General features: G+C 43.8%; 1 protein-coding gene across 3 annotated transcripts; it reads right to left on the reverse strand.

Annotated features, from left to right (window-relative positions):
* Nucleotides 1-19582: 19582 nt before the first annotated feature.
* LOC134356430 (tyrosine-protein phosphatase non-receptor type substrate 1-like) lies at nt 19583-26867 on the reverse strand. 3 transcript variants are annotated; one of them, XM_063067374.1, is made up of 7 exons: nt 26760-26867; nt 26184-26504; nt 25417-25725; nt 23781-23891; nt 21205-21245; nt 20623-20721; nt 19583-20429 (listed from the first exon to the last, which is right to left on the reverse strand). In XM_063067374.1, exons 1-7 carry the CDS (start codon nt 26812-26814, stop codon nt 20298-20300), a joined length of 1068 nt encoding a protein of 355 aa, XP_062923444.1. In that variant the 5' UTR covers nt 26815-26867; the 3' UTR covers nt 19583-20297. The 3 variants fall into 3 exon arrangements, with proteins under 3 accessions (XP_062923444.1, XP_062923445.1, XP_062923446.1); XM_063067375.1 differs by lacking the exon at nt 25417-25725; XM_063067376.1 differs by lacking the exons at nt 25417-25725; nt 26184-26504; nt 26760-26867 and adding an exon at nt 24655-25146.
* Between the last annotated feature and the right edge of the window lie 45222 nt (nt 26868-72089).

Consider the following 72089-nt stretch of genomic DNA (forward strand, 5'->3'; position numbering starts at 1 on the left):
TAGGCACCCCACAAATGTCGCCAGTCTTCCAGTGCCAATATGCATGTACACAACCTACTAACCCTAACCGTATCTCTTTGGGTTGTGGAAACCGAAGTACTCGGAGAAAACCAACTCGGTAACGGGGAGAATGTACAGACTTCTTAAAGTTAGCAGCGGATTTAAACCCTGCTGAAGGGTCTCGGCCCGAAACGACGACTATACTCTTTACCGGCTGAGTTCCTCCAGCATTTTCTGTGTGTTGCTTGGATTTCCAGTATCCACAGATTGTCTCTTGTTTGTGAACACTGCTTTCTACGGACATTAATTCAAGAGTGATAACGAACCAAGCCAGATTATGGCACTCATTAGCTATTTTTGCTTATTTATTGGAATGACGTTATTCACGTCAGGTTCATCACATTTTTCAGGAAAACCACATATTTATGCCGCTAAACATTATTCTTATTTATAGCAAATAAATTGCAAGAATGAACATTATTACTCATTAAACAAAGTATCTGAATGTTTTAACTTCATAAATAATCACAAGAGAATTAAAAGAGTGGAACCCCAATTGCTCCTACTTCCTGCTACAAGTAGCACAGAATCACGATTTTGCATGCGTCTCCTTTATCGACATCTCGGGTGTATTGCCTTATGGTTCTCTAGGACACTTTCAGGTCAATATCCTGAAAACAGAAAAGGAAATGTCATTATTCACACAAAAGAGTGATTGATTACCAAAGCTGACACTGGTACTGGGCTGAATGTAAAACTTCCACGTCATTCGGCATCGAATATAACATGAACAGAAACGCCAGCTTCTAGATTATTGAAACCTAACGGAAGAAACATTTCTTCAGATGATCTCAGATTTCTGCACCAGAACGTGAAGCCTGCTGTTTTTCTTTTTGAAGGCCTAAATCACAAACAATTTTGCAGACGATACAATCCTTGACCCTCGTGTTTCCTAAATTGGAGAGATCTGACTTACAAGAAGATAGGCATAGATAATATTGAGATCAGGGAGAGGTATGTTGGTATTCTACGTCATGTTGCTGTTACAAAGAAAGAGGTAGAAAAGTATTGAAGTCTTTATTGTAATACCCATGATATTGAGTGAGGCAAGGTAAAATATTGCTGGAGTCTTGATAGCAATGTTTATATAATCATTAGCTAAGGTAAGATTTCAGAATACTTGAGAAAACTAGTGATGTTTATCTGTTTAAGAAGGTCAACTGGGGTAATTCAGGAAATCATACGCAATGGGCCTTAGATCATTGGTATGGAGATGATTGGACAAGTTTGACGGGGACAAAAAAGACATTTTTTTTTCCAGATAGCATGGATTTCTGTGGGGATGCTCCTATTTTTGAAAAGTGAATAAGATGGTCAGTCAACTTCGGACAGTGAATATTATCTACATAAAATCAATATAACACTTGACAATATCCCTCACGGTAGCCAGGTATCAAATATTAAGTCACCAGGAATCTACCGTGAGTTGTTACGTTGAATAAAAAGTTGCCGAGGTCATAAACGACAGAAAGTTGGATACAGAAGTATTTTTTTTTACTGCAAGTCTGTGACCGGTGGAACTCCGCAAAGATATGTTTTTTGTAATACACCTATGTTATTTAGATGCAGGTGTGGATGGTCTGAGTAGTAAATATGAAGATGGCACAAAAATGGCGGAGAAATGGACATAGAAGAATGTTATCAAAGTACACTGCAAGAACTAGACCAAATGGAAATTTAGATGGAGAAGTGAAGATAGGATTTAATCCGGACAAGGGTGAGGTGCTGCCTATTGGGAGATCAAATGCACGAAGAATTGTCAAACAGTGGGTGTTGAAGGCGGACCCAAATGCAAGACACAAACACTGAGGTACTGGGAACTGGACTGGACTGGACACAGACTACGAGCTGGGACAGGAACACGGAATTGGGCGAGGACTTTGGCAGGGAAAGCGGGACCAGAACAAGGAACTGGGAACTAAGAGCGTGGGTTAGTTCCAGAGACTGGACAAGGACCCAGAACCTGGGTCTTGACTTGGGCTCGGACCCCGGATCTAGGCGAGGACATGACGTGGCTACAGGACTGGACATGGCTTGGGTTCGGATTCGGTTCTTCGAGGCTTGGCTACAGGACTAGACAAGGCTTGGGTTCTTCGAGGCTTGGCTACAGGTCTAGACGAGGCTTGGGTTCTTCGAGGTTTGGGTATGGACTCTTCCGAGCCAGAGACTGGGTAAGGACCCAGAACCTGGGTCTTGACTTGGGGTCGGACTCTGGAACTAAGAGAAGACATGACGTGGCTACAGGACTAGACGAGGCTTGGATTCTTCGATGCTTTCCTGGGCAGGCCGATGAACTACTGGGCAGGACGAAGAACTCCTGGGCAGGATGAGGAACTCCTGGGCAGGACGAGGAATTCCAGGGCAGGATGAGGTACTCCTGGGCAGGACGAGATACTCCTTCTTGGAACGCCAGGCCGGGATGCTTACTAGGATCAGGGACTGGGATGACTGCCAAGGTAACCGTTGAGAAAATTGTCAAGGATTCAGATGGAGAGGGGAAGGGAACAGACCAGCCTCGGGGTAACGGCAAAGACGGCCTGACTTACCCAACGGAGGCGAGGACGGGAAGGAACAGATCCAACCGCAGGGTAACGGCAAGGTCGGCCTGACAGTAATCCTAACAATTGGAGGAGATGGCAATTGAATGCATGGCTGAGAATTGGTGCAGGGAGCAGGGTTTTAGATTTTTGGATCATTGGGATCTCTTTTGGGGAAGGTGGGACCTGTACAGATTGGATGGGTTGCACCTGAACTCGAGGGAGAGCAATATCCTTGCGGGTAGGTTCGCTGGCATGGTTCGGGAGGGTTTAAAATAATTTGCAAGGGGGATGGGACCCAGAGCGATAGAGCAGTGAAAGAAGTGCATGGAGTAAAGCCAGATCTAACATACAGAGAGGCTTTGAGGAAAGAGAAGCAGAATAAACGGTGTACAGACAGTAACGTTGAAGGGCTGAAATGTGTGTACCTCAATGCAAGAAGCATCAGGAACAAAGGTGATGAACTCAGAGTTTGGATACACATGGAATTATGATGTATTGGCCATGACAGAGACTTGGCTGGCACCAGGGCAGGAACGGATTCTCAATATTCCTGGATTTCAGTGCTTTAAAAGGGATAGAGAGGGCGGAAAAGGGGAGGAGGGGTGGCATTACTGGTCAGGGATACTATTACAGCTACAGAAAGGGTAGGTAAATAGCAGGATCCTCTTTTGAGTCAGTATGGGTGGAAGTCAGGAATAGGAAGGGAGCGGTTACTCTATTGGGAGTATTCTATAGGCCCCCTGGTAGCAGCAGAGATACAGAGGAGCAGATTGGGAGGCAGATTTTGGAAAGGTGCAAAAATAACAGGGTTGTTATCATGGGTGACTTTAACTTCCCTAATATTGATTGGCACCTGATTAGTTCCAAGGGTTTAGAAGGGGCAGAGTTTGGTCAGTATGTCCAGGACAGATTCCTGTCATGGTATGTGGACAGGCCGACTAAGGGGAATGCCATACTAGATGTAGTACTAGGTAATGAACCGGGTCAGGTCACAGATCTCTCAGTGGGTGAGCATCTGGGGACAGTGATCTCCGCTCCCTAGCCTTCTGCATTATGGAAAAGGATAGAACCAGAGAGGACAGGAACATTTTTAATTGGGGAAGGGCAAATTATGAGGCTATAAGGCTAGAAGTTGCGAGTGTGAATTGGGATGATGTTTTTGCAGGGAAATGTACTATGGACATGTGGTCGATGTCTGCAAATCTCTTGCAGGATGTTAGGGATAAATTTGTCCCGGTGAGGAAGGTAAAGAATGGTAGGGTGAAGGAACCATGGATGCCAAATGAGGTGGAAAATCTAGTCAGGTGGTAGAAGGCAGCATACATGAGGTTTAGGAAGCAAGAATCAGATGGGTCTATTGAGGAATATAGGGAAGCAAGAAAGGAGCTTAAGAAGGGGCTGAGAAGAGCAAGAAGGGGGCAAGAGAAGGCCATGGCGAGTAGGGTAAAGGAAAACCCCAAGGCATTCTTCAATTATGTGAAGAAAAAAAGGATGACAGGACTGAAGGTAGGACCGATTGGAGATAAAGGTGGGAAGATGTGCCTGGAGGCTGTGGAAGTCAGCGAGGTCCTCAATGAATACTTCTCTTCGGTATTCACCAATGAGAGGGAACTTGATGATGGTGAGGACAATATGAGTGAGGTTGATGTTCTAGAGCACGTTGATATTAAGGAAGAGAAGATGTTGGAGTTGTTAAAATACATTAGGACGGATAAGTCCCCGGGGCCTGATGGAATATTCCCCAGGCTGCTCCACGAGGTGAGGGAAGAGATTGCTGAGCATCTGGCTAGGATCTCTACGTCCTCGTTGTCCACGGGAATGGTACCGGAGGATTGAAGGGAGGCGAATGTTGTCCTCTTGTTCAAAAAAGGTCGTAGGGATAGTCCGGGTAATTATTGACCAGTGAGCTTTACGTCTGTGGTGGGAGAGCTGTTGGAAAAGAGTCTCAGAGATAAGATCTCTGGGCATTTAGAGAAGTATGGTCTGATCAGGGACAGTCAGCATGGCTTTGTGAAGAGCAGATCATGTCTAACAAGCCTGACAGAGTTCTTTGAGGAGGTGACCAGGCATGTAGATGAGGGTAGTGCAGTGGATGTGATCTATATGGATTTTAGTAAGGCATTTGACAAGGTTCCACACGGTAGGCTTGTTCAGAAAGTCAGAAGGCATGGGCTCTAGGGAAGTTTGGCCAGGTGGATTCAGAATTGGCTTTCCTGCAGAAGGAAGAGGGTCGTGGTGGAAGGAGTACATTCAGGTTGGAGGATTGTGACTAGAGGTGTCCCACGAGGATCTGTTCCGGGACCTCTACTTTTCGTGATTTTGTATTAAGGACCTTGCTGTAGAGGTAGAAGGGTGGGTTCGCAAGTTTGCAGACGACACAAAGGTTGGTGGTGTTGTAGATAGTGTAAAAGATTGTCAACGACTGCAGAGAGACATTGATAGGATGCAGAAGTGGGCTGAGAAGTGGCAGATGGAGTTCAGCCCGGCGAAGTGTGAGGTGGTACTTTTTGGAAGGACAAGCTCCAAGGCAGAGTACAAAGTAAATGGCAGGATACTTGGTAGTGTGGAGGAGCAGAGAGATCTGGGAGTACATGTCCACAGATCCCTGAAAGTTGCCTCACAGGTGGATAGGGTAGTTAAGAAAGCTTATGGGGTGTTAGCTTTTATAAGTCGAGGGATAGAGTTTAAGAGTTGCGATGTAATGATGCAGCTCTATAAAACTCTGGTTAGACCACACTTGGATTACCGTGTCCAGTTCTGGTAGCCTCACTATAGGAAGGATGTTGAAGCATTGGAAAGGGGTCAGAGGAGATTTACCAGGATGCTACCAGGTTTAGAGTGTATGCATTATGATCAAAGATTAAGGGAGTTAGGGCTTTACTCTTTGGAGAGAAGGAGGATGAGAGGAGACATGATAGAGGTGTACAAGATAATAAGAGGAATAGATAGAGTGGATAGCCAGCGCCTCTTCCCCAGGGGACCACTGCTCAATACAAGAAGACATGGCTTTAAGGTAAGGGGTGGGAAGTTCAAGGGGATATTCGAGGAATATTTTTTACTCAGAGAGTGGTTGGTGCGTGGAATTCACTGCCTGAGTCAGTGGTGGAGCCAGATACACTAGTGAAGTTTAAGAGACTACTAGAAAGGTATATGGAGGAAATTAAGATGGGGGCTTATATGGGAGGCAGGGTTTGAGGGTCGGCACAACATTGTGGTAGACATAGGACCGATTGAAAATGATGCTGGAAAAATTATAATTTGGGCAACAAAGGGATGGCAGAGGAACTAAATGAGTGTTTTGCATCAGTCTTCACAGTGGAAGACATTAGCAACATACCTGATAGCCAGAGGTCTCAGGGAATAGAATTAGGTACAGTCAAGATTACTAGAGAGAAAGTGCTTGGGAAGCTAAATGGACTAAGAATAGGTAAGTCTCCCGGACCAGATGAGGTGCACCCACGGATTCTGAAGTAGGTGGCTTTGGAGATTGTGGACTCTGAATCTCAGGAATCAGTAGACTCTGGCATGTTCCGGAGGACTGGAAGGTCGCAAATGTAGTTCTGTTGTTTAATAAAGGAGGGGGGCAGCAAAAAGAAAATTACAGACCTATTAGTCTGACATCGGTGGTTGGAGTCAATCCTCAAGGACGAGGTTATGAAATACCTCGAGGTGCATGACAAGATAGGCCTAAGCCAGCGTGGTTCCATGAAGGGAAGATCCTGCCTCACCAACCTATTGGAAATTTTTGAGGTAATCTCAAATAAGATTGATAAGGGAGAGGCTGTTGATGTTGTGTGTTTGGATTTTCAAAAGGTCTTCGATAAGGTGCTGCATAAGAGGCTGCTTAATAAGATGAAATCCCATGGAGTTACAGGAAAGATATTGGAATGGGTGGAACATTGGCTGATAGGCAGAAAGCAAAGGGTGGGAATAAAAGGATTGGTTGCTGGTTACTAGTGCTGTTCCGCAGGGATCGGTCCGCAGAAGGCGCGATTGATAGGTTTGTGGCCTAAGGTAGAAGGGGATGAGTTATTAACTTCAAACTTTCTGCATTATCACTCAAAGAGTTGAACTGCACGTGCCTTTAACGAGAGTGTCTTAGACATTCAGGTGGTCCACAGCAAGGGTGATTGATAAGTTCGTGGCCTTATGCAGGCGGAGGAAGTTTGTAGGGAGACAGCAGATATTTATAGTAAGCACAGGGTTGTGATTGTGGAGGATTTTAATTTTCCACACATAGACTAGGATGCCCATTCTGTAAAAGGCATGGATCGTTTGGAGTTTCTCAAATGTGTGTAAGATAGTTTTTTGCAGCAATACATAGAGGTACCAACTAGAGAAGGGGCAGTGTTGGATCTCCTGTTAGGGAAGGAGACAGGGCAGGTGACGGAGGTAATTGTTGGGGAGCACTTTGGCTCCGGTGATCACAATATTATTAGTTCTAATATAATTATGGAGAAGGATAGGACCGGACCTAGGACTGAGATTTTTGATTGGAGAAAGGCTAACTTTAATGAGATGTGAAAGGATTTAGAAGGAGTGGATTGGGACAATTTGTTGCATGGAAAGGATGTAATAGAAAAATGGAGGTCATTTAAAGATGAAATTTTAAGGGTACAGGATCTTTATGTTCCTGTTAGATTGAAAGGAAAGGTTAAAAGTTTGAGAGAGCCATGGTTTTCAAGGGATATTGGAAAATTGGTTTGGAAAAAGAGAGGGATCTTCAATAAATATAGGCAGCTTGGAGTTAATGAGGTGCTCGAGGAATATAGAGAATGTAAAAAAAATCTTAAGAAAGAAATTAGAAAAGCTAAAAGAAGATATGAGGCTGCTTTGGCAAGTAAGATGAAAACAAATCTAAAGGGTTTCTACAGTTATGTTAATAGCAAAAGGATAGTGAGGGATAAAATTGGTCCCTTAGAGAATCAGAGTGGATGGCTATGTGTGGAACCAAAAGATATGGGGGAGATTTTGAACAATTTCTTTTCTTCGGTATTCACTAAGGAGAAGGATATTGAATTGTGTAAGGTAAAGGAAACAAGGAAGGTAGTTATGGAAAGTATGACAATTAAAGAAGAGGAAGTACTGGCGCTTTTAAGGAAAATAAAAGTGGATAAGTCTCCGGGTCCGGACAAGATATTCCCTAGGACCTTGAGGGAAGTTAGTGTGGAAATAGCACGGGCTCTGACAGAAATATTTTAAATGGCATTAGAAATGGGAATGGTGCCGGAGGACTGGCATATTGCTCATGTGGTTCCATTGTTTAAAAAGGGTTCTAAGAGTAAACCTTGCAATTATCAGCCTGTAAATTGATGGAAAGTATCCTTAGAGATGGTATATATAATTATCTGGATAGACAGGGTCTGATTAGGAACAGTCAACATGGATTTGTGAATGGAAGGTCATGTTTGACAAATCTTATTGAATTTTTTGATGAGGTTACTAAGAAAGTTGACGAGGGTAAAGCAGCGGATATTGTCTATATGGACTTCAGTAAGGCCTTTGACAAGGTTCCACACGGAAGGTTAGTTAGGAAGGTTCAATCGTTAGGCATTAATATCGAAGTAGTAAAATGGATTCAGCAGTGGCTAGATGGGAGACGCCAGAGAGTAGTGGTAGATAGCTGCATGTCAGATTGGAGGACGGTGTGTAGCGGTGTGCCTCAGGAATCTGTATTGGGTCCAATGCTGTTTGTCATATATATTAATGATCTGGATGATGGGGTGGTAAATTGGATTAGTAAGTATGCAGATGATACTAACATAGGTGGCATTGTGGATAATGAAGTAGGTTTTCAAAGCTTGTAGAGAGATTTAGGCCAGTTAGAAGAGTGTGCTGAAAGATGGCAGGTGGAGTTTAATGCTGAAAAATGTGAGGTGCTACATTTTAGTCGGACTAATCAAAATAGGACATGTATGGTAAATGGTACGGCATTGAAGAATGTTGTAGAACAGGGGGATCTAGGAATAATGGTGCATAGTTCCCTGAAGGTGGAATCTCATGTGGATAGCGTGGTGAAGAAAGTATGCTGGCCTTTATTAATCAGAGCATTGAGTATAGGAGTTGGGATGTAATGTTAAAATTTTATAATGCATTGGTAAGACCAAATTTGGAGTATTGTGTGCAGTTCTGGTCACCGAATTATAAGAAAGATGTCAATAAATTTGAAAGAGTACAGAGGAGGTTTACTAAAACGTTGCCTGGGTTTCATCTCCTAAGTTACAGAGAAAGGTTGAACAAGTTAGGTCTTTATTCATTGGAGCGTAGAAGGTTGAGGGGGGACTTGATAGAGGTGTTTAAAATTATGAGGGGGATTAATAGAGTTGACGTAGATAGGCTTTTTCCATTGAGAATGGGGGAGATTCAAACAAGAGAACATGAGTTGAGAGTTAAAGGGCAAAAGTTTAGGGTTAACATGAGGGAGAACTTCTTTACTCAGAGAGTGGTACCTGTGTGGAACGAGCTTCCAGCAGAAGTGGATGTGGCAGGTTCGATGTTGTTGTTTAAAGATAAATTGGATAGATATATGGACAGGAAAGGAATGGAGGGTTATGGGCTGAGTGCAGGTCGGTGGGACTAGGTGAAAGTAAGAGTTCGGCACGGACTAGAAGGGCCGAGATGGCCTGTTTCTGTGCTGTAATTGTTATATGGTTGTATGTAGAAGTAGATGAGTTATAAAGCTCTTGTTACATGCCCGTGCAGTTCAACTCTTTGAGTGAAAAAATAGAAAGTTTGAAGTTTCTCCTCATCTCCGTCTACTGCAGGCCACGAACTTATCAATCACCCCTGCTGTGGACCACTTTCTGGAGGTCCAAGACGCCGACTTCTACAAAGAAAGGATCCGTATGCTCCACGACCGCTGGACTAGGTGTGGAAATATAGGAAAAATAAATGTGCTCACACACTCACACATACAGTGGCATGAAAAAGTTTGGGCATCCCTGGTCAAAATTTCTCTTACTGTGAATAGCTAAGCGAGTAAAAGATGACCTGATTTCCAAAAGGCTTAAAGTTAAGTATGACACATTTCTTTAATAGCTTAAGAAAGGTTACATTTTTTTATTTCCATTTTTTACAGTTTCAAAATAACAAAAAAGGAAAAGGGCCCGAAGCAAAAGTTTGGGCACCCTGCATGGTCAGTACTTAGTAACACCCCCTTTGTCAAGTATCACAGCTTGTAAATGTATTCTGTAGCCAGCTGAGTCTTTTAATTCGTGTTTAGGGGATTCTAGTTCTGTGAAATTCTGGAAGCAAACGTCACACCGCCTGGCATGCACTGCTCTTTTGAGGTCTATCCACAGATTTTTGATGCTGATTCAGTCGGGAGACTGTGAGGGTCAGGGTAAAACCTTCAGTGTGCACCTCCTGAGGTAGTCCATTGTGGATTTTGAGGTCTGTTTAGGATCATTATCCTGTTGTAGAAACAATCCTCATTTCATTTTCAGCTTTTTTCCAGACGGTGTGGTGTTTGCTTCCAGAATTCTTCCATCTGCCAGTGAAATGTTCCCCGTGCCACTGCCTACAACACAAGCCCAAAGCATGATCGATCCACCCAGGTACTTAACAGTTGGAGAGGTGTTATTTTCATGAAATTCTGCACCCTTTTTTCTCCAAACATACCTTTGCTCATTACAATCAAAAAGTTCTAGTTTAACTTCATCAGTCCACAGGACTTTTTTCCTAAATGCATTAGGCTTGTTTACATGTTCCTTTGTAAACCTCTGACGCTGAATTTTGTGGTAAGAACGCAGCAAAGATTTTCTTCTGATGAATCTTCCATGAAGGTCATATTTGTGCAGGTGTTGCTGCACAGCAGAACCGTGCACCACCACTCCAGAGTCTGCTAAATCTTTCTGAAGGTCTTTTGCAATCAAACGGGGGTTTTGATTTACCTTTCTAGGAATCATACGAACAGTTCTCTCGGAAAGTTTTCTTGGTCTTCCAGACCTCAACTTGACCTACACCGTTCCTGTTAACTACCATTTCTTAATTACGTTACGAACTGAGGAAACGGCTACCTGAAAATGCTTTGCTATCTTCTCATAGCCTTCTCCTGTTTTGTCGGCATAAATTATTTTAAATTTCAGAGTGCTAGGCAGCTGCTTAGAGGAGCCCATGGCCACTGATTGTTCGGACAAGGTTTGAGGAGTCAGGGTATTTATAAAGCTTTGAAATTTGCATCACCTGGCCTTTCCTAACGATGACTGTGAACAAGCCATAGCCCTAACATGCTAATTAAGGTCTGAGACCTTGGTAAACGTTATCTGAGAGCTCAAATCTCTTGGAGTGCCCAAACTTTTCTTTTTTTCTTCTTTCCTTTTTCACTCTAAAATTGTACAAAACAAAAATAATACATTAATCTTGCTTAGAATGTTGAAAAGAATGTTTCATCTTTAAGTTTATGACTTTTGGAGATCAGTTCATCTTCTACTCGCTTAACTATTCACAGTAAAAGAAATTTTGACCAGGATGCCCAAACGTTTTCATGCCACTGTATATATAAACATAAATTTAAAGATTTTAAATCTTCAGGTCAAGGACCTGTCTCAGAGTTTTCAAAAGGGAGGCTACCACGTCAGATTACAAGGAGATGGAGAATTAAATAAATGGAATATTTTTAAAACAGTGATTCCAATGTCAGTTCGGGGATAAATCCGGTAAGATGGCGGCGCACGAGGATACAGACACGTCTATGGGTTCAACCAAAGGTGTTAGTGACTTTTTGAAACGTATTTTGTACGACCACAGACACAGATAGACATTAAGTGCTTAAGGTACTACATGTCTATCCCATTAGTGTGTTGCACATTCGGGGCGAAACTGAACTTAGTGCAGACTGTGTGCAGTTTAACAGCGGATGATTATCTTAACCTCCTTTCATGGAATCTCATGACCAATTCATTGTACGTTACCTCCAGTTGATTGTTTTATTGTCGAACAGTGTGGGCGGATTGCAAAGGAACTGAATGACTTTGGATGTAGCAAAGAGTAGGGCTCAAGCCGTGTTGTCGCGTATTTACAGCCACCCAGGGAAAGGCGTCGGAATCAGGCGTTCCACCGGGCTGCCAAGGGCAGTCTATCGTGGCGTCATTGCTGGAATCGGTTCTACTTCCTCCACCAGGGTTCGCTCGGCAGAAGTTAAGTTGTATCGTATTGGACTGCAGACTGCTGCAACATTCGTGGACAGAAGGACTTGGGCTATATATTGCTGTATGACTGTATTTTACTGCTACCAAATATATGCTTACTACCTTATATGTGCTTGATATCTTATATGTGCATATGTGCCTTGTGCTGTGTTTGAGTGTTGGTACTGTGTTTTGCATCTTAGTCCTGGAGTTTGGCTGTGTTCATGGGTATTCATGGAGGATTGAATGACAATTAAACATGAAGTGGAACTTGAAGTCACAGACGTCAATTGGTTGACGATTGCAGGCCGTTGAAGAAACAGGGAAAGTGAACAGAACTTAAAAACAAGGACAAATCGAACGTGATTAGTACAGGGAAAGAAATCAAATTTGCGAAATGCCCAGATGTTGGATTGTGATAATTGGCAAGATAAAGCTGGGCTAATGTCACAGGTGGGTTTGTTACAAAGGAATGCTCAGTTCTAATACAAATTCAGACTGCTCTGTTCTGCATAGTCTTTGCCTACAACATGGGAACATTGGGCTCCATATAGCAGAGATGTTCAATTTGCCCTGAGCAACCTCCCCCACCTTCCTTCCTCTGTAACATAAAATATAGTTCCAAGCTTTCCCAGTTCTAGCGAGTTATGTAACAGATCTTCAGTTACTCTCCGACAGCTTGAGTGTTTCCATCATGCTGTCACTTTGCTTCAAATTGCCAGCAGCTGCTTCATTATAATTATTCCATTTAATTAATTTCTTTGTTCCAGTGCAGCTGTACAGCAGCCGATGGCTTGTATTCAGTGACTCTAGTTCAGGTTGGTTTGTCAAACGTGCATTCACCTTTGCCTTTGAACAGCCAGTTTGAAGTATCTCACTAATTTTCCAGACAGAGAATTCATCCATAGTTTGAACAATGCCAAAGTTTCAAGGACGGAGGCAAAACAGGATTTCAAGTTTACGCTTTCAAGTTTAAAATTCCAAGTTTAATTATTATTCAGCTTGCATGAATAAAGCCAAACGAAACAGCATACCCCCGGGGATAAGGTGCAAAATATTACCAACAGCACACATTACACCGCACATAGCAATTTGCTCACAGCTCAAATAGCACATGCGGGTACGATTTCGGAAAATAAAAGTCAGTCACAAAGAGAGAAAATGTATATAGCTCGGTCCTCAGTTGTCCTGGTCCAGCTTGTTCTTCCACCTAGCCAACGCTAGACGGCAGCACCGAGCGAGCGCTAAAGGAAGCAGCAAACCCCCAACCAGGTATGAAATCCAGCGGTGCACGACCAGCTGCTACGACTCCTTCGCTGGCGACCGCAACAGGTGACTCGGAGGGACGAAGGCCTTCTCTGCGCAACAACTGAAGCAACACAGCTCCATTGCCCTGGGTCCCACTAATGATTCAGTGAATCGGACCTGCAATATTCTTTGTTACCGATGTCCACCAGTGTCATGCACTGACAATCAGATGTCGAAGACAATTACTCCCACCTTTGTTTGTACCGCACACCGTCTCAGCACAACGGTAAGCAGTAAATCCAGACAATAGCACGACGAGGTTATGCAATAACTCCAGCTACACTGCAGTCGCGCAAATCGCTGATGAGATAATTCTGCAGTACGTGACGCTCTTCGTATCCAGCAGAGACTTGCGATTGTAAAATATGAAGAAATACACCTTTGATTGATCCCAGAGTGGCTGCGCAGCCTGATTGTGTCGTCATGCTACCGAATGTATTCATAGCATTAGAATTAACTGTGTCTAAAATCCGATTGTTATTAGGCGGCACTCACGTCCCAGTTTTGTAAAGTCTGATAGGAATTTCTGCATTTTGATGTTGAAATCATAAATATTGACCTAAATATGTTCCCAGAACCAAAAGTGAAATTCCGGGTTGATGGGCTGTCCAGATAATTGGTGTACATGGGCATCATTGTGAACAGTGTAAACAGCCAGACTCGTCAATTATTTTCCTAAAATTTAGCAATAGCAGCGGTGCTCATTATTTGAAATTATCTCAACTCCATATCTCAACTTGTTTCTCTCTCCAGCCCATTAGCAGATATGTAGTTTGCATGATCACTGCGTCTGATCATCTCTGTCACCAAACATCAAACTGGCATTGGGCAAATGACACAAAACATAGAGGCGGAAAAGCTGGAATAAATTAGCGGAAGTAAATTTTCACAAAAATCGGAAGTAACACTTCATGTTTCCACTGTTTTTGTTTTATTGACCATCTCAAGCAATTTGCATTGACTAGTTGAGAGCCTCATGCTTTTTTTTCCCGAAATGAGAAATCTGCTCCAATACTGGATGCTATCGCTTAGATGATGGTGAAGTTTCACTCAATAAAATAATATAAAACACAGGGAGTGGGGTTGATTCAGTTAATAATTGAGTTACCAGATAGTTGGGAAAAAGGGAAATCCGATCATTACATAAAGAAAAGTTTGACGTGTGTAGACTAGTGAACATTCTGCAGAACCTATACACACACACACACACACACACACACACACACACACACACAGACACACACACACACATACGTGTATATCAAATGATCACCGTTCTTACACAACCTAATACGGGAAAGGGAAAGTATAGAAAGTATTCATCCTTTTTAAAGTATGATCATTCATAGAGCCGGAAACTGCAATGGAAAAAATACGGATTAGAATCTACCTTTCAGGCGATGGTTAGGTTTTGCTATGTAAGCTCGATGAACTTCTGCTTTGCATCGCACGACACATTTTTCTATTGGTTGACATTTCAGTTGTAGCCGACGAATATGTAAGCACTGAGCTTTCATATTTGAAAGGCATTTGATAAAGTACACCATGCAAGGCTTATTGAGAAACTAAGGAGGCATGGGATCCAAGGAGACATTGCTTTGTGAATCCAGAACTGGCTTGCCCACAGAAGGCAAAGAGTGGTTGTAGAAGGGTCATATTCTGCATGGAGGTCGGTGACCGGTGCTATGCCTCAGGGATCTGTTCTGGGACCCTTACTGTTCATGATTTTTATAAATGACCTGGATGATGAAGAGGAGGGATGGGTTAGTAAGTTTGCTGATGACACAAAGGTTGGAGGTGTTGTGGATAGTGTAGAGGGCTGTCAGAGGTTACACCGGGACATTGATAGGATGCAAAACTGTGCTGAGAAGTGGCAGATGGTGGTCAACCTAGATAAGTGTGAGATGGTTCATTTTGGTAGGTCAAATATGATGGCAGAATATAGTATTAATGGTAAGACTCTTGGCAGTGTGGAGGATTAGAGGGATCTTGGGGTCCGAGTCCATTGGACACTCAAAGATGCTACGCAGGTTGACTCTGTGGTTAAGAAGGCATACGCTGCATTGGCCTTCATCAGCCGTGGGATTGTGTTTAAGAGACGAGAGGTAATATTGCAGCTATATAGGACACTGGTCAGACCCCACTTGGAGTACTGTGATCAGTTCTGGTCGCCTCACTATAGGAAGGAAGTGGAAACCATAGAAAGAGTGCAGAGGAGATTTACAAGGATGTTGCCTGGACTGGGGAGCATGCCTTATGAGAATAGGGTGAGTGAACTTGGCCATTTCTCCTTGGAGCGACCGATGATGAGAGGTGACTTGATAGAGATGTACAAGATAATGAGAGGCAATGATCGTGTGGATGGTCAGAAGCTTTTCCCCAGGGCTAAAATGGCTAGCACTAGAGGGCATAGTTTTAAGATGCTTGGAAGTAGGTACAAAGGAAATGTCAGGGGTAACTTCTCTAACTTCTGCTAATGCCCCACCTCCCCCTCGTATCCCATCCGTCATTTATATACACACATTCTTTCTCTCACTCTCCTTTTTCTCCCTCTGTCCCTCTGACTATACCTCTTGCCCATCCTCTGGGGTTTTCCCCCCTTCCCCCTTTTCCTTCTCCCTGGGCCTCCTGTCCCATGATCTCCTCATATCCCTTTTGCCAATCACGTGTCCAGCTCTTGGCTCCATCCCTCCCCCTCCTGTCTTCTCCTATCATTTTGGATCTCCCCCTCCCCCTCCCACTTTTAAATCTCTTACTAGGTCTTTCTTCAGTTAGTCCTGACGAAGGGTCTCGGCCTGAAACGTCGACTGTACCTCTTCCTAGAGATGCGGCCTGGCCTGCTGCATTCACCAGCAACTTTGGTGTGTGTTACTGGACTTGGTGTTGGGTATTAAGCCTGGTCAGGCGACTAATATTTCAGTGGGTGAGCAGTTAGTGAATAGTGACACAACTCCTTAACTTTCAGGATAGCTGCAGATAAAGATAGATGTGGTTCTTGTGGAGATTCTTAAATTGGAGTAGGGCAAAATTGTGAGAGCATTAGGCAGGTACTAAGAAGAGTCAATTGGGAACACTTTTTTTCTAGTCTGCCCACATCAGACATGTGGAGGTGTTTAAAGATCAATTGCACAGAGTATCGAAAAGGTATGTTCGTGTTAGATGGAAAGATAAGAGAAACTTGGACGTCCGGAGAGATGATGAGTTTAGTCTGGAAGAGAAAGGAAAAGTATGTACAGCTTCGAAATTTAGGATCAACTGGAGCGATTTATTAGGAAAAAATGAGAAAGGAACTAAAGAAAGGAATTTGGAAAACAAGGCAGAGCCATGAAAAGTCCTTGGTAAGTAGGATTAAGGTTTATTCCAAGGCGTTCTATATATGCATCAGAAGCAAGATGATAACTAGGTACCGGGTAGGACAACTCAAGGATAAAGATGTAACATTTGCTTGGATGCGGAGAATGTGAGTGAAGTACTTAACGAGTGTCTTGCTTCAGTATTTATCAAGGACCAGGAAATCAGTGTTGGGTGTACAAATATGTTAGAACACTTAAAAGTCAAGGGTCTTTAAATGTTGGGTCTCCTAATGAGTATTAAGGTGGATAGGTCCCTAGGGCCTGATGGGATTTACCCCACGTTATTAAGGGAGGCAAAAGACGAAATTGCTGGGGCTTGAACAGTATCTTCGTATCCCCTCTAGGCACAAGCGAGGTTCCGAAAGATTGATGACTGGCCGGTGAGTCTCACGTCAATTATTGGGAAATTGCTGGAGAAAATTCTTTGGTTAGTATATACGACCCATGGCCTAATTAGGGAGAAGATTTATGTGGGGCAAGCCGAAGCTTACCAACTTGATTGCGTTTTTAGACAAGGTGACGTGAGAGACTGATGAAGATAAAACAGTGGCTGTTGTCTACATGGATTTTAGTAAAGGAATTTGACTAAATTCCTCATGGGTGTCATAGGGGGGTGGCTGGGAACAGACCCAAGTGCAAGACACAGAAACTGAAGTACTAGGGACAGGACTAGGATACAGGGCGATGGCAAGGACATGGACAGGAAAACCAGGAACCTGGAACAGGACTGGACAAGAGAGCTATGATCCCGGGCTTGGACTCCGAGCCAGAGACTGGACAAGGACCTGGGTCTTGCCTCTGGCTCGGACCCCAGAACTAGGGAAGGAGGAGGCTTAGCAGGCAGGCAGGACGAGGCTGCAATCTTCAGGCTTGAGGCTAGAGTCTAGAGACTTGGCTTGGCTTGGAAAGAGGCTTGAGGCTAGAGGCTAGAGATTTGGCTTGGCGAGAGGCTCGAGGCTCGAGGCTAGAGGCTGGAGTCTTCAGGCTTGAGGCTTGGCAGGAGGCTGGAGGCTTGAGACTTGAGGCGAGGCGAGGCTGGAGGATGGAGGCAGGAGACTTGAGGCGAGGCGAGGCTGGAGGATGGAGGCAGGAGACGAGGCGAGGCGATGCTGGAGGATGGAGGCAGGAGACTTGAGGCGAGTCGAGGCTGGAGGCAGGAGACTTGAGGCGAGGCGAGGCGAGGCTGGAGGCAGGAGACTTGAGGCGAGGCGAGGCGAGGCTGGAGGCAGGAGACTTGAGGCGAGGCGAGGCGAGGCTGGAGGCAGGAGACTTGAGGCGAGGCGAGGCTGGAGGCCGGAGGCAGGAGACTTGAGGCGAGGCTTGGCAGGCTCCTCCTGGGCAGAGCGCGGTTCACCTGGGCAGGGTGCGGATCACCTGGGCAGGGCGCGGATCACCACCCGACCTGGGACAGAACCAACCCCAGGTAACGGCAAGACGGCCTGGTTTACCTGGGCGGAGGCAAGGGACAGGAAGGGAGCTAGGTACAGGGTGGCTCCAGGACAAGACTGCAGGCGAGACGAGGCGAGAGTTACCGGCAAGACAAGGCAAGGCTTCTGGCAAAGCAAGGCGAGACGAGAACTTCAGACGAGGCGAGAGTTACCAGCAAGACAAGGCAGGGCTTCAGGCGAGGAAACAGAAGGCAGAGCAAGGGATACAAGGAGTAAGGACAAGAACAATCCAGCCGCTACACCCTGGTCTCCGAAGGTATTTATGCAGTTAGCCCCTACGAGCATCAGCTGTCTCAATTAGAGCTCAACAAGCCAGAAACAGGGTAGTCAGGAAAACCTGGAGCAAGGGTCGATGGACCGGACCGTGAACCGGAATACGAACTTCACGGACCGGACCATGACAATGGGACACTAATCCAGAAGATTAGAATGCATGATGTCTGCAGCATATTGGTTCGGTAGATTCAGAACTGGTTTGCCTTAGAAAGAAGTGGTCAAAGGGACTTATTCCAGTTGGAGACTTGTAATTAGCGGTGTTCCACAGGGATCTGTTCTGAAACTTTTGCCGTTTGTGATAACTGACCTGGATGAAAATGTGGGTAGTAACTTTTCGGATGATCTCAAGATTGGTGGAGTTGTGGATAATGTAGAATTCTGGCAAATACAGCTCGATATAGATTATTTGCAGATATAGGCAGAAAGATGGCAGATGGGGTTTAACCCAGATAAATGTGAGGTGTGGCACCTTGGTAGGGCAAATGTAAGGAGACAGAACGTTGTTAAGTACAAGGACCTTGCTGAGCAGTGACATCTTGGGGGTTCGAGTTCATAGCTCCATGAAAGAGGCTACACAGGTTGATAGGGTGGCTCCGTAGGCAATGGGATGCATGCCATATTTTGCTGAGGCAATGACTTAAATATCTCGAGGTTCTGTTGCAAATTTATAGAACTCTAGTTCGGCAACAACTGGAGTATTGCATACAGTTGTGGTCGACACACTGAAGGTAGGCTGTTGAAGTTTTGGAGAAGGTGCAGAAGAGATTTACAAGAATACTGCCCAAATTAAAGGGCGTATGTTATCATGAGAGATTGGACAAACGTGTTGTTCTCTTTGGAGTAGTGTAGTCTGAGGGGAGACCTGATAAAAGTTTGTAAGATTATGAGAGGCATAGATAGAGTAGAGAGGAAATATGTTTTTCCCCAGGAAACAATACCGGAGGGTATGTATTGAAGGTGAGAGGGGATATGTTCAAAGTATGGATGCCTGGAATGCGCTGCCTGGTATGGTGGCAAAGGCATTAGAGGTTTTAAAGAGTCGTTTAGTAGGCATATGAATATGAGGAAGATAGAAGGATATGGACATTGTGGTGGGGGGGGGGGATTAGATGTCGGGCTTTTTATATAGATTTTAGTTGGTTCGGTACAACATTGTGATCCGGAGGGCTTGTTCTTCTGTTGTACTGTTCTATGTTCTATGTCAGACAAACGAAGAACTGTTCCATGGAGTACGCTACGCTCCTGTTACCAATTATACATATTTTAATCCCGGAACTTTATGCTTCTGTTTCCATATCACTGTCCGACAACATAACCTACTAACCATAATGTTCTGGATGCAATGATGGTAGGTTATCCGCTCTTTTCTTTGGGCTTTATTATAAAATTCAAACCGCTTGCTCTAATCTCATCTGAAGAGCCCGTGCGAATTTTTACAGTATTTAGTTCATGATTCTGATACTGTCGGTTTATAGAAGTCTGTATTCATATCTTTACATAAATAAATTTACAGTACATGCAGTATCCCTGGATTCTGCTTTTCCCCCAGAATATTTTATCGAGCGTTTCGTACATTGATAATTCAAGAAGACAAAAATCGAGTCCGCGCACTTCGAAAGGATTGTCAATATACTATCCAAGAAGGAATAGCGAACCAGCCAATTTCGCGTGAAACGTGATCCCTGTACTGACTGACAACTCTAAGAGGATGAGCTACAATAGAAGAAAGGAAAATATGAAGGACAATATTGTTCTCATTTTCTTTTAAAAGACAAGGCGTGATTTTTATTCAATCAATGAAATCGGATTTGCAGCATTTAGCTTTAATTAGCGTGTCACTTCATAATCAATAACCCTAATTATTATGTTCTTCAGTTTTCAAATAACTGATTTTTCGTAAAATAGATTTTGTTGCGCTAATCTAATTTGCAGACAAATAACTGAATAATTAAAGATGAGTGTCGGTTTCGATATTTGGCTAGCACAAGCCAATGAAGCCTTAATGAAGCCTTCAACTGTTTGCGCAGAAAAGTACAACTGCGGGCATACGTCACTTTTCGAATCCGAAAAAAATAATTTTTCATTGGAATTTGTGCAGGATAAAAAAAAATTCAGGAAATTGAAATTATCGCCATCCAGTTACATGTTATTCTTATTCTTGCACGTACGTCTTCCTTTGGTCTTTTAAGGCTTTGCCCTTTGCAGCTCAGCATACTCCGTGTTCTTACTCTTTGTCTTGAGCTTTTCTGTTTTTCCTGATTCAGATAATTTTACAGTGGCATATGTCAGTCCTTCCTGCACAGCCTCGTGCTTTACCTGAAAAAAAATTGCGAACATTTTCACTTTTTAAATCACCTTGTGCCTTGCTGATCAGGGACGATGTCAAAGCACCCACGATCCCCTTTAGAACGCACCACTAGTGTCAATACCATAACAATTATTGTCATTTTGCTATAGATTTCATGAGTCACGTGTTACATATGACCTATTATGTACTGCAGAATCTCACTTGTGCGTACGATGACTCCTCTTCACCTTTCTGTCTCCGCTTCCGGCTGGAATTGCTCGTATCTACAGCAGCATAAGTCAGGATTTTATTCTCTTCAACCTGGGTCAGAAATAGAAGTATTTTATATGACTGTTAAATGCGGTAATGAATGGTCTGGTGATTAGTCAGTGAGGAGAATAGCCTAGATTTCATATGAACGTTGAAAGGGGAATTGATAAAAAAAAACAATGCTGGTCCAATTGCATAGGCTCTGACCAGTATATAAATATGACTTAATTATGTCGGTTTCAGTAATTCAGTCAACATCAATAAGAGTAATTACTGAATCTAAACATAAGGATTGCATTGGCACACATTAATTATCTAAGTCCGTTATGAATAAAGCTACCAATTTATTTTTCTCCTACATATCCACTTACAGCAATGTCAGAACTACGGTCAGGCAAATGTGCAAATATAATTTGAATGATCCGAGGTAGAGATTATTACTTTTGGAAATGTTCCGCCATATTATTCGCCCCATTCCTATATTTACTGAAACTTAAAACTCATTCGTGTATAAAAATGCACACAAACACGTACCAAATCTTCATGGTCGGCAGTATCAGTATCTCCGTGCTTACCTAGAAATGAATGACATTTACTTAAATATAATATTTCAGATTCTTATGGCTATCCACGACTGTCCGATTCAAGTGGAACAAGAGCTTAGATTTACATTAAGGAAAGTTATGGAACTGAACGCTGAAATACAGAGGGCTGTATTAACTTGACATGGCTGTGAGTAGAATGAACACCATAACGTTAAGATATATTAAGACTTTTACAGAGTGTTTGATAAAAACATCCATCTGCAGCATCGAGGAAAATCAGTGACTGAACATTATTGAACATTAGGTTCAATGAAGGTCAGACGAGAAAAGCGATAAAACTTGCAACACTGCAATACATGTTCCATTTATTCGATCCGTATGTGTTTTTAACGAAAATAACGATCAAATTTCTCACAAAGAGGAAAGGCAAGACTGCTTTCATAGTAGGAGCTGTAGAGAGCACCTCGGGCTTGTGCGGGGAGCTGGAGAGCTTTGATCTCCGAGAATCTTAGAGCACTATTTTTTTCTCGAACAGTCTCCTGGTAGTTTCTGTTTAAGTTTGGTAGGTTATTTTGTTAGTCTCTGGGATTCCATGTCATTCATATTATTTAAGTGGACGCCTGACTTGTACTTGTTGCGGAATGCTAGTTTTGAGAACGCTCTGTCTCGCAATGTTCCTCGACCGAACCACTGATATTCTGTTGAAATTCTTATGAATAGACTGTGGTTTCTGACTCTGTATCAGGGTCTGTCTTTCCTCCGCACTTGGACCCAGAACTGTGTGGACATCGCTCGGCTTGAGGTGAGAATGCTACCTGTTCTCATGTCCACAGTCGGAGCTTTTCTTGTCTATGTTCAAGGTCTTTCCGGTTCTCAAAGCTTTGTCATGGTCGAGGCATCCTCGGTTCTCAAGGTCGTCAGTATCTTCAACGTCTTTAAGGTTACTAGGGGCCCTCTAGTTTTCTCATGGCCCATTTAATGTTTCCTCGGTTTTTATCAATGTTGTCTCTGTCTCGAGATCCCGAGGTCCCACTCGAGTTTCGTAGGTGCCTGCCGAGTTCCGCAGATCTCACTGGGCTGTCAGATGCCAGCCATAGAAGCATAGAAAACCTACAGCATAATACAGGCCCATCGGCCCACAATGCTGTGTCGAACATGTACGTACTTCAGAAATTACCTAGGTTACCCATAGTCCTCTATTCCTCTAAGCTACTTAGGGAGACGGTACTGTAATGAGCACTGTAATGGGAGCACGGGAGCATCGGCTCCAAGATTTTCAGAGCACTTAATTTGATTAATAGTTGTTCATTGTTTGGACTTCTTTGTATTTTACCTCGTTCTTTGTAATGCAGTCTCCTGGTGCTTTCGGTTTAAACTTGTTAAATTCATTTTGATAAACTCGTGGGATTCTGTGCTACTTGTATTACTTAAGTGGCCGTCGGAATAGCGCTTATTGCAGGGTCTTAGTTTTGAGAATGTTACAGTCAGGATGAGTGCTAATGACTGAACCTAAGTGTGGAGGAAACACTAAAACCCCTGTAAAGATGGCAGGCAGGGCTTATTAATAGGGATTCCAGCAAAACAATGGTAATTCGGCCCAGTCACACTATGAAACATAACTTTCTTACAGCTAGGACTCCACGATAAGTGCAAATCGGGAGTGTGTTTAATCACAGAACGTACAATACCCATGTCAGTGAAAATAAACTTATCAAATTTGAAGAAAATCAAATTTGGGTGCTCTAGAAATCTCGCACCTAAGCGTCCTTCGGCTCCCTGTGCAGGTCCAAAGAGCTCATTACAACTACATCTCGGGTGTTAATCGGCTGAGCCATCGTTGTCCTGTTGGAATTCGTATAGATCCACTGTCTTGACTGGCATTATCATTGCGGTGTGGAGTTCCAAGGAAGTGGAATCTTAACTGTGAATATGGCGGCCTTGGGTCGCTGGAGGACTCTCACAGATACAGGCAAATGATAACTTTAAAAAACAGTGTGAAGAAACAATTCTTACAGAGAAATACATTTTAGGATGCAACAAATAAGAACAGTCGTCTGCATTTCCTAAGGAACAGGCTAGATAATGCATTGAGAAAAACCCTCTCTGTGGATTGAGGATCTTTAAATTTGTACAATTATTTTTCCTGAGACATTTCCACATGTATGAACACGGAAAGCGTCTTCTTTATGTTCATTACCTCTAGAATTGACATGGATATCACAGTACTCCGGCACGGATTTTATGAATCAGTTCATTAGGTTATATTGGGCTGAGCGCAGGTAGATGGGACTCGGTGAGAGTAAGCGTTCGGCACGGACTAGAAGGGCCGAGATGGCCTGTTTCCGTTTTGTAATTGTTATATGGTTAGATATCATTAATTACATATCGCATACTCGATCTTCCTCTTGTAAATGATCAGAACACGATTTCAATTATAAAAATGGAATTACTTTCGTTCTGGAATTATTCTGTTCGTGTGAAGTTTCCTCATGCACGAAAACGGAAGTAAAATGCATTATTTACTCACGGTGTTACCTGGAAACAGACAATAAGCCCAATACTTACTTTTATTCATGAAAATGCATTTCTTGCCAGCGATAATTAGAAGTATCAAAATTGCCATGCCACCAATTGCGCAGCCAAAAGCCCAGATGGTTGTAAATTTGCCATCGAGTTCTACAATATTAGAAAGGTAGATTGTGATTTCTGTTTAGTGGATATTATTTAAAGAATAGGTTTTGGAACTATTCGTTGATTCAACGGATTTTAAGTAATTTTTAAAAAGTGCAATATGTGGTCTGAATGATCGGAGTTCTGTGAAATAACTGCACTCTATCAGCTTCCAGTGTGTTGAATTGTGGTCAAAGCGAATGGGATTTCAGGTGAACAGATACTAGTGAAGGCAGTAACGTTTATGTTGTTTGACTGGTATTGATATTACAACAATATATGAGGCTTCATAGTCCCTATAGTCTCAGAAATATTCTTTTGTTGAAAGTTCTATAAGCTTGCAACATAACCTCTTGACTTTTGAATTCAACGCTCTGACTAATAAAAACGGGCCTTCTTAATAACCTTATCGACACTTTCTAGGAGCTATGGATTTAGAATCCAAGGTCTCTCCTCTAAGCAACACTGTTAAAAGTTTTGTGGCACTGTCTCCTTGCATTAGCCCTGCCAAAGTGCAACACCTTACATTTACGAGTTGCCTCACCATCTGACATTTTCTGCCCACATTTGCAACTGATCTATATCACGCTGTATTTTTGCAGTATTCTACACTATCTACAACTCCACCAAGATTGAATAGTTCACAATCTTACTAACCCACCCATCTGCATTTTCATCCAAGTCATTTCTATACATCACAAACAGCAGAGGTCCCAAACAACAGAAAATGTGCAGCACACATCGCTGTGGAGCACCATCCATTACAGACCTCCAGATCGAATAAGTTCCTTGAACCATTTCCCTCTGTCTTCCATGCGCAAGCCAGTTATGAATCCGAACAACTAATTTGCTGCAGACCCCAAACACCTTAATCATCTGGAGTGGCCACCCACGAGCGACTTTGTCAAACATATGACTAAATTCCACGTAGACAACTTCCACTGCCCAATCTTCACCAATCTCTCTCGTCTCGTTAAAAACGCAATCAAGTTAGTAAGTCACGAGCTGCCCCGCACAAAGCCATACTGGCTCTCTCTAATTCGGCCAAATACTCATATATCCAGTCCGTTAGAATTTTCTCCAGCCATTTCCCTACCACTGACGTGAGACTCACCAGTGTATAGTTCCCAGGATTTTCCTTGATCCTTTCTTACATAGAGATACAACATTAGCCACTCGCTGGTGCTCAGAGACCTGACCTACGCCTAGGCAGGACACGAAGATACCCGTCAAGACCCCAGCATTTTCGTCTCTTCCCTCCTTCAATAGATCGAGGTAAATTCATTTAGGCCCTGGGGACTCAAAGATCTTAATACTCACCAAGAGGCTCAAGCTGACTGCTTAGTAGAAACTCACCACTCCACCTTTTATACATACACTGAAAGCTGTCTGGACTAGCCGACTATTTCTAGAAAATTAGAACTAGGGGATATTGCAATGTATATTGACTTCATCACCTAATGTCATCAACACCAACAAAATTAGAATTCAACTGCAAGTCAGAAAATTTAATTGCGTGTTCACTTCATACCTCGGTAAGAACTGGGAACAGTGTGTATAGCAATGGCAGGAGTCCTTAGCGAGATATGTTGCACCAAACATATGTAAACAGTCTCGTTCACCTCTGATCGTTTTACTTGCAAGGAACTGGAAACTTTAAACAACCGTTCAGTATTTTCGTGTTTATAGGTACTTGTATCTGTTGTGGCCGTAGTACCGTTTTTATACCATGTAACAGTTAATTCTCCAGGGTAAAACTCAGCCGTTTCACAGACAAGTGCCACAGTCGCAGATGAGTCCTTGAGAACCCTGGATGAAAGGGTCAATGGAGTTGGAGCAGCTGTGGGGTATAAAATGTAAAACAAAACATTTTGAGGGGAGGAAATTAAACACAGAATGTGAGAGAATAAAGGCATCCTCTGTAAGGCCGTGTTTTTATCAGTAAATCTGCACCTATCAGCCTGTCTTTCAAGTGCCAAACAGATGAATTACTGATATTGGTTAGCTCACACAATGGGGCGCAAGAAGCCGAGATTGGTTCGGATTTATATTAGCTTGCTCTTCAGTTTGTAGTTTTGCTTGGTATGAAATATAGAATACCTGCTGTCATTCTAACCTTTCCATTTTTTTCTGTATAAAAAAAATGAATTGTAAAACGAGGCAGTAAACGAAGCTTTAGATAATGCATTTAGCAGAGTTAACAAATTTTGTTGGGTCCTTATATTTCCAGGAATCTCAAAGTGATATGGTAACGTTATATAATAATTTCAGATGTTCCCGCTCACTCATTCTACTCACCACACACTGTCAGGTTTGATTCTCCTCCTTCTCCTATGATTTTTCCGTCACGCATGACTACGCACTGATAGATTCCCGTATCCTGGGCAGTCGCGTTCAGCAGTTGAAAATAGCCCCCTCCTTTATTTTTGCTGCCTATTCTCTTCCTGCCAGTAAGTTCATTTTGTAGGTATTCATTCTCCCCCTGCTTCTGCCAGCGCACTTCAATTCCTGACTGGGCATACGTAAGAGGGATTATGCAATGGAAAGTAATGTTTCCTCCCATCCATATAATCTCTCGATCAGGAATCTGTGTCACGATAATCGAAGCTTCTTCAGCAACTATTAAAACGTGTTGAAATTGGTTAGTTGTATTCAACGTGGCATTAAACATTTCAGAACACATTTTGGCATGGAAGGTAGGAAGTATATCAGATCATAAGACCATAAGACATAGGAGCAGAAATAAGCCATTTGTCCCATTCGGTCTGCTCCGCCATTCAATCATATATTAAAGCAATAGATTCTACTAAATTGAGGTAATCATTCTTCTTCATATTCTAGTACTTAGAAAAGTTTGAAATAACGTACAAATACCTGAGCAAGTGATCCTCGAGAGAGACAGAAACAAGAACAGAAACATTGCAGTCATAACATTCTGAGCAAAGCAATCAACTTATGCTTCGCTTTCTTGATAAATGAAAGTAATGATTGCTCTGTTTTACATCGAAGGACTATGATATGACGTTTGGTTTTCTTAGGACGTGTGTAGGGCTACACTTCCTGTTCATTGGCGAAGCAACGGAAATCAAAGTACAACTAGTGCTGAACCGCGAGGATTTCACAGGGGAACAGTCAGATGAATAGAACAAAAAAGAAGCATCGGAGAGATTATTACATAAGGAACTGGGCTTAGAAGAGTTGGAGTTTTTAGAGCAAGGGAGAAATCGACACGATCAGAGTTATACTCGGGAAACCTCAAAACAATGAAACTGGGTTATTCTGAAATATCAATGCCAAGGAAGAGGTTACAGAAGAAGGAAAGCAAAGGCTGCGTGGAGAGATATAAAACGGCTTCAATTCAAATATGATTATGTACTTTTGCTGCATATCTCAGTAATTTAGTCGGCACCAAACCTATAGAATCAAAAGTCATTATAACTGTGTTTATCTAACACAGCAATGCAGAAACAGTTAATCTGAATAGTGGAACTTAGAGGTAACAGAAAATCACGGTGAGTGTTTCAGAACGATGGGATAAGTAAACGTGCAGGATTGGGATCAGAACTTGTGTGGTGTTCGTATTCGCACAGAGAATTGCGACCGCTGATGGCAAAGTTAATTTCAAGTCAACTACAGTTTCCTTCGGAAGAGCTTTGGAGTTTTAGTTACACAACAGTATGTTAGAGGGACGAAATATATTGCATTTCTGAGCTCCACTATACTTCGTCACTACGCGAGAATCCGAGTCACCGATGTTTAAGTTTAAGGTACTCAATGTAAGAGTGAAAATTTACGGCGAGGTTTAGACATACGTTACAGAGAAAACCAGAGTGTTTCTTAAGAAGAGAGATCTTGCAGGAATTTCATGGTGTTAAAATATTTCAATTTAATTGTTTTTCTCCCTCCGCGTTGTCTCTTCCTAAATATATTTCTTCTATGATCGTCATGCACGCACTGGTGTAAAACTATGTAAACCAGAGCAAGACATTAGACATGGCTAAAAAAAAAAACCCTATGAAAATAACCGAGGATAGAAAGGACAGAGGAAATTATATTGTTCTGAATGCTGTGCAGAAATAAACTGAAAGTAGTTGGTTAATCAAAATTGTGTTGTGTGAAGCATATGAGATTTTGGGCCCATGAATGGAAAGGTATTCTACAAAAGAAGTAGGTGATTCTTAAGTATTTGAAACATCGCTCTGGGGAAAAATTAATAATATCATCCAATCCTTTGTCGGCGTACTTGTAAAAACATGAAAGACTCGGAGGATATGGAGGTAAAATCCAAACATATTTCCAGCGTACTCTTCTGCAGTTCAACAACTTCTGTTTGAGGTTACATTCCAATTTGTGTTTTATAGAAGTTTTCTGAAGATCTCTGGACCACCACAATAGGAATTGATAGAAGGCTTGCATGGTCATGGAAAAAAGAACACTGTCGTTGTATGTGAGGTTATCCGACCAGTTACAGCTAACACACTCAGTACATTTCAAAACTAAAATCCGTACGTCGTTAACTAGGGCCGGAGGCTAAATATATACTGCATGCAATTTCAGTTCTCCGAATTAGACCGCAAGACCATAAGACATACGAGATTAATTATACCTTTCGGCTCATTGAGACACCTCGCAAATCCAACATGCTCTCAACCCTATTCTCCTGTCTTCGCTCCAAAACCTTTGATATCTTGACAAATCAAGAACATATCAACTTATGCTATAAATATACGCAATAACTTGGTAATGAGTTGCATAAATTCACTACGCTCTGGCTAAAGAGTTTCTTCCTTCAGCATCTGTGTTCTGAATAGACGCCCCTCTATTATGAGACTGCGCTCCCTTATCTTAGTCTCATCTGTAAGAAACATTGTAAGAAATATTCTTTCCACATCAACTTTATCCAGGCCATTTGATGTTCGATAGACTACAATGAGGTGCCTCCTTCTTCTCCTAAACTACAGCGAATACATACTCAAAGGCATCAAACGCTCCTCATATGTTGACATTTTCACATGGAAGCATTCCCTAAGTCTTCCTCTGGACCCTCTTCAATGTCAGCCCATCGTTTCTTAGACGCGATGCCCACAACTGCTCATACTACTCCGTGCGGTCTGACTAATGTCTAATAAAGCCTCAGTATTACATACCTGTATTTCAGTGCTTTAGTATTTTAGTACTCTGGAAATGAATGCTAATATTGCATTTGCCATCCTTACCATCGATTCAACCTGCAAGTTAATCTCCCGGTTAAAAATACTCAATGTCTTTATTCAGTCTTCCAAAGTGCATGAGCATCCACTTCCCTACAGTTTATTCAATCTGCCAATTTGTCCATTCTCCCGTACTCTCTAAGTTTGTCTGCAGACTCCCTGGTTCTCAATAGTGCTAGCACCTCCACCTGTCTTGGTATCGCCCGTTAGCTGGATCACAAAGCTATCAATTCTCTCATCCAAATCATTGAGTTGAAAAGGGATAAATATTTAATGAATATACTGCGGTGGCTGTTAAAAATATCCTTACCATGAAATGGTTATCACAGGAGGGCCCTACTTTAAATGTATGGATGGAAATTACAATGGACATTTACAAAATGGAGAAGATAACTGCATCTGCTAATCATAAGTTGGAACAATTTAATTCATACTGGGAAAAATGGTTTAACTGCATAACACCTCAGAGGCCTGATTTTATTCTCACTAGTCAATGGATATTTTGCAAAAAAAAAAGATTACTCCCTACTTTGTACATAGTTTTCTTCTTGCGATTGTTCTTTCTTTCCTCTCCTTTCTATAAGTGTATACCTCAGATAAATATTACGTGGAGATTTGTGACAGACATGATTATATGATATATATGTACAGTATCGGAAATACATCTTATGGAAATGTTTGTTTGATGATGTACTTCAATAAAAATAAATTACAAAAAAAGATGAAAAGAAGCATTCCCAAAACGGAAACCCTGTGGAGTCATCTGCAGCCAACCAGAAAAGCCCCTCTGTATTTTCACACTTTGTCTCCTGCTAGTCAGCCAATCTTTTATCCATGCTAGTATCTTTTATGTAATGCCATGGACGCTTAACTTTTTAAGTTGCTTCATGAATAGCACCTTGTAAAAAACCTTCTAAAAGTTTCTGCAAGACTTTCCTTTTATCAACAAATCTCACTTCAGCTGGTTTGGCTGAAGCAATCAAACTTCTAAGCAAACTGTATGCTTTTGCACCTATTATGCTCAGCAAAACGGGCACCTTCTTTTCGTTAGCTATTTAATTTGCTTCCACTGCTCATTTTGTTCATTATACATTATGTAGTTATCTCTTGCGTAATCAAACACATTTATATTTCTGCTGTTGCAAGCCAATTTTGCTTTTAATTATTTATTATTATTATTTCCGGCACTCACTGTTTATGAACCTGTGAATTCATCCGTTTGCTGCCTTTTAAAATCTACCATTTCTGAAGAAATACGTGTTGCACTCTGTTTTTAACTCTTGCGAAGACAAAAACGTGCTGCGTTTCAGCAGATAGGTAGTCCTCTCTGGTTAATTGTTAAAGTACCTCATCACCTCCGTTATATTTTGCAACTGGAGAAACTAATTAAAAGTTAAACACGGTAACTGCGGATAAGTGTGTCTACTTCATTCTACTTCAGTGAGGTGTGCTCATAGGACATGTTGCTGTAATCAGACAAGGCATTCAAGTACTTTACATTAACCCATAATAAATTATGTAAACAACGAGTAGTACCCTATCAAACAATGTATTTACAATATTAATTAAATATTACTGAAATATTAAGTACACAACACGTTTTACTAATGTTGAAGTGTTATTAGCGTTTAACTTGGAAATTGTATTGTCTATCAATTCCTGTATTGTCGTAATGTGGTTGGTGATTAATCAAGTTAATAAGCAATTTGATTATCCACAATGTTACCAAATAGTGAATATCTGCAAAGAAAAATTGGATTTCATTGTTCCAAGTTCAGAACAATGTGGCGATAGGGACCAGGCTGGTTTCGCTGTGCACAAGTAAGAATAATGTGTCTTTGGGGAAGAAGTTTGAGTTTTCAAAGTCCAGATAACCGGCGATGATACTAGTGGGTTTAGCCCTGTTTCCTCAGAGCCCTAGTTCTAGACTCTCTCACAAGAAGAAACATCCTCTCCATCTCCATCCTGTGAAGATCCCTGAGGATCATATACATTTGAATCTCTCCCTGCAATCACGAGGATAGATTTGAACTAAGTGTGCAAAATGTTAAAAAGAGTGGAAGCAGCAAAGTGATTTCCTTTTGTTCAAAGGCTGAAGAATGAGGTGACTGAATCCTTAGTTAAAGTTAACAGATCAAGAGTAAACGCATGGGGGAGTTTTCAACACAGTCCTGTATAACTGGAATTCTCTCCACCCAAAGTAAAATTGAGCCTTTCCAGGCAAAAATCGGTCATTCTTTGTTGTTTGGGGGTTTCACGAGACTGATGAGTGCACCTGACCGAGGTACAGACAATTAAGGATTTCATCCAGAATAGCTTTGTGGAGTTCAGTGGCTTCTTTCTGCTCAGAGTGATACCGAATTAAAGAACAATTATAAATCAGTAGTCTTTCCCAGTAGCCCACTATTTAACACTGTTGAACATTCTCAGTAAACTGCACGGAATTGTGAATCTATCCAATGGCCTATTTTAAGTTGCAGTGTATGTTACAGTTCTGGCAATGAATAACAAGCTCCAGTCGGCCTGTGTGGCCATTGTAAAGACTGTGGTGAAAAGGGAACACAAATACTATAGCAATAAGCTGACTTCCATGTCAGCAGTTAACCCTAAAAACACTGGTCAAGTTCCTTTGTAGAGATCAGAGCCTTGTAGTGTGGATATTAAATAGGGAAGAGCTGGCTGTGAGGGTGAGAATATTTGTGCAGGTTCATATGCCACATGCGAGGTTGAGACATGTGTAGGGCAACTCACCATACAGAATAACTCACAGATTACCTAAGAGTTCATTCTCTACGTTTTCCCTTATGTAACCCTATGAATTATCCTTCTCGAATCTGTATAAGGCATCGTCTACAAGTTCGTGTGAGATCTGATCAAGTGTAATGGTGCACTCCAGATATAAGCAATGTGTTGCAATTCAAAGCAAGACTCATTTCCTTTTTGGCTCTTAGAGATCATTTTGGAGTCATTACATCATAGATAGTGCAATTATGGATTACGCTTTCAAGAAATGAAACCTGTAAACAGTTTAATTAGTACATATTCATGGAGCCATTCCTCAACACTGTAATATAAAGGGTGTTTTCGGGTGTCTGGCTTTGGAACAGACATTAGCATTGAACATTTCAAATGGATCTGCTGGATTCTACCACTGTAGAATCAGACATTAGAGGTAGGTATAATATCACTGATAATGTCAAGCCAATTGTTATTTTGTGCCCCCAGGACAGTGCAACACATGTATTGCAATTATATATATACTGTACACAGTGCCTATAAAAGGAATTCGTCCCCAACCCCCTTGGAAGTTTTCATGTTTTATTGATTTACAACAGGGTTGTACACGGTCACCGCTACTTTTCGCATTCTATCTGGAACCATTAGCTCAATATAGCAGACAAAATGAAAATATCAGGAGAATTACAATGAAAGGGACACGGCATAAATATGGCAAGGTAAAAGGCCTAGGGTTCGTCTCAAAACTTTGCAATTAGCAACGGAAAAGAGGTGATGGGGTCTACCTTCTCTTAGAGATTATTATTTTGCAGCACAGTTGAGAGCTGTGATATGCTGGTGCAACGCATCATATGATACTCAATAGAAAAATATTGAGGAGAGAATACTTTCCATCCCCACACAGGATATCTTGGCTGATTACAGCCTACAAAGTAATATAAATAATATTGACAACCCATGGATGAAATGGACTCTTAAAATATGGAAAACTATTATAAAAGTATACACATTAGAAGGAGATATTGCAATTCTTAAATGGTGTGCATACGACTTGGATTTTATGCTGAATAAACTGGATGCTAGATTAAGGACTGGACAGCTAAAGGAATAACAGCTATTTGCAATATAATGAAATAAGGAACACTGTTCAGTTTTGAAATACTCAAAGAGAAACACTTATTAGAAAAACAAGACTTTTACCGGTATTTACAGATGCGATAGTATGTTAATTGGACGGTTAAAAATGGAACCAAGGCAAGTACATGTCTGATAGAGCTATTTAGAAAAAGCAGACTATTCAGACAAGCTTAGTAGAATAATTTCTACTAAGGGGTTGTCAAGTCTTAAAGCACATTCGACTTCATACATTAAAACAAAATGGGAGAAGGAAGGAGGGATAATAATATCTGAGGAAGACTGGACAATAATATGGCGGTATCAATGGAAGTGTACCAGTTCACAGAAATGGAGGGAGTTCGGGTGGAAAAACCCTCTCAGAAATCTCATTATGTTAGTAGCCCCTCCCCCCCAATTTTCTGAAGAAATTGTGGAATCAAAATGCAAACCATTATCATATTTTCTGGGAATGCACCGTTATCAAAGACTATTGGAGTGGGATACATAATGCCCTATAAGACATCTTTAAATGTGAAATACCCTTAGAGAGTAAGAGCGTATATTTTGGGTATATGCCTCAAGAATGGTTGAAGAGAGATAAATATTTAAAGAATATATTGCTGGTGGCTGGTAAAAAGTCCCTTACCAGGAAATGGTTATCACAGGAGAGACCAACTTTAAATGTATGGATGGAAATTACAATGGATATTTACAAAATGGAGAAGATAACAGCATCTGTTAATCATAAGTTGGAACAATTGTGTTCATACTGGAAAAATGGTTTAACTACATAACACGTCATAGGCATGATTTTATACTCAGAAGCTAACGAATATGGTCTAAAAAAGAGATCACTCTCTACTCTGTACATAGTTTTCTTCTTTCGATTGTTCTTTCTTTCCTCTCCTTTCTATAATTGTATACCTCAGCTAAATATTATGTGGAGATTTGTGACAAATATGATATATATATGTAGACTATCTGAAATACATCTTATGGAAATGTTTGTTTGATGATGAAATTCAATAAAAAAATTACAAAGAAAACACAAAATAAGTGATTGCATAGTTTTCACCCCCTTAATATGACACACCAGATCATCACTTGTGCAGCCAATTGGTTTTAGAAGTCACATTGTTAGTTAAATGGAGATTTGATTTTGGAGATCTGTGTGTAGTCATGGTGTTTCAATTGATTATAGTAAAAATACACCTGTGTCTGGGAGGTCCAACTGCTGCTGAATCAGCATCCTGGCAAAAACTACGCTATGAATACAAAAGAACACTCCAAGAAACATCGTGAAAAGGTTATTGAAAAAGCAGAGGTCAGGAGAGGGATGCAAGAAAATTTCCAAGACACTGTATATACCTTGGAGTTCATCATCATCATCATCATCAGATGCCATGCCCAGTTTGAGCTTTGACTGCCATGGCCACACACTCCTTTTTCCGATCAAGTGGATCAATTCATTGCTATTCGTTTCCAGTTCTCTGGCTGCTGTCTCCATCATCATTTGTCTTTGCCTTCCTCTTGTTTTCTTCACTTCAATCTTTCCCATAATTACCGTGCATTCTAACTCCTCTTTCTTAATCACATGTCCAATGATGTTACGTTGCCTTTTCATGATCTCATACATTATTTCTCTTTTAGTTCTTGCTCTGTTCATGACATCCTCGTTAGATATCCGTTTCGTCCATGATATTCTTTGCATCCTCCTCTAAACTACATTTCTGCTGCTTCAATTCGTTTCCTCATGTTAGTAGATATTGTCCAAAATTCTGAGCCGTATAACATAACTGGATAAACGTAACGTTTCAGTACTCTGAGGCGGGCTGTCATGCCCAGTTTAGTGTTGGTCAGTATACTCTTCATTCTCGTGAAGGTGTCTTTTGCCATCCCTATTCTTCTTTTGATGTCCTTGTCGCACCTGCCATCTGGTTTCATTCAGCTTCCTAAGTAACAAAAGTTCTGTACTTGTTTTATTTCTTCTCGTTTATTCTCAGCCTGCAGATAGGATTCCCCTTCTTTTTGGATATCACCATACATTCCGTCTTTTTGCAATCGATCGATAGACCCATTTTTGTACTTTCTTCAACAACTATACCAATTAAGTTTTGTAGTTCTTCCTCCGTACTTGCAATTAACACTGTGTTAATCTGAAATTACTGACGTTTTCACCGCCAACTATGATTCCCGTGATGTCTCTCTTTTTTTGTAATATTGTTTCACTGTACACATTAAACAAATCAGGGGAAAAGCTTGGAGTTCAGTTAAGTCAATCATCAAGAAATGGAAAGAATATGGCACAGCTGTAATGCTGTCCAGAACAGTCCGTCCACAAAAAATTGAGTGCCCATGATAGAAGAGGAGTAGTGAAGGAGGTGAACAGGAGCCCTCTGATAACTCTAGATGGGTTACAATCTTCACCTCCTGAGACGGGAGAGACAGCGCATGCAAAAGCTGTTGCCTGGCTTCTTCCCCAGTCGCAGATTTATGGGAAGGTGGCAAAGAGAAAACCACTTTTCAAAAAAAAATCTCACATGAAATCGCGGGTAGAGTCTTCTAGAAGGCATGTGGGAGACTCTGAAGTCAGCTGGAAGAAAGTTCTATGGTCTGTGAAACCAAAACTGAGCTTTTAGCCATCAGATCTATCGCTATGTTTGACGTAAGGCAAACACCACCCATCATCAAAACACACCATCCCTACTGTGAAGCATGGTGTTTTGCGTCATGCTTCACTGCAGCAGGCCCTGGAAAGCTTGTGAAGGTAGAGGGCGAACTGAATGCAGCAAAATACAGGGGAATCCTGGAGGAATACCTGATGCAGTTTGCAAGAGAAATGTAACTTGGGAAAAGATTTGTTTTCCAGCAAGACAATGACCCAAAGCATAAAGCAAAAGCTACATAGGAATGGCTTTAACACAAGAAAGCTGAAGTCTTGGTCAGACCCCAGACCTCCATCCAACTGAGAATTTATGATTGGATTTGAAAAGGGCTGATGACTCACTGTCCCAGTGCAATCCAACAAACTTGAGCAATTTTGCGGAAAAATTGTGTCGACCAAAGACCTAATAGAGACCTATCCAGACAGACTCAAGGCTGTAATTGCTGCCAAGCGTGCATCTACTAAATACTGACTTGAAGGGGGGGGGGGGGGTGAATATTTATGCAATTAATTACCTTCTGTTTTACTTTTGTTCCTACTTTAGATCACTTTCCAGAGATCTGTTTTCACTTTTCCCTGGGAAATGGTTCACTGCTAATGTAATGGTATTTCTGTAAAAGAAATGTTTTGGGTTATGGTTAGAGATAACGGATTGTTTGAAATGTGAGTTGGTTCTTTTGTCGAACGGGAAAGGAACAAAGAAGAAACTGGAGCGAACTGGTCGTAAGATACGACCCGGTGGGGAGCCCGTGATTCGATGGAGCCAAGCGGCGAGATCAATTGAGGATCGGTGAATTGATCCCCAACTTGTGAACATTTGACTGTTTAATTATAATGGGCCCTGTTTCTTTCATTTCTTTACTAACCCTTTAGTTCAGTTTCATAAATATAATTCTTACACAGCATTCACAGAAACCGGGGTTTGGGGTAGGAGATCCGTCTCAATCTTAAGAGTCTGGAGGGACCTAGATCTACGCAGGCGAGGAAACCAGCAAGGTTTCATTTGTGGGGTATCGTCCCAGATCGGTTTCGTTGGATGCTTTCTGATTGCCTTGACCATTGATCCGGTGGCTTGCCTGTTTAACCCTGTGTTAAACTATTGTTCAATAAAGTGATTAAGATACGTGGCTACGGACGCTGCAGGGGCTGAGCGGTGGTGCGAATCCACGGGGTTACCGGTAACAAATGCGTGTGTATTGATTACATTCGTAATCCTAATGAATTGTTAATTCGGATTTTAAATACCGTTAAAGCATTAGGAACAGTTTCGATCATGCAGCAGATGGCTGACAGAATGGCGGGCAAAGAATTTGTTATACGTACTTCGGACTTGCGCTGACGTAATGGCATTGAAACTGCCTGGTACCACTGGGGCTCAGGGATAGGGAGGAGCGGACGTGGGCTCTTCATACTTTCCGGGAGGAGGGGAGTGTAGGAGAGCCTGCCGAATCGGAAGCCGAGTTTCCCTTACCTGGGGGGTGAGACAGTAAGGACAAGTAGCTCTCGTTTCTGCGGAGCGAGGGGAAGGAGCGGTATGATGTGAAAGGTCTAATAAGTCCTCCAGCGTGGGGTGAGCATTCTGTGTTGGTAGCGACCCTTACCTTTCTGGCTAATAAACGGCAAATGCCTAGGTTCAGAGTCCCAGCCAGGGTAGGCAAGAATGTTCTCGGGACATGAAGCCCACCCCTAAAGGGGAAGAGTGGTATAAGACAGTCCTCTCAGATGGTGTATGAGTGGTAGTGCTCTGATGACGTAAAAGATAACGATGGCATATAGAGTTTGAGGCGGACAGATACGGACGTAGTGAGATCCCTAATGACACAGAATCCCTTTGCTACCTCTGCAGGCTACACACAAGCGCTAGAAAATGCTGTTGGCGTGCCGGGAAACACAAAGGAACTTATGATGGGGTTCTAGAAAATGTTTCAGGAGAAAGGGGCGAAACTTTCCGCCTACAGTTTTCGGTGAGAGAGGTGGCTGAGTTGCCTGCGGCTAGGTGGTGATGATGGAGGTGGTGGAGGTGCGGGGGGTGGGGGTGATGGACATTCAAATGACTGAGGTGAGTCAGTTAAGAATGGGCCAAGTGGCGAAAGGCGCTCTGTCATAGGTCTTGATCGCTTGGGGTCTCCAAATGTCTCGTAAGACGCACCCCTTCCCTCGTTTGTCGAGGTGATCAGAGAACTAAAAGAGGAGGATAATGCGATGGAGGCGCGGGAGTCCTCTGTCAGCAGGGTACAGCCCTCGGTAGTAGCCTCTTGGCTGAAGTGACCACTGATAGCCCACGCTGGGGAGTGGCAAAGGAGCTTATGGCAGAGTTTAGGACTGAGATGTCCCGCTTGTGACTGGCGGGTACGGCCACACCGCACGATAAAACCGACACGGAGTCGAGGGGACGGACTAAGCAGAGGGCTGCAAGCGAACCGGGCCTTGCGAGAAGAAGAGCGACCGGTATTGTCAATTATAACCGTGGTGAAGAGGGACATTTCGGGCGGGTGTGTGAAGGACTGGAAAACACTCGGTGAGGGAGTTCCCAGGTACCGAAGCGGAGAGACCCAGTGAGGGAACGGTGTGACGTATCGTGGGGGAACACGTTTCCAGCAATATATCAAGGAACACCCTAAAGCAAGAAACCCGATTCCTGAAGGCTTAGCGTGGCCAAGCTCCAGTGTATCGCTACGGATTGAGGGTATTAATGCTAGAACCATATCTGACACCGCTCTCAGGTTACTCTGCTCTACCGTTCTTTTTATAAAATATATTTGACGCATTTACCATTGACGCCATTCAGTGCACTGGAGATCTAGGGTCTTAGTACGGATTACTATCCTTATGATGGTTATTTGTCATTGAAGCTGGAGTATGCGGAGACAGATGAAGGAATAGTCATTCAACTTTAGGGACTTCGCCGTACCTGGAAGTTGGAAGAAGAGGTTGATAGAGAAGATGTTGAAGCTGGAAGATGTATTTTCTACTGACGAGTTTGATGTGGGTTGTTCAACACCATCCGGGTTACAGATGATACCCCGTTCAGAGAAAGGTCGCGGCGATCGACACCTGCAGAGGTGGAGGATGTTCGGCAGCATCTACGAAAGCTGGGATCATCACTGAGTCTAGAAGCCCCTATGCATCCCCAATAATAGTGGCCAAGAAGAATTAATGAAAGGTACGGATGTGTGTGAACGATCGGACTCTAAACAGCTGTAGAGTCCCCGACCAGTATACGGTCCCGAGAATCGAGCACCCGCTGGCCTGCCTGAGTGGTGCGAAGTGGTTCAGTGTGCTGGACCTGAGGAGTGGGTATTATCAGATCCCCATCAGTGAGGTTGATAAAGAGAAGACGGAATTCATGCGTCCACTGGGATTCTTCCAGTTTGAAAGGATGCCCCATTGCATAGCGGGAGCGCCGGCGACTTCCCAGCGTATCATGGAAAAAACGGTGAGGGTTATGAACTTGCTTGAGGTATTGGTGTACCAGGATGATCTCATTGTGTTCGGTTCCACCTTTAAGGACAATGACGCAAGGCGACTGCAGGTGCTGCGCCGCCTGAAAGCTGAAGGGTTAAAACTTTCCCAGGGCAAGCGCCATCTGCAAGACATCTGTCAACTACGTTGGGCACATAGCCTCACAGATGGAGTAGCTAAGATCCATCTAAGATAGAGGCTGTGACCACATGGCCAAGGCTCCAGACTGTGAGAGCCTTGTGCTCGTTCCTTAGATTCTGTGGGTACGATCGGTGGTTCGTGAAGGACTACTCTAAAGTGAGTGACCCTTTAAATCAGCTTATATGCGGTTACCGTACCTTGGGGAAGAATGGGATGCGAAATGTAAAGAGGTCTTTCTGATGCTGAAGGAGCTGCAGACGAAAGCACCTTTACTGGCTTATGCAGACCCCCGGTCGCCTTATGTATTGCATACAGATGCCAGCAGGGAGGGCTTAGGGGGTGTTCTGCATCAGGATCAGGGCACAGGGTTGAGATCTGTCGCGATTGTCAGCCGGAGTCTGTCACCCTCTGATCGAAACTACCCTCTGCACAAATTGGAGTTCCTGGCATTGAAATGGACTGTGGTGAATAAGCTAGGAGTCATGGCCCCGTCTGGCAATTCCCCATCTTGCTATTACCTCCTTAATTGGACCTTAATCCCCTCGTCTGATTTCCAATCATCCCCAGTTCCACTATTACAGCACAACTGGTTCCCATTAGTGAACATAGGATAAAACTCGGGCGGCACAGCCATGCTTTGCCAGTTCGTTGGTCGACTAGTGTGAGTAAACCTCGTTTCCTGGTTCCTTGGGACTGTCAGTTCTAAGCTCCGCATCATTTCCCGGATCTCGGTGTAAAGACTCTCCCGTTCGCGGTGGTGCTAACGCCTCACGACACTGCCTCCGTGCCTGCGTCCTGCACTTGAGTTCGTCCTCAGCCTCATCCTTGCAACAGAACGAATTGGACAAGAATGAACCCAGCGGACACGGACCCCGTGCAACAGGCCCTTTCCAGCCAGGGCTACCCACTGGAAGCCCACGACCAACTGCTCAGAAACGTCACGGAAAACCTTTGTGCGCCGTCCAAGAATGTGAGGAAGGTCAGTGAGCAGATTGACCCGGTATCCGCTTCCCTTACTCCAACCCTTCCAAGAACCCTGACTGACCAAACCGCACAGACTGGGATGGCTACGCCACTTGATCGGCAACACAATCCCCTCGAGAAGCGTACGTACCCGAACCGGAACCCTACTCTGGGGACCTAGAGAAGTGCCGGGCCTTCTTATTACAAGGCTCTTTTGTCTTTGAGCAACAGCCACGTGGGTACATCTCGGACGGATCAGAGATTGCATACATCATGGGGCTGTTCCGAGGGATGCCCTGGCACGGGCCACCGCGATCTGGGACAATCGACCAGGCGTCTGTTACTCCTTCCCCTCCTTCGTCTCCGAAATGAGGAAGATCTTTGAACAGCCCATTCCCGGCAATGACGCCGCTAAGCGCTTGCTAACTCTCTGTCAGGGTTCGCGAAAAGTAGCAAAATACTCCATCGAGTTCCGAACATTAGCGGCGGACCCTGAGTGGAATGACGAGGTACTGCGGGAAGGGTTCCGACAGGGCCTCTCAGATACGGTAAAAGATGAACTCGCAGCGAGGGATGATGCGGATAGCCTGGACTCTCTTATCTCTCTAGCTACCAGGCTCGATAATCGCCTTTAAGAGCGTCTGACAGAAAAGACCAGTGGGCTTCTCGGGTCAGCCCACGTCCCACCTTACCATCTTCAGCCAATCTTCCTTCCCCAGCCGCTCCAAATATAGCTCCTGCTCGGACCGTCCCTACTATCCTGGGGAAGGAACCGATGCAGCTGGGACGGAACCGTCTCTCCCCTGCCGAGGAGGCGGAGAGCTGGGGATTGTTACTATTGCGGCCGCAGACCTTTTCGTCCGCCACGTTTTCCGCCTCCACGGAATCCCCGCTGACATCGTCGCCGATCGAGGTCCCCAATTCATCTCGCAGGTGTGGAAGGCCTTCTGTCAAGCCTTAGGTGCCTCGGTCAGCCTGTCATCCGGGTTCCACCCACAGACGAACGGGCAAATGGAACGGGTCAACCAAGACTTGCAGGCGACGCTACGTAGTATTACAACCAACAATCCCTCTACCTGTATTGCCAACCTCGCGTAGATTGAGTAAGCCCAAAACTCTCTGGTTAGTACTGCCATCGGAAGGTCTCCCTTCGAGTACCAACACCGCTGTTCCCCGCGCAAGAAGAGGAGATTGCAGTGCTGTCTGTTCAGGCCCGTATCGTTTGGTGCCGCAAGGTTTGGGAAGACACACGCACGGCCCTGCTCAGATCAGCCGACCGCGATAGGAGGATTGCCGATTGACGCCGGACTCCTGCGCATGTGTATCGACCTGGGCAGATGGTGTGGCTTTCATCTGAAGACATCCGTCTCAAAAAGGAGCCGAAGAAACTCGCCCCTCGCTTCCTGGGACCTTTCCGAATCGAAAGTATCATCAACTCCACAGCAGTCCGACTTAAACTACCAAGATGTATGCGTATCCACCCTACTTTTCATGTTTCCCAATTAAAACCACTTTCCTTCAGCCCCTTGTGCTCTCCGACCGAAACCCCTCCACCCGCCCGTATCATCGACAACCATCCGGCATACACCGTCCGGCGGCTACTAGATGTGCGCCGTCGGGGCAGGGGCCTCCAACAGCTGGTCGACTGGGAAGGGTACGGCCCAGAGGAGCGTTCCTAGGTTCCCCGCTCCTTCATTCTTGACCCCCCACCCCTCCATCCAAGACTTCCATCGGGACCATCCGGACAAACCTGGACATTCGCCTGGAGGCTTCCGTTGGGGGGGTGGGGGGTGGACTGTCATGGTCCCGTCTGGCAATTCCCCATCTTGCTATTACCTCTTTAATTGGGCCTTAATCCTCTCGTCTGATTTCCAATCATTCCCAGTTCCACTAATTACAACACACTCTCTAACATAGGATAAAACTCGGGCGGCACAGTCGTGCTTTGCCAGTTCATTCTAATGTGAGTAAACCTCGTTTCCTGATTCCTTGGGACTGTCAGTTCTAAGCTCCGCATTATTTCCTGGATACTCTACGTAAATCTTGTCTCCGTGTAAAGACGCTCCTGGATACCGGTTCCCCAGTCACGGCGGTGCTAACGCCTCACGACTCTGCCTCCGCGCCTCTGTCCTACATTTGGGTCGTCCTCAGCCTCGTCCTTGCAACACTAACTGCCAAGTTCGAGGTGCGGACGAACAACAGCCCACTAACCTATAGCCTGACCTCGGCGAAACTGGATGCCACAGGCCATCGATTGTTGGCGGCGTTATCTGGCTATGATTTCAACCCGAAGTGATTACCGGGAAGTCGGAACATTGATGCTGATGTGTTGTCCGGACGTGCGCATGAAGGGTTGGACGGGGCCGGAGAGTGGGAGAGCGTTCCTGCCCCTGGAGTCAAAGCTCTGTGCCAGTTTTCCATCACGGGGAAGGCAGAGGAAGTCCAAAGCCAGAATCGAGCGGTAGATAATTTGGGAGCTTCTGATGGTGTCATTCCACAAGCTTACTGCAACCTGAGTGCTCTGATGACAAAGCAGTTGGGAAGTGGCTGCCGCCTAACGAAATGACACGTCCGTTGGTACTGTTTAGTCAGCAGTTGCGAAATGGGACATGACCCAAGCTGACACGATGAAACTCTCCGCGGTCTATCTACTACTAAGAGAATAGTCCAGACTGGAGTTGAGGAACCAGATTCTATACCGGGTCTCGTCGCCTCCAGACCGGCCTCTGAGTTACCAGCAGATTCTGCCTGAGAAATATCGGAGGATTGTGTTAAAGTCACATAGTGACTTAATGATGGTTCCGGTCATGTGGGGGCTGACAGACCGATGGATTGTTTAGAGATCAGTTCCACTGGCCCCGAATGAAGCCGGGGATCGAAGAATACCGGTAGTCGTGCATTCGATGTATATGGAGAAAGACGTTGCCTATGAGGGCTGTTCTGTTATCCCACCTGCAGAGTGCAAGGCCACTTGATGTGGTGTGTATGGATTTCGTTTCGAAAGAGCCTGACACCAGCAACATGGCGAATGTCTTGGCTATTACGGATTACTACACCAGAAGTACACACCGTGGCCAAAGTGTTATGGGGGAAGTATTTCGTTTATTATGGCCTCCTCAGGCGGATACTTAGCTATCAGGGAAGGGATTTCGAGAGTAGACTCATACATGAGTTACTGACCATGCTTGGAATCGAGAAGTCCAGGACTGCGCCTTATCACCCACAGAGTGATCTCCAGCCTGAGAGGTTTAGTCGACTATTGCTAGACATGCTCGGAACCGTGAAGATCAGTAAAAAGAACAAGTGGAGTCAACATGTTGGACATCTCGTCCACTGCTACCGTTGTACACAGAATGCAGCTACCGGGTACTCGCCGTAGGGCGCGAAGCGAGGTTGACCGTTGACCAATGTTTTGGGGCTGCTCGGGAAGAACTATAACAGAAAACCTATCTGACGTGTGTGTTTGAAATGAGAAGGGAGCTGAAAAGGGCTTATGAACTCTCTGACGTCTCGGCTACCAAGCTGAATTCAGGAAATAAGCAGAAGTACAACCAAAAGGTTAGGTTCTCCCAACTAATGCCTGGAGAACGAGTCCTCATAAAGACTTTGAGGCTACCTGGGAAGCATAAGTTGGCTGACCGCTGGGCAGCTATCCCCATGTAGTGGAGAGCCAGATGTCAATCCTACCTTTTTTACGGGTGAACCCAAAGGTTGGGAATGGGCCTGTCTAGATTCTCCATCAGAACCAACTTCTACCTCTGGGACAAGAGTACATGTTGATCCGAGCCTGACCTGAACCCTACACCTAATAAGAGGACTCTAGGGCGAAGTGCAGAAACCGAAGGATCAGCAACGCAAAGGATTACACTGGAACAGATCACGGAATATGATACGGACTCGTAGGACGAGGAAATGTGGTGTGGTATACGCTGCCCTTCGCAAACTCCCCAATAATTGATGAAGTGATTCACAACCTCACGCTGAGGCGGGTGAAATGGGGGGAACGAGCAGTGGGGAAGCATGTTTGCGGTTAGAAAATAAAGGGAGGCTGGGCTCTAAAGTAACTGGACATGAGGGTGAGCTCAGCCAAGTCACAAAAGGCCCTAAGTTGTCGGGAGGCACAAGTAATGGACAGGCAGGAGCCTCCCCAGGTAGATAGGAAAGAGCCCATGGAGCGTCTGAAACTGAAAAATTAGATGGAGTACGGAGGTCCCAAAGACTCAGGAGACCCCCGGACAGACTGGGCTATGTCGCACCCGAGGAGAAGAGTATGGCACTATCCCCTTCGTGAACCATGTCACTGCCATTTACACCTGGGTTGGACTTCCTTCTTTGTATGAAGGAGTGACAAATTATCTCAACGTCATGAAAACATGACTAATTTTGGTGTGGGGGGTGGGCAGCGTAGTATTCCTTTCAGGAAATCATGCTGGCTTTGGCCTATCTAGTCACGTGGCTGCAGGTACTCCTCAATCTTATCCCTAACAATCGATGCCAACAACTTCCCAAACACTGATGTCAGACTAAAAGGTCTATAGTTTCCTTTCTGTTGCCTCCCACCCTTCTTAAATAGCGGAGTAACATTTGCAATTTTCCAGTCATCGCGTACAATGTCAAAATCTATCGATTATTGAAAGATCATTGTTAATGTCTCTGCAATATCTACAGCTACTTCCTCCAGAACCCGAAGGTGCATTCCGCCAGGTACAGGAGATTTATCCACCCTCAGACCATTAAGCTTCTTGAGCACCTTCTCAGTCGTAATTTTCACTGCACATACTTCACACCCCTGACACTCTTGAATGTCCGATAACCTACAGATGTCTTACACTGTGAAGACTAATGCAAAATACGCATTCAGTTCATCTGCCACCTCTGCGTCTCTCATTACAATATATCCAGCGTCATCTTCTATTTGTCCTATATCTACCCTCGACTCTCTTTTACGTTTTATATACTTCAAAAGCTTTCAATATCTTTGATATTAGTCACCAGCTTCCTTTCATGAGTCATCTTTACCTTCTTAATGACCTTCTTGGTTTCCTTCTGCACGTTTTAAAAGCTTCCCAATCCTCTATCTTCCCAAGCATTTGCTTGGTATGCCTTCTCTTTTGCTTTTACTTTGGCTCTAGTCCGGGTGACTTTTGTACTTTCAGGTCTTTGAGCTTTTTGAGCACATTCTCCCTTTGACACCCCTTCTATAATTTCCCCCCCATCACCTTACAATTATGGTATACTTACCCTGTAAAAAAAGTCTCTGGTCTTCCATTCTATCTATGCTTCTTATCTTTTCTACATCTGTTTCAGGTCACGTCTCATCCTCCTACCCTCCAGTACTCTGTTTGTATTTATTTATCATCTCCTAGCATCTGTTATTATTTCACTCTAGTTATACCAACCCTGGTTCAACCTAACCATCCTATCACCTGCTGGCTCCTGCCTCACCCCTCCTCCTCACTCCTATAGCAGCCATCACCCCTCTGAATTCTCAGTCCTGATGCAGATCTTCACATGAAGCGTTATTTATTCCTTCCCTCCTACAGGTGCTGCATGATCTGTTGAGTTTTTTTCGTCTGCTTATGTGGTTTTGCTCCGAATTCCAATGCCTACACTATCTTGCAACTCCAACACTCTAAAATATAATTGTCTCTGTAATTCCGTTTACGAGGATAATCGGTTTGACCTAGTGTTGCATATATGTGACTCCATTCCTTCCACCAATTTAAGATTGACATTGCCTAGCCTCTGAAATAGATTACTGGTGCACTCAGACAGGACACGTGAAAAGGTCAAAAAGAGCCCTTTGTAAAAATACTCAAAGAAATCGAATTCACTGTAAACACTGTGGCCTATGAAGGGACAACCGTCCTCTGTGCCACTTGAAGTACATTGTAAATGATACTTTAGAAACAAATCTGTATTAATTACTGAAACAGAATCATAGAGTCGTAGAAACAGGGCCTTCAACCCAACTGGTCGATGCCAACCGAGTATCCGACTTTCCCCACTTTTGTTTGTTTGGCCCATATTTCCCTGAACGTCTCCAAAATTACCTTCCTCAGCTACTTTCTCTGGCAGCTCATTCTATGTAATGATCACTCCCTGATTATCCTTCAGGTCCCTGTGAAATATTTCCCCTTTCACCTTAATTCCCAATTCTCCATTACCCGTAATAAAAAACTAAACAACTATGCGCACTGACCTTGATTTTTGTCCCTCCTGGTTTTATACACATTTATAAGATCACCCCTCATTCTCACATGCTTCAAATGAAACAAGCCAGAGACACCTCAACTTTCTCCACAACTCAGGCCCTCGAATCCCTTTAAGTCTACTCCGGACTCTTTCCAAATTTATGAAACCTTTTCTATAGTAGGATGACTAAATTGGAACACAATACTCTGTATGCATCCTCAAGAACATCTCCAGCACTAAACCCATATCCCATAATTACCTTCACATCCAAAATTCTGACTGTAGATCTATCAATGTTTCTTCATAGCATTGCCCATTCTACCAAGTACAATGATATAGAATGCAATTCAGAATGTAGCATTTAACAATAATAAACCAATTACCAGTTTTACAACTAACAGTAATGTGACGGGGTCCTGAATTACCCCTATTAACTGTGCTTTTGAAAAGAGAGAGAGAGAGTTATTTACCACCGACATTTTATTTTGAAAGAGAGAGAGAGGGACGAAGGCTAACTGTTGGACTCACTTTAAGGAACGATTACTAGTGCACTCAGACAGGACACGTGAAGAGGTCAAAAAGAGCCCTTTGTAAAAATACTCAAAGAAACCGAATTGACTATAAACACTGTGGCCTATGAAGGGACAACCGTCCTCTGTGCCACTTGAAGTACATTGTAAATGATACTTTAGAACGAGAAAGAACTTTTAACTGTTGGATTTCTGCTGCAGTGGAGATAGCACCGAGCAGCCCGTAAGTTGCTATGGTGACCGAGGGCGTTAGTAAATGGACAATTGATGTCATGATTTTCAGCAGGTTGTTGATACTTCTTCAAGGACTTTTGCCTGCTTGTGCATTTTTTCACAGAGAGAGGAAGGAGGGATTATTTGAATGACAGTTGATGCTCAGCACCAGAAGATAAAATAGGAGGTCAGATGATAGACCTCAGACACATGTTCTGGACACTGAATGAGCATTGTTGCGCCCTCAGGAAAAGTGGGTTTTGGAGGATCGATCAGGCAGATCGATCCGTCGCTCTTGCAGTGGAAAGGAGGAAAAGGGTTGACTGGTGGGGAGTTGTCCATGTGTCCACCCTCGCCTGAGGGATAGCTCCACTACAGAAAACCGGTGCCCTTTGTTGAAGTCACAGTCGGTGACTTTTAAAGGATTCCGAAGGACAACGAGCAGATCGACGGCGTCAGTTCACCTGAAGACTCAAATCTCTCCTTCTCTCTCCATCACTACTCAACTCAATACCACGAACTGAACTGAACTTTGCTCATCATCGTAAGACGGTATCTTTTTACCCCTAGACTTAAAGAAGCTTGGTTTTTCATACATATATGTTCTACACTTACTTTATGTAATCATTGCAAACCTGTTTGATTTATCTACATTTATATTACTGTATTGCGTAGTTACTAATAAATGTTATTAGTTTATAGCAGTACTGGACTCAAAAGTGTTTTCCATCTCTGCTAGTCCTTTATTCCCGTCACCGGTTTCGTGACAGTAAAAAATGGACAGACATAGTACATCGAGGTAGTATAAAGGAAAAGCATGGTATGGTCGGATGGTAATTTGCCTCCCAGGTGCCAGCGTCTGGGATGTTTCAGATCGCGTCCAAGATATCCTGCAGTGGGAGGGAGAACAGCCAGAGGTCGTGGTACATATTAGTACCAAAGACATAGGTAGGAAAAGGGAAGAGGTCCTGCAAACACAGACTGCAGGGAGTTTGGAAGGAAGTTGAGAAGCAGGACCGCAAAGGTAGAAATCTCGGGATTACTGCCTGTGCCACGCGACTGTGAGAATAGGAATAAAATAAGATGGAGGATAAATGCGTGGCTGAGGGATTGGAGCAGGGGGCAGAGATTCAGATTTCTAGATCATTGGCACCTCTTTTGTGGCAGTTGTGACCTGTACAAAAAGGACGGGTTGCACTTGAATCCCAGGGGAACCAATATCCTGGCGGGGAGATTTGCTAAAGTTATCGGGGAGAGTTTAAACTCGAATTGTTGGCGGGTGGGAACAGAACTGTAGAGACTGGGTAAGAGGCCCACAAATGCAGAAAGCTTGCGGACAGTGCGATAGGCAGCTGATAGAGAAGGGACGCGCTCAGACAGAAGGCATGAGATGCATCTATTTTAACGCAAGGAGTATTGTGAACAAAACGGATGACCCTGGATCAGTACTTGGAGATGTGATGCGATGGCCATAACAGAGACTTGTATGGTTCAGGGACAGGAATGGTTGCTTCAAGGGCCGGGTTTTAGATGTATCAGAAAGGACAGGGCGGGAGGCTAAAGAAGTTGGGGCATGACATTGTTGATTAGAGATAGCGTCACAGTTGCAGAAAAGGTAGATGCCATGGAGGGTTTGTCTACGGAGTCTCTGTGTGTGGACGTTAAGAACAAGAAGGGGTCATAACTTTATTGGTTGTTTTTATAGGCCGCCCAGTAGTAAGAGGGATATCAAGGAGCAGATAGGGAAATATATCCTGGAAAGCTGTAATAATAACAGAGTTGTCGTGATGGGAGATTTTAATTTCCCAAATATCGATTGGCATCTCCCTAAGAGCAAGGAGTTTAGATGCGGAGGAGTTTATTAGGTGTGTTCAGCAAGGATTCTTGACACAATATGCAGATAAGCCTTCAAGAGGAGAGGCTGTACTTGATTTGGTATTGGGAAATGAACCTGGTCAGGTTTTGAAGATAGTGATCATAATTCTATCCCCTTAACAATAGCATTGGAAAGATATAGGAACAGATAAGTTCGAAAAGCGTTTACACTGGAGTAAGGGGAATTATGAGGATATCAGGCACAACATTGGAAGCTTAAATTGGAAACAGGTGTTCTCGGGGAAAAGTACGGAAGAAATGTGGCAAGTGTTCAGGGGATATTTGTGTGGAGTTCTGCATAGGTACGTTCCAATGAGACAGGGAAGTTCTAGTAGGGCACAGGAACCGTGGTGTACAAAGGCTGTAATAAATCTAGTCAAGAAGAAAAGAAAAGCTTACACAAGGTTCAGAGAGCTAGATAATGTTAGATATCTACAAGATTATAAGGATAATAGGAAGGAGCTTAAGAAGAAAATTAGGAGAGCCAGAAGGTGCCATGAGAAGGCCTTGGCGGGCAGATTAAGAAAAACCCCAAGGCATTCTACAAGTACGTGAAGAGCAAGAGGATAAGGCGTGAAAGAATAGGACCTATCAAGTGTGACAGTGGGAAAGTATTATGGAACCGGAGGAAATAACAGAGGAACTTAATGAATACTTTACTTCAGTATTCACTGTGCAAAAGGATCTTGGTAATTGTAGTGATGACTTGTATCAGACTGAAAAGCTTGAGCATGTAGATATTAAGAAAGAGGATGTGCTGGAGTTTTAGGAAAGCATCAAGTTAGATAGGTCGCCGGGACCGTATGGGATAGACCCCGGCATACTGTGGGAGGCGAGGGAGGAGATTGCTGAGTCTCTGGCGATGATCTTTGCATCATCTGTGGGGACAGGAGATGTTCCGGAGGATTGGAGGGTTGCGGATGTTGTTCCTTTATTCAAGAAAGAAAGTAGAGATAGCCCAGGAAATTATAGACCAGTGAGTCATACCTCAGTCGTTGGTAATTTGATAGAGAAGATCCTGAGAGGCAGGATTTATGAACATTTGGAGAGGAATAGTATGATTAGAAATAGTCAGCATGGCTTTGTCAAGGGCAGCTTGAGCCTTACGAGACTGATTGAATTTTTTGAGGATGTGACTAAACACATTGATGAAGGAAGAGCAGAAGATGTAGTGTATATGGAGAAAGTAAGGAGGCATGGGATCCAAGGGGACATTGCTTTGTGGATCTAGAACTGGCTTGCCCACAGAAAGCAAAGAGTGGTTGTAGATCGATCATATTCGGCATTTAGTGCCTCAGCGATCTGTTCTGGGACCCTTACTCTTCGTGATTTTTATAAATGACCTGGATGAGGAAAGGGAGGGATGGGTTCGGAAGTTTACTGATGACACAAAGGTTGGAGATGTTGTTGATAATGTGGAGGGCTGTCAGAGGTTACAGCGGAACATTGATAGAATAGAAAACTTGGCCACGAAGTGGCAGATGGAGTTCAATCCTGATGAGTGTGAAGTGGTTCACTTTTGTAGGTCAAATATCATGGCAGAATATAGTATTAATGGTAAGACTCTTGGCAGTATTGAGGATCGGAGGGATCTTGGGGTCCGAGTCCATAGGACGTTCAAAGCTGCTGCGTAGGTTGACCCTGTGGTTAAGAAGGCGTACGGTGTAATTGCCTTCATCAATCGTGGAATTGAATTTAGAAGCCGAGAGGTAATGTTGCAGCTCTCTAGAAACCTGGTCAGACCCCACTTGGAGTAAAGTGTTCAGTTCTGGTCGCCTCCCTACAGGAAGGATGTGGAAGCCATAGAAAGGGTGCAGAGGAAATGTGCAAGTATGTTGCCTGGATTGGGGAGCATGCCTTATGAGACCAAGTTGAGTGAAGTCGGCCTTTTCTTCTTGTAGCGACGGAGGACGCGAGGTGACCTGATAGAGGTGTATAAGGTGATGGGAGGCATTGAGCGTGTGGATAGTCAGAGGCTTTTTTCCCAGGGCTGAAATGGTTGCCACAAGAGGACACAGGTTTAAGGTGCTGGAGAGTAGGTACAGCGGAGATTTCAGGGGTAAGTTTTTTACTCGGAGAATGGTGAGTGCGTGGAATGGGCTGCCAGCAACTTTGGTGGAGGAGGATGCGATTGAATGTTGTAAGAGACTTCTGAATTGGTACATGGAGCTTAGAAAAATAGAGGGCCATAGGTAAGCTTTGTAATTTCTAAGATAGGGACATGTTCGGCACAACTTTGTGGGCCGAAGAGCCTGAATTGTGCTGTAGGTGTTCTATGTTTCTGTTAAGGGAATGCAAAAGATAATGATACAGTTGAATGGAAGTGAGTGCAGTGCAGGTAGACAAAATTATGTGCTTGGGCCATGAAGAGGGATACTGACAGATGAAGTGTTCATCTTTAACACATAAAAAAGCAGTTCGTAACTCCTATAGCAGCAGAATTGAAGCTGCCCTTGAGCCTGGTGGTGTTCGTTTTCAAGTGTTTCTATTTTCTGCCCGATGGAAGTGAAGAAAAAACAGATAATTTCCGGGATGTGTGGGTTAGTCAATTACATTGGCTTCTTTTCTGAGGCGGTGGGAAGTGTCGACATATTCCATAGATGCCGAGGCTGTGTATTTCTGAGAAAACACAGCCTTCCATAATCCATGAGGTTTTGGGGTATTCGGGGGAACATGGGGTACTTGGAGACTGTCTGCATGGTTTCCTTAAGAAGAAATCTTTCCTGACAGATTTGCAGGTCTTCTTTGAAGAAATTTTTGTGTATTTAATATCTCAGTATTATTGAAGTCATATTGTAAATATATTCTTTCATTAAGCATTCTCTGTTGTTCACACAATGCATTGCGGGTTATATGTAAAAACTACGTGAATGGTACGTGAACATGCGCATGTCATCCTGAGGGAATGTTCTTGTGGAGAGTCAGAGCAGCTGGGAAGGGTCTGAGAGGAAGAGCTGGGAGTAGAAATTACGGCTGAAACATGGGAAGCCATCTGTGGTAATGCAAGGAAGATTTCAGTTTGTACTAGTACGAAAGCATTGCAACTCAAAAATCTGACTCCAGATCGTCTCTCGAAATATAAGACAGGGGTTTCTACAACGTGTTAAAAGCACAGTAAATACTGGAACTTTCACCCAATGTTTTTGAACTTGTCCCAAACTTCAGGCATACTGGAGTGATATTTTAGGTGAAACGAAAAAGATTCTGAAGATGCAGCTTGAACTGGATCCAGTGTCTTACCTCTTAGGCTTTACCCAGCAGTCGTATTATTAATGCACATCAGAAAAAAACTTTTTAAGTCCTGATTTTTTGTGCGAGGAAGAGCATTTTACTTTGTTGGATAACCGCTAAAGCTCCTGGACTTTTTGGTTGGCGTAAATTAATCATGGAATACATTCCTTTGGACTTTTTGACATGTATGGTACATGTCATGGTCCAGTCCATGAAGTCCGCATTCCGGTTCACGGTTCGGTCCATCGATCTGTATTCCATGTTTACCGTTTCTACATTGTCCTGTTGAGTGCCTTAATTGAGGCACATAATTCTCTTTTTGGGCTGGCTACATAAACGGTTCCTGGGTTCAGCTTCAGTTGCTGGACTGTTCCCTCCCCTTCCCCTTCCTTCTGAAGCCTTGCCTGCTACCTTCGCCTGTGTCTTTGCCTGTAGCGCCGTCAGGTTTAACCGCCAGGGAAAGATCGGGGCCTTGCTATGTCTCGATAAGGAACTGTCTTTTGTTGTTTGGAACTATCTCTTTGTGTTCTCACCTTCGCTAGGTAGGTCCGGCCGTTTGCCGCTACCTTGAGTTGAGAACCGTCTCTGTGTCCACGCCTCCGTTGGGTAGGTCTGGCCGTTTACCGCTACCTTGAGTGGAGATCTGTCTCTCAGTGTTCTGTGTATGAATTCCGGCCTTACGTCCTGCTCGCTAGGAGGAGACCTGACTCTGTGTAGAGTCCCGGCCCCAAGTCCTGATCCCAAGGAGGGATCCTGGCTCTGTGCTCCATGTTCCTGTTCTCTCACGACCAAGGCTTTGCGTTTCTGTGTCCCTAGACCAAGGTTCTGCGTTTTGTATTCCTCGACCAAGGCTCTGAAATCGTGTCTCCCTCGACCAAGTCAAGACTTCGTGTTCTCGTCCTGTCCATCTGCCTCGCCCAGCCCAGGAGTACCTCGCCCAGCCCGGTGTTGGGGTTCCCTCATCCTGTGCTGGGGTTCCCTTGTCCTGTCCAGGAGTCTCAAGTCCAGTCCCGTTGCCACTCCTCGTCCTGTCTTGCCCTAACCTAGATATGGGGTCCGAGCCCGAGTCAAGAGCCAGCTTCCGGGTCCCTGTCCAGTCTCTGGCTCGGAGTCCTTGTCCAGGTTCCAATTTCCTAGTTCCTCGTCCACATCCCTTTTTCCTAGTCTAGTCCTAGCCCAGACCCTGTATCTTAGCCTCGTCCAGGGCCTGTGTCTTGTCCAGCGTTGTTTCTTCCTCACTTCCCTTGCTTGCTTGACACAACTAGTCCTGTTCCCAGTACTTCAGTGTCTGTGTCTTGCATTTGGGTCTGCCTCCAACGCCCCCCTCACGACAGTACACACAAAAACAAATAGTTTTCATAAAAACATGGCAACCTTCTCTGCAGTATATAGATGTAAACCTGCTTGCTATACTAGTAAGGGTTTTTGCACAGGATTTTGTGGTGATGTCTATATTTTGATGGAAGTGCTCTGAGACCTGATATCTGTGAGGGGAAGAAATTGGTCCACAGATTCACTGGGTCAGTACAAACCACTTGTGCAATTTTCTGCCTTGTAGCTGTTTCAGAATCAGGAACAGGGAACAAGTGGACAATATTCATTCACAAAGGATCCCAGTATCACACAAATATGTGTCATCTCATACCCCCTCAACAAAATGTCATATTTTGTACATGTTAATATTTTAAGCATTCCCTGCTGAAGGGCCTCGGTTCAAAACGTCAGCTCTTTTTTCCCCGTACCTGACATATTGAGTTCCTGCACAATTTGTATGTGTTACTATGGATTTTGAACATCTGTCAGATTCTTATGTTACTTATAGTAAATGTTAGTATCTGCACTGTTGACAACAACCTTCACAAAATGCGTCAATGATAATAAACTTGATTCTGATTCACGATTCAAATTTATTTATCATTTATATATCGAAGCATGCAGTAAAATGCGTCGTTTGTATTAACATCCTGATACATAGTCAGTCCGTCACTTTCTCCCTCATAGAACAATCCCATGGCTGGGTTAAATTCGACCTTTAAAAGACCTTTATGTTTTTCTCTGGAAAATGAGGCTGAAAGGTAAATTCAAGCAACACACATCAAAGTTACTGGTGAACGCAGCAGGCCAGGCAGCATCTCTAGGAAGAGGTACAGTCGACGTTTCGGGCCGAGCCCCTTCGTCAGGACTAACTGAAGGAAGAGCTAGTAAGAGATTTGAAAGTGGGAGGGGGAAGGGATATCCAAAATGATAGGAGAAGACAGGAGGGGGAAGGATGGAGCCAAGAGCTGGACAGGAGATTGGCAAAAGGGATATGAAAAGATCATGGGACAGGAGGCCCAGGGAGAAGGAAAAGGGGAGGGGGAACCCAGAGAATGGGCAAGGGGGATAGGGGGACAGAGGGAGAAAAAGGAGAGAGAGAGAAAGAATGTGTGCATATAAATAAGTAACAGATGGGGTACGAGGGGTGGTGGGGCATTAGCGGAAGTTAGAAGCTTCCTGAAAGGTAAATGCTGAAACGTGGTCACTCCTACTTCACGAAAGCCAAAAGTATTAATCTAGGCGTGACACCAAGCAAGGAGCCTAACACGCTTTAGTTCTGGCTAGATTGTCCATTGCAAGGCTCACTGATAGGATTAAACAGTGCTGCTCTGTAGGGGGAGCTACAGGCTAAGTTCTCCTGCACTACTGCCAAAGCGCAATGAAAAGGAGATTTGTTTACTGATCCATCTACTGACCACGTTAAGATGTCTATGTGCACAAAAAAATGTTTGGTTCAAAAGCTTGCTTATAAGTATCCGCTTCTGTCGTGATTAATTCTTTTCTTTCTACTCCAGCGAATTACTCCTGATTGCCACTGGCACGGCAAGAACCGAATGGAACTCCCAGCCACAGAAAAGCAAAGCTTGCATTCAACGATTATACGAGGAAGGCAATGAAGGGGAGGGCAAGCTGTTGGCAATTAATGTTAGTTGTGTACCTTGGCATTCTAAGTTCCCTCACCTCCTCTTTCTATCCCACAGTAGCAATACTACTGGCACCAGTCTTTTACAGGTAATCAAGGTAGCAATTGCTGTGTGATGGGAAGTAGAAAGTCTCCTCCCCAGAGACAAGATACCCCACACTCTCAGGTAGTTTTTTTTTTCTGCCTACTACAGTCACAGGGCCCAGGTTAAATGACATAACCTGTAGTGGAGATCAACTGCACCAGATTCTTAGTCCGGGCTCTATAATCTATTAATATATATTATTTCTGTCTTTGCCCGATTTTTAATCTATTCGATATACATTGCTGCAATCTAATTATCTGTTTGTCTGTTTATTTATTTATTTGTTTATTCATTCATTCTTTCTTTCTTTCTATTTATCAAATATTTCATTGAACTGCTGCTGCTAAGTTAAGAGATTTCACGACACAGAAATAATAAACCTGATTCTGATCTATTGTTGCCCTCCTGAATAATAATTAATGTTCAGCAATATACAGAATGGTAATGAAACTCAGGGTTAGCTAGGTTTCTGTAAGTTAGATTGCAAACTATCTACACCAGTCCCAAAGTCACAATCCAGTCTTCAGATTGTTAATAAGATTTGGAATTTTTCTAGAAATTCTTTCACTCTAAGGACGTGTGCAAGGCAGGACTCATAGATTGTCCAATGGTCTTTGAGTCACCTGCCCAAACTGCAATAGTCCACCACTGGAGCAGTCTGACATCCTACACTTGAGATGAATCCGTAGTGCATGGCAAGAGTTAAATAGCGCTGAAAACTAGAAACTGCACTAGCATCTGCGACATCCCGCCCCACCCCCAACCAAACCTGAGCACAAATAGATACATAATTGTAGATTATGGAAAAACTTTGATTTTTGGCCTCCATCTGTGAGTTCTTTAGATGTTCGATATGATGCCACAGCTTTACAACGTCAGCTCTAGAATCGGGGTTGAATTCCAGTCGCTGTCTATCAGGAATTTTTATGTTCTCCCTGTAACCGTGTGCTAATGGTGCTCTGGTTTCCTCCTACTTCCAGATAGGATTAGGAAATTGTGAGTATGCTGTGTTGGCGCCGGGGGCGGGACAATACTTGCGGTCTTCCTTACTGATCTGGTTTTGCGCAAAATGATGCATTTCTCTATATGTTTATATATATATATATATATGTATGTTTCAAATAAAGCCAATCTGTATAAATTAAAGCAGAAAATTATTTAAACGCTTAGCAGGTAAAATGGCATCTATGTACGGACATACTGACATACGGACATACAGTCAACTTTTCTTGTTAATTGTACCTTTATCAACTGGATAAACAAATTAATCAGGCTTGTTGCATTCAATCTGGATAAGGCAAGAAGTACAAGCACGATAAGGATGAAAAATTCGGATTTGATGGAGACAGCCGTGAGGAGCTCAGAGGAACATCTGGAGTAGCTTCTGAAATGCCTACTTCGCTGCAGCTGCTACTGTGCGATCGAGAATCTCCAGAGACGAAGTCCCCAAATCCTCGAATTTGCGTATCACCTGCTGCCGGGGCCGGGGACGAAGTGCTCGGCAGAGATGGTGCTCAGTGCTCGGTGTCGAAGAGGTGGTCGGAGGCTCTGTGTTTTCGGACGGACTCGGAGTTGGACTGTGGTCAGATGCTTCCAGGATGCTACATCGGCAAGTTGGCGGCGCTGGAGGTTACCGTCTGCATGAGATGATGGGATTTTTGAGAGACTTTGAGACTTTTACTGTGCCATGGTCTGTTCTTATCAAATTACGGTATTGCTTTGCACCGTTGTAACTATATGTTATAATTTTATGGTTTTTGTTAGTTTTTAAGTCGGTTTGTCATGTGTTTTCCATGATATCATTCTGGAAAAACATTGTATCATTTCTTAATACATGCATTACTAAATGACAATAAAAGGGGATACGTGTCCTCATAATCATAATCATAATCATAAAAGAATTATGAGAAACGTAGATAGAGTAGATAGACGAAGTCTTTTTCATCCACAGCAAGCGAGCCTAAAAGAGGAGGGCACAATTTTACAGTGAGAGAGGTAAGATTTTAGGTCATTCTGAGGGACAAGTCTTTCCACGCAGAGGGTGTTTGGTATATGGATCGAGTTGTCACAGGAGGTTTTAAAGGCCAGAATTCAGAAAGTGATGTACTGCTCTGGAGTAGAAATCCAATAGCCCCTACTTCCTACTCCAAGTCACGCAATATCCTGAAATTTCATGCATCTCCATTATCGACACGATGTCTTATGGTTCTCTAAGATGTTTTCAAATTCATATCAAATCAGTTCACGAAGTTACACCTGCTAATTTGAATAGGGCAGTTATGAAGGGACAATTGATGTAACAAGAAAGATGTTGCCTTCATCCCAAGAACAGAGAAGGAAAGTGTTTATTTACACGAAAGGATAAATGATTACTAAAGCTGGCATGATACTGGGCTGCATGCAAAATTGTCACGTCATCCTATGTCCAATGTTGCATGAATAGAAATGTCAGTTTATAGGTAATTGGCCATACTGAAGAAACAGACCTTCAGAAAACCTAAAATTTCTGCGTCATAATTTGAAGCCTGCTGTTCCTCAGAACGTTTAAATTATAGTCACAAGAGATGACGCAGCCTTTGAAATCTTGACCATGTGTTACCTAAGTTACATAGATCTGACTTACTGAGTGTTCAACGAGATCGACGTGGTTAAGTTTAACTTCAGGGATGGGAATATTGATATTCTAGGTTATTCTAGGTTATGTTGATTTGAGTAGAAGGAGAGGAGAAAAGTATTGAAGTATATAAGACGTCAGGGCCCTCCCCCCTCCAACGCATAAGCAGCATCAAAGTAACAACCCCTCCCCCCACCGAACACTCAAGTGTACTGCAAAGCAACAATAAAGACAGAAACTTGCAGAAGCCAAAAGTCTACTTGTTCACCCATAATTCGATATACCGCAGGCTCTCTCTCTTCCTAATAAGGGAAAAAGAAGTATCCCCGTTTCACAGCGAGAGGAGAGATATAACAAAACAACTCGCAGATTTATGGTGTTAAAAGTCAGTTGCGTGGCTTTTTCCGAGCTCTGTAGCCAAAGAACTCTGGTCTCTGGGCACACAGATAGCAGCCAGCTCGCTGCTTTCGATCTTCCGTGTACCGCCACGACACATCAGGCGGCAATATCGGCTTCTAATCAGTTCTTCTCCAGAGCCACGTAATTCCGGCACCCTGAAGGCGCATTAGTCTTCCAGGAACGATGAAATCTGCAGATGCTTGAATTTCAAGCAACACACATTAAAGTTGCTGGTGAACGCAGCAGGCCAGGCAGCATCTCTAGGAAGAGGTACAGTCGACGTTTCGGGCCGAGACCCTTCGTCAGGACTAACTGAAAGAAGAGCTAGTAACAGACTTGAAAGTGGGAAGGAGAACGGAAGATCCGAAATAATAGGAGAAGACAGTAGCGGGAGGAATGGAGCCAAGAGCTGGACAGCTGATTGGCAAAAGGGATATGAGAGGATCATGGGACAGGAGGCCTAGGGAGAAAGAAAAGGGGGAGGGGGGGGAACCCAGAGGATGGGCAAGGGGTCTAGTGAGAGGGACAGGAGGAGAAAAGGGACAGAGAGAAAAGGAATTTGTGTAAGTAAATAAATAAATAAATAACGGATGGGGTACGAGGGGGAGGTGGGGCATTAGCGGAAGTTTGAGAAGTCAATGTTCATGCCATCAGTTTGGAGGCTACCCAGACGGAATATAAGGTATTGTTCCTCCAACCTGAGTGTGGCTTCATCTTTACTGTAGAGGAGGCCGTGGATAGACATATCAGAATATGTCAAAGCCGAAGTATATAGGGACTGGACAACCATGGTGAAAATACAGCGGTGGGGGCCAGGGAACCTAAAATCATTGAAAAGTTTCAGAGCGTGAGAAGTGTCACGAACATAGGTAGGAAGGGATTGAACAAAGGCGGACAAAACAGCGTCGAGGTATGCAGAAATGAGCTCGGTGGGGCAGAAGCAAGCTGAGACAATGGGACTACCTGGACAGGCAGGTTTGTGGATCTTAGGTAGGAAGTAGAAACAAGTAGTGCGGGGTGTGGGAACTATAAGGTTGGTAGCAGTGGATCGGAGATCCCCTGAGCGGATAAGGTCGGTGATTCTGTGGGAGACAATGGATGCTTTATTTTCACCATAGATGTCCAGTCCCTATAACCTTCCATCCCCCATCAGGAAGGTCTCAAAGCTCTCCGCTTCTGTTTGGATTCCACCTAACTAGTTCCCCTCTACCACCCCTCTGCTCCGTCTAGTGGAATTAGTCCTTACTCTTAATAATTTATCCTTTGGCTCCTCCCACTCCGCCAAACTAAAGGTGTAGCCATGGGCACCCGTATGGGTCCCAGCTATGCCTGCCTTTTGGTTGGCTTGTGGAACAATCTATGTTCCAAGCCTAGTCTGGTATCTGTCCCCCTCTTTTCCTTCGCTACATCGATGACTGAATTGGCACTGCTTCCGGCACGCATGCTGAGCTCGTTGACTTCATTAACTTTGCCTCCAACTTTCACCCTGCCCTCAAGTTTACCTGGTCCATTTCCGACACCTCCCTCCCCTTTCTAGATCTTTCTGTCTTTTTCTCTGGAGACAGCTTATATACCGATGTCTACTATAAGCTACTGTCTCTCATAGCTATCGGGACTATTCCTCTTCTCACCCTTTTTCTTGCAATATTGCCATCCCCTTCTCGCAATTCCTCCTTCTCCGCCGCATCCGCTCTCAGGATGAGGCTTTTCATTCCAGGACGAAGGCGTTGTCTTCCTTTTTTAAAGAAAGGGGATTCCCTTCCTCCACCATCAACTTTGCTCTCAAACGCATCTCGCCCATTTCACACACATCCGCCACCCCACTAGAAATTGGATCCGCTTGTCTTCACCTACCACCTCACCAGCCTCCGGTTCCAACATATAATTCTCCGTAACTTCTGCCACCTCCAACGGGATCCCCCCACTAAGCACATCTTTCCCTCCCCCATCTCTCTGCTTTCCGCAGGGATTGCTCCCTAAGCGACTCCCTTGTCCATTCGTCCCCCCATCCCTCCCCACCGATCTCCCTCCTGGCACTTATCCTTGTAAGCAGAACAAGTGCTACACATGCCCTTACACTTCCTCCCTCACTAACATTCAGGGCCCCAGACAGTCCTTGTAGGTGAGGCAGCACTTCACCTGTGAGTGGGCTGGAGTCATATACTGCGTCCGGTGCTCGCGATGCGGCCTTCTATATATTGGCGAGACCCGACGCAGACTGGGAGATCGTTTCGCTGAACACATACGCTCTGTCCGCCAGAGAAAGCAGGATCTCCCAGTGGCCACACATTTTGATTCCACGTCCCATTCCCATTCTGACATGTCTATCCACGGCCTCCTCTATTGTCAAGATGAAGCAACACACAGGTTGGAGGAACAACACTTTATATTCCGTCTGGGTAGGCTCCAACCTGATGGCATGAACATTGACTTCTCAAACATCCACTAATGCCCCACCTCCCCCTCGTACCCCATCCGTTAGTTATTTATTAATTTATATACACAAATTCTTTTTCTCTCACTCCTTTTTCTCCCTCTCTCCCTCTCACTAGACCCCTTGCCCATCCTCTGGGCTTCCCCCGCCCCCGCTTTTCTTTCTCCCTAGGCCTCCTGTCCCATGATCCTCTCATATCCTTTTCGCCAATCAACTGTCCAGCTCTTGGCTCCATCCCTCCTCCTCCTGTCTTCTCCCATCATTTCCGATCTCGCCCTCCCCCTCCCTCGTTCAAATCTCTTACTAACTCTTCTCTCAGTTAGTCCTGACAAAGGGTCTCGGCCAGAAACGTCGACTGTACCTCTTTCTAGAGATGCTGCCTGGCCTGCTGCGTTCACCAGCAACTTTTATGTATGTTGCTTAGTTTTCCAGGCTGGGTCTTTAGCATCTCGAAATGCGGCCGGTAGTGAAGCCCTGAGAGCGGGTCCCATTTCCGCAAAGAACCGAAGTCAGCGCGTAACTCCAGGTCAGGGTCTTCAAAGGAACATTGAAAGGGGGAAAAAAGCTATCAAAGATAGAAATAATGTTGTTTCCGAAGATACAAGCAGTCGTATTAGGCGCCACTATCCTCCTAAGCTCCTAAGTGGCATGATTCTGAGTATTTTTTTTCTGCTACACAGACCATGTTGGGTGCAAGTTCAGAGCTTCCTAGAAGTGCCAACATGAATGAATCGTGTGGTTAAGAAGGTGCAATACATTTTGTCTGCATTGGTCATGGCATTGAATATGGAAGTTGGCAGGTCATGTCGCAGCGGTGCAAAATGTAACACAACTTTAGCTTATTATGTGCAGTTGCGGTTGCTCCATTACGTGAAGAATGTGATGGCTTTGATGAGGGTGCAGAAAAGTTTCGCAAGGTGCTGCCTGGATCCGAGAATACCAATTAAAAGGAGAAATTGGACATACTTCACTTGTTTTCTCTGGAACTTCGGAGGTTGAGTATGAACCTAATAGAAGTATATACAATAATGCGAGTTATTGGTAAGTTCGATTGATTACATTTCCCCTGTATGGATACAATAAGTACTAAAAGGCACTCATTTAATGTGACAGAGATTTATAAAAGACATTTGGATTAAGAGGTGTTTTAAATACTTGTTGGTGGCTGGAACTTGCTTCCACAGCGAGGTATTAGAAACAGATAATATGACAATGTTTACGTTACGAAACATAAATGGATAGGAAATGTGAACATTTGCACTTGCAGGAATTGGTTAGGTTAGCACCATTATCGGCGCAGCCATTGTGTGCTGAATGGTCTGTCCTGTGCCGCACCTTATGTACTTGATGAATGAGGCTGGGGCCCAAGCCTCGCGGATCCCGCGGCCAAGCTCCTAACCTGCAAGCCAAGCTCAAGACCCAAGACCCCAGCCTGCAAGCCAAGCTCAAGACCCAAGACTCCAGCCTGCAAGCCAAGCTCAAGACCCAAGACCCCAGCCTCAAGCCAGGCTCAAGACCCAAGACCCCAGCCTCAAGCCAAGCTCAAGACCCAAGACCCCAGCCTCAAGCCAAGCTCAAGACCCAAGACCCCAGCCTGCAAGCCAAGCTCAAGACCCAAGACCCCAGCCTCAAGCCAAGCTCAAGACCCAAGACCCCAGCCTCAAGCCAAGCTCGAGACCCAAGACCCCAGCCTGCAAGCCAAGCTCAAGACCCAAGACCCCAGCCTGCAAGCCAAGCTCAAGACCCAAGACCCCAGCCTCAAGCCAAGCACAGGCCTCTAGACCCCAGCCATCCTGTCATGAAGCCATGTCATGTCCTTGCCTGGTTCTGGGGTCCGAGCCCGAGGCAAGACCCAGGTTCTGGGTTCTTGTCCAGTCTCGGGCTCGGAGTCCAAGCCTTGTCTCCAAGTCCATGGTTCCAAGTCCTGGTCCAGCTTTCCCTAGCCCAAGTCTGCGTTCTTGTCCCTGCTCCTGGGTCTGAATCATGTCATGTCCCTACTCTAGTCAAGTCCTGTTCATTGTACTTCAGTGTCTGTGTCTCGCATTTGGGTCTGTTCCCAGACCGTATGTGACACTCGCTAACTTCCACAGCCTCCAGGCATATCTTCCCACCTTTATCTCCAATCTGTCCTACCTTCACTCCTGTCATCCTTTTGTTCTTCACATAATTGAAGAATGCCTTGGGGTTTTCCTTTACCCTACTCGCCAAGGCTTTCTCGCTCCGCCTTCTTGCTCTCCTCAGCCACTTCATAAGCTCCTTTCTTGCTACCCTATATTTCTCAATAGATCCATCTGTTCCTTGCTTCCTAAACCTCGTGTCTGCTGCCTTCTTCCACCTGACTAGATTCTACACCTCACTTGTCACCCATGGTTCCTTCACCCTACCATTCTTTATCTTCCTCACCGGGACAAATTTATCCCTGACATCCTGTAAGAGATCCCTAAACATCGACCAAATGTCCATAGTACATTTCCCTGCAAAGACATCATCCCAATTCACACCCGCAAGTTCTAGCCTTATAGCCTCATAATTTTCCCTTTCCCAATTACAAATCTTCCTGTCCTCTCTGATTCTATCCTTTTCCATGACAATGTTAAAGGCCAGGGACAGGTAGTCACTGTCCCCCAGATATTCACGCACTGAGAGATCTGTGACCTGGCCTGGTTCGTTACCTGATACTAAATCTAGTATGGCATTCCCCCTGGTCGGCCCGTCAACATACTGTGACAGGAATCCGTCCTGGACGCAGTTAACAAACTCTGCCCCGTCTAAACCATTGGAACTAATCAGGTGCCAATCAATACTCGGGAAGTTAAAGCTACCCATGATAACAACCCTGTCATTTTTGCACCTTTCCAAAATCTGTCTCCCAATCTGCTCCTCAGTATCTCTGCTGCTACGAGGGGACCTATAGAATACTCGCGATAGAGTAACTGCTCCCTTCCTGTTCCTGCCTTCTACCCATACTGACTCAAAAGAGGATCCTGCTACAATACCCATCCTTTCGTTAGCCATAATAGTATCCTTGATCAGTTATACCACTCCTCATCCCCCTTCACCCCTCTCTGTCCCTTTTAAAGCCATGAAATCCAGGAATATTGAGAATCCATTCCTGCCCTGGTGCCAGCCAAGTCTCTGTAATGGCCACTTCATCATAATTCCATGTATGTATCCAAGCTCTCTGTTCATCATCTTTGTTCCTGATGCTTCTTGCATTGAAGTACACGCACTTTATCCCTTCTACCTTACTACCCTTACACCCTTTATTCTGTTTCTCTTTCCTCAAAGCCTCTTCTTATGTTAGATCTGGCTTTCCTTCATGTACAGTTCCCTCATGACCTTTATCCTCCTCCACCTCACTATCTACTCTAACACTCTTGTTCCCCTCCCCCTGCAAATCTAGTTTAAACCCCTCGGAGCAGCACTGGCAAACCTTCCTGCATGGATGTTAGTCCCTCTCTAGTTCAGGTGCAACCCGCCCCGTTGGAACAGGTCCCACCTTCTCTGGAACAACGCCCAATTGTCCAGAAACATAAAGCCCTGCCTCCTGCACCAACTCCTTAACCACGTATTTAGCTGCAATATCTTCCTATTTCTAGCCTCACCAGCACGTGGCACGGGTAGCAATCCTGAGATTGCAACACTGGAGGTGATGTCCTTCAACTTTGCACCTAACTCCCTAAATTGTCCTCGCAGGACCTCCTCCTTCTTCCTATCCACGGTATTAGTCCCTACATGGATCACGACATCTGGCTGCTCACCCTCCCTGTTGAGAATACTGAGAACTCGATCGGAGATATCGCAGACCCTGGCACCAGGGAGGCAACAGACCATTCGGGATTCTCGATCTCTTCCATAGAACCTCTTACCTGTCCCCTTAACTATCGAATCCCCTATCAATACCGCTCTCCTTTTTTCCCTCCTTCCTTTCTGAGCTGAGGGTCCAGTCTCGGTGCCAGAGACGCATCCACTGCAACTTATCCCGGCAGGTCATCCCCTCTAACAGTCTCCAAAACGGTATACTTATTATTGATCATTCTGTCTATTCCCGTTCCCACTCCTGACAGTCAGGCAGCTACCTGCCTCCTGACTTGTAGGGGTGACTAATTCCCTGTAACTCCTGTTTGTTTCTGCCTCTGCCTCACGAATTATCCGAAGTTCATCCAGCTCCAGCTCCAGTTCCCTAACTTGGTTTGTCAGGAGCTGCAGCTGGATGCACCTTTCACAGGAGTAGTCATCAGGGACAATTGTGCTCGACCTGACTTCCCACATTCTGCAAACGGAGCACGCGACTGCACTAACTGCTGCCTCTATTACTTACTCCTAACTTAATTGGAGTAATTAAAGGAATTTACCCGGCCTTACCTCACTGGGAGGAGGTCCGTTCTCAGCCTCTGCTCGACGAAGCCTCCCGAGCCAAAGCCTTCCTACTCCGTCTCCCGCTACTACGTCGTCCGCTCCGTTCTTTGCTTCAACCTGGGCCAGAAATGATAGTATTTTATTTAACTGTATAATGCTGTACAAATATCTGGTGATCAGTCAGTGAGCAGACTGGCCTAGATTTCATTTAAATATTGAAAACAGAACTGATAAATCTAATGCTATCCGAATTGAATAGGCTCTGGCTAGAATATATATTTGAATTATTCATGTCGATTTTATTAATTCAGTCAGCATCAGTAAGTGTAATAACTGTCTCTAAGCATAAATATTAGATTTGTGCACATTTGTCATCCAAGTACTTTATGAACAATTTTAACAATTTATTTTTCTCTTCCTATATCCACTCATGGCGACGTCACAACTACCATCAAGTAACTGTGCTTGCAACACTGTGTGTCCGACAGAGTGATCAGCAGCACTGGGGCTCCACAGGGGACTGTCTTGTCTCCCTTTCTCTTCACCATTTACACCTCAGACTTCAACTACTGCACAGAATCTTGTCATCTTCAGAAGTTTTCGGATGACTCTGCCATAGTTGGATGCGTCAGCAAGGGAGATGAGGCTGAGTACAGGGCTACGGTAGAAAACTTTGTCACATGGTGTGAGCAGAATTATCTGCAGCTTAATGTGAAAAAGACTAAGGATCTGGTGGTAGACCTGAGGAAAGAAAAGGTACAGGTGACCCCTGTTTCCATCCAGGGAGTCAGTGTGGACATGGTGGATGATTACAAATACCTGGGGATACGAATTGACAATACAGTGGACTGGTCAAAGAACACTGAGGCTGTCTACAAGAAGGGTCAGAGCCGTCTCTATTTCCTGAGGAGACTGAGGTCCTTTAACATCTGCAGGACGATGCTGAGGATGTTCTACGAGTCTGTGGTGGTCAGTGCTATCATGTTTGCTGTTGTGTGCGGGGGCAGCAGGTTGAGGGTGGCAGACACCAACAGAATCAACAAACTCATTCGTAAGGCCAGTGATGTTGTGGGGATGGAACTGGACTCTCTCACGGTGGTGTCTGAGAAGAAGATGCTGTCTAAGTTGCATGCCATCTTGGTCAATGTCTCCCATCCACTACATAATATACTGGGTGGGCACAGGAGTATATTCAGCCAGAGACTCATTCCACCGAAATGCAGCTCTGAGTGTCATAGGAAGTCATTCCTGCCTGCGGCCATCAAACTTTACAACTCCTCCCTTGGAGGGTCAGACACCCTCAGCTAATAGGCTGGTCCTGGACTTATTTCATAATTTACTGGCATAATTTACATATTATTATTTAAGGTTCTATTGCTATTTATTATTTATGGAGCAACTGTAACGAAAACCAATTTCCCCCGGGATTAATAAAGTATGACTATTACTACTACTACTACTGCTACTACTGTACAAACAAGACTAAAATGATCCGTCGCAGAGAATGTTACTTTAAGAAAGAGTTCCGACATGCTATCCACCTCATTGCTATATTTACTGAGATTTAAAACGCATTCATGAATTTTAAAAAAAACACACACGTACCAAATCTTCATGGTCGGCAGTATCAGTATCTCCGTGCTTAACTAGAAATAAATGGCATTTATTTTTATCTAATATTTTTAATTCCTATTCCACATCCACGAATGACCGATATAAGCAGAACATAACGTTACACTTACGTGTGGGGAAAGTTGTGAGAAATAGAACTGAGCTCTGAAAAAATACAGAACATAAAACATAGAACATAGAATAGTACAGCACAGTACAGACCCATCCGCTCACAATGTTGTGCCGACCCTCAAACCCTAACTCCCATATAACTCCCACCTTAAATTCCTCCATATACCTGTATCACAGCCTCTTAAACTTCACTAGTGTATCTACCTCCACTACTGAAACAGGCAGTGCATTCCACGCACCAACCACTCTCTGAGTTAAAAAACCTTCCTCTAATATTCCCCTTGAAATTCCCAACGCTTACCTTAAAGCCATGTCCTCTTGTATTGAGCTGCGGTGCCAAGGGGAGGAGGCGCTAGCTATCCACTCTATCTATCCCTCTTAATATCTTGTACACCTCTATCATGTCTCCTCTCATCATCCTCCTCTCCAAAGAATAAAGCCCTAGCTCCCTTAATCTCTGATCATAATTCATACTCTCTAAACCAGGCAGCATCCTGGTAAATCTCCTCTATACCCTTTCCATTGCTTCCACATCCTTCCTATAGTGAGGCGAACACAACTGGACACAGTACTCTAAGTGTGGCCGAACCAGAGTTTTATAGAGCTGCATCATTACCTCGCGACACTTAAACTCTATCACTCGACATATGAAAGCTAACACCGCATAAGCTTTCTTAACGACCCTATGTTCACGTGAGGCAACTTTCAGGGATCTGTGGACATGTACCCCCTGATCCCTCTGCTCCTCCACACCACCAAGTATCCTGCCATTTACTTTGTACTCTGCCTTGGAGTTTGTCCTTTCAAAGTGTACCACCTCACACTTCTCCGGTTTGAACTCCATCTGCCAATTGTCAGCCCACTTCTGCATCCTATAAATGTCTCTGTGCAATTTTCGACAATCCTCTACTATCCACAACACCACCAACCTCTGTGTCGTCTGCAAACTTGCCAACCCACCCGTCTACCCCCACATCCAGGTCGTTAATAAAAATCGCAAAAGTAGAGGTCCCAGAACCGACCGTTGTGGGGCACCACTAGTCACAACCCTCCAATCCAAATGTACTCCCAGCACCACGACCCTCTGCCTTCTGCAGGCAAGCCAATTCTGCATCCACCTGGCCAAAATTCCCTGGATCCCATACCTTCTGCCTTTCTGAATAAGCCTACCGTGTGGAAGCTTATTATATGCCTTACTAAATTCCGTGTAGATCACATCCACTGCACTTCCCTCATCTATATGCCTGGTCACCTCCTGAAAGAACACTATCAGGCTAGTTAGATACGATCCGCCCTTCAGAACGCCATACTGACTGTCCCTGATCAGACCATGATTCTCTAAATGCCCATAGATCCTACCTCTAAGAATATTTTCCAACAACTTTCCCATAACTGACGACAGGCTCACTGGTCTATAATCACCCGGACTATCCCTACTACCTTTTTTGAACATGGGACAACATTTGCCTCCCTCCAATCCTCCGGTACCACACCCGTGGACAACGAGGACATAAATAGCCTAGACAGAGGCTCAGCAATCTCTTCCCTCGTCTCGTGAAGCAGCCAGGGGAATATTCCGTTAGGCCCTGGGGACTTATCCGTCCTAATGTATTTTAACAACTCCAACACCTCCTCTCCCTTAATATCAACATGCTGCAGAACATCAACCTCACTCATATTGTCCTCACCGTCATCCAGTTCCCTCTCAATGGTGAATACCGAAAAGAAGTATTCATTGAGGACCTCGCTCACTTCCATAGCCTCCAGGCATATCTTCCCACCTTTATCTCTAATCAGTACTACCTTCACTCCAGTCATTCTTTTTTTCTTCACATAATTGGGGTTTACACAAATCTTGGGGTTTTCCTTTACCCTACTCGCCAAGGCCTTCTCATGCCCCCTTCCTGCTCTCCTCAGCCCCTTAAGCTCCTTTCTTGCTACCCTATATTCCTCAATAGACCCCTCTGACCATTCCTTCCTGAACCTCACGTATGCTGCCTTCTTCCACCTGACTAGATTCACCGCCTCACTTGTCACCCGTTGTTCCTTCACCCGACCATTCTTTATCTTCCTCACCGGGACAAATTTATCCCTAAGGGATCCAAGAGATCCCTATGAGATGCAAGAGATCCCTAAATATCGACCACATGTCCATTGTACATTTCCCTGCAAAACATCATCCCAATTCACAACCGCAAGTTCTAGCCTTATAATTTGCCCTTCCCCAATTAAAAAGGGTCGCATTAACTCGAAATTGTTGTTTCTTACAATGAGCAGCATAGATATTAAGAGCGGCGACGATCCATTAAGCCTTTTACAGAATCTTTGATCAAAATATCCATCCACAGCATCGAGGAAAATCAATGAGTGAACATCAACTTCAATGCATGTCAGAAGAGAGAACCAACAAAATATGCAACTGTGATACATGATCGATTTATACCATGCATTCTCCTCTTTAAGGGCAAAAATTTAGTTTTCATACAGAGAGGAAACAGAAGACTGTTTCCAGAGCAAGAATTGTAATGAACTTTTCCAGCTCGTGTGCGAAACCAGACAGTGTTGGGCTCCAAGGTTGGTAAGAATACCTGATTTGGTTAATTGTTAATCGTTTGGAGTTTCGCGAGTTTCTTTTCTCGAGCGAATCGCTCTTCCCCGGCTGCTTTCTGCTTAAACTTAATAAGTTTATTTTTATAGCCTCGGGGATTCCGTGTTACTTGTGTAATTTAGGTGGGCACCCGATTAGCGCTAATAGTGTTGGTCCTGTTTTCAGAATGTTTCTGTCAGCATGTGCACTGGCAATGACTGAACGCAAGTTCGGAGGAAAATTAGACTCCCCTTGATAGACGGCAACCAGGGTTTATCAATACAACTTCCAACACAACGCTGGTGGTTCATCCCAGCGACAGAGTGAGATGAAACATTCTCAAAGCTAGGATCCCACGAGAAGAGCGAATAAAGAATTAGCATGAATAATCATAGGAACCTGAAATGCTGTGCCTGTCAAAATGAATTTAAAAGGTTTAAAGAGAACACATCAGAGATTAACGACTCTCATTAAGGCACAATTAACAAATTCAGGTGCTCCAGAAACCTGGGAGCCCAACGCTGTCCGGCACCCGATGCAGACAAGACGAGTTCATTACGAATGCGTCTCGCGGGTTCGCTCGGCCAAGTCACGGATATTCCGTTGAATTCTTATGAATAAACTTTTGTCACCGGCTTTTTATTGGTGTCTGTCTTTCCTCCGCTCTTGGGTTCCATTATTGTCAGCGCACAGGAATGGACTGTGTTGGAATGTAAAAGATCGATCTCAAATAAACCTGGCTAACGGATTGGAAAACAGTTGCCTAAATTACGATATAATAGAAAAGGAATGCACAAGATACAAATATAAAAGTACAAAAAAGTTAATAATTAATATTCAGAAGGAAAGTACTACTTACAAATGCAATGTTTACAGACTATTTTTAGTTGCAATGTTTAGTGGACAACTTGTTCAGTTCCTGAATATGTATATTAATTTACTAATGCTTGGAATTACTCTTATTCCAAAATAAGTAAAAAAACGGCAAATTATACCTCGAGTAGAATTTAACGCGACATTTTGCGTTTCATAAGAATTCGAGTTTTACAGTTATTTTATTCTTCACCGGCATCAAAACGCTTGTAGCAGTATTTTGAAAGAAAAAATCATACTTGGTAGTCCAGAAATGGGATTTGCTATTGTCATGTAAAAGTTATAAATCCAGGCAAAGTATGTGACTGGCATGATCATTGATTCCAAGGAAGCAGGATCTTACTGCTAGAAGACTCTTGTAGATATAAGAAAAAGATAACTTTAAAAACAATGTGAAGAAAAAAAAAGCCTTACTGAGAATATAACTGTACATAAGGACAATCATCTGCATTTTCTTCAGAAACAGGCTAGATATGCATTGAAAAGAATAGACAATCTCCGTGAGTTGAAAATACCTTTAATTTCGTACAAAATTTTTCTCCTATGACATTTCCACATTTGTGATCACACGAAGTTTCTCCGTTATGATCATTACCTCTGGAATGGACATAGATGTCATTTTACTCAGACACGGAAGTTGAGACACAGAGTTTAGAAATCAGATTAATTAATTAGGTTTAATTAATTCCATATCGCACTCTATCTTTCTCTTGTACCAGTAAATGATTTACAATATAAATACGGAATTGTTTTCTGTTCGTGTGAAGTTGCATCACATCACTAGAATGAAAATAAAATTCATTATTTACTCGCGGTATACCTTGGAAATAGACAATAAGTCTAGTACATACGTTTGTTCATGGAAATGCACCTCTTGCCAGCGATAATTAGAAGTATCAAAATGACTATACCACCGACTGCACATCGAAAACTCCAGATGTTGATAAATTTGTCATCAAATTCTGCAATATTAGAAAGGCGACAGTGAACTTGCTTTGTAAATACGTTACAAAGATTAGGTTTCGGAATTATTTGTTGATTCAACTGAATTTTATTTTTAAGAAACTACATTGTGAGATGACAACGCAAAGGCAACCAACAATAGTTTTTTTACTCGTGAGTCGAGAGTATGTAAGCAGTTTGTTCCCGGAAAATAATATAATATGAGGCCTAAGTCATATGTGTATTCTGGAACGTTTATTTTATTTGCCTTGCCTTTATATTACAGCTTCATAATCTTCATAATCCCTATAGACTCAGCAATATTCTCTTAAATTGAATAAATTAATACATATTGCATAACCAGTTACTTATCCGCTGAAGCAAGGCACTGTGTACCTAATTAACGTTATATTTGTGAACTGCTGCATCGGGGAAGCATATTCTGAAGCATTGAGAAACTACAGGAGATCGCTAATGCTTGTCCGAAAATAGTACTAAAACAGCTGTTCCTATATTCTAGGACAGTAACAGTATAGGATCCAGTGAAAGTAGCTACTAAAACCTCTATTTTTATATTCCAGGACATAACAGCTTGGGGACTAAAAGACCTCAATATTCTTTAGGAGGCTCCATCTGACTGCTTAGCAGAAACCCATCACTTCACCTTATATTCACACACTGAAATCTGTCTGGACTAGCCGTCTATTTCTAGAAAATTAGAACGAGGGGATATTGACTTCATCACCTAACGTCATCAACACCAGTAAAGTTAGAATTCAATTGCTAGTCAGACAATTTAATTGCTTGTTCACTTCATACCTCGGTAAGAATTCGGAACGGTGTGGATAACAATGGCAGGAGTCCTTAGCGAG

The sequence above is a fragment of the Mobula hypostoma genome, chromosome 14 (genome assembly GCF_963921235.1).
Source record: "Mobula hypostoma chromosome 14, sMobHyp1.1, whole genome shotgun sequence".
NCBI lineage: Eukaryota > Metazoa > Chordata > Chondrichthyes > Myliobatiformes > Myliobatidae > Mobula > Mobula hypostoma.

Coding starts and splice junctions, on each gene's coding strand:
- LOC134356430 (XM_063067374.1), bottom strand. CDS start 26,814: ATGACTGCAATGTTTCTGTTCTTGTTTCTGTCTCTCTCGAGGATCACT. Junction 23,892..25,416: donor TGTTCCCAGTTCTTACCGAG/GTATGAAGTGAA, acceptor CTAATATTGTAG/AACTCGATGGCAAATTTACA. Junction 20,430..20,622: donor AGGAGTCATCGTACGCACAA/GTGAGATTCTGC, acceptor ATTTTTTTTCAG/GTAAAGCACGAGGCTGTGCA.